This window comes from Ursus maritimus, unplaced genomic scaffold, assembly GCF_017311325.1.
Source record: "Ursus maritimus isolate PB19 unplaced genomic scaffold, ASM1731132v1 scaffold_27, whole genome shotgun sequence".
Taxonomy (NCBI): Eukaryota; Metazoa; Chordata; class Mammalia; order Carnivora; family Ursidae; genus Ursus; species Ursus maritimus.
The window spans coordinates 24,490,131-24,560,682 of NW_024425230.1; the positions used below are offsets into that span (position 1 = coordinate 24,490,131).

A 70,552-nucleotide genomic window follows, 5' to 3' on the forward strand; every position below is an offset into this window, starting at 1 on the left:
AGGATAGACATTATAACAGAATGTGTTTACTTTAGGAAGGGATAAAAGTTCCACACAAGATGCAAAACAGCACAAACTGTAGAGCTCATGATTGGTATATTCCTCATTAAAATTAAGGACTTCATGGGGCGCCTGAGTGGCTCAGCTGCTTAAGTGTCTGACTCTTGATTTTGGCTCAGGTCATGATCTCATGGTCATGGCATCGAGCCCTGCGTTGCACTCGGCAAGTCTGCTTGAGATTGTCTCCCTCTCCCTCTCCCCCTTCTCCAGTCACACACTCTCTCTCTCTAAAATAAATAAATCTATTTAAAATAAAATAAAATGAAAAACTTCTACTCATCAATTAAAATGACAAGTTAAAAGCTGGAAAAAGAAAAAAGACCAACAACCGAAAAGAAAAACAGAAGAAGTTCGGATGGTCGTATCACATAGGAGGAAGTTCACACGTCCCATAAACATGAGAATATGTGCAACTTGGCTAGCGATTAGGAAAATGCGAATATAAATTAATGTGAAAAACAATTTAATAGGCCCTCAGCGTGGAAAAAACTTTAAAAGCTTGAGGATACCAAGAACTGATGGGAACGCAGAGCAACCAAGAGTGTCGTAGGGTAGACTGGCACGACCACTTCAGAAACTAATTAATTTGGCGGTAGCTAGTACAAATCCAGACGCCATACCCCAAGGCTCTCTAACTTCACACCTAACTTCATACCTATGGATACTTACAAAGACGCACAAGGAAGCAGGTACAAAAATGCCCACAGCAGTACAGTCCCTAAGTTAGAGAGCAGTAAAGGGAAATACCCCAAATGTCTACCAGCAGTAGAATGGATACGGTGTGTTCACACAGTGGAACACCACAAAGCAGTGAAAAATAATCAGTAAACTACCGCAAAATGAAATGGAATGAATGAATTTCTAGAATATAATTCGAGCGACAGAAGCAGGTCTACCGAAGAGCAGTCGCTGTGCAACCGCATCTGTATCATCATCAAAAATAAGTCGGACGGACACTTCCAAAGCTCCACGACAAGATGGTGTCCACTCACTTTCTTCCTCCCTCCTAAGTACAACTAAACGCCCTGGAAATTATTCAACAGGTAGCCATAAAAGAATTCTGAAAGCCAGAAAGAAGACCGCTAACTGAGTAGGGAGCTCAGGACTTGCAGAATGACAACAGGGGGAGTTCCCCGGGCTTGCTTCTTACCTACTATATACCCAGCCTGGTGCTGGAGAGGCCCGTAACCCAGCACTGCAGATGGGCAAACACAAGAAACAAACAAACAGAAAACAATGCTCTCTCTAGCCTGGCCGAAAGACCGGGAAAGGGGGGGCGATCAATAAGCCCCAGCCCCTGCCCCTGACCCCCAACCAGGGCACCAGCAGGTGGCCCAGTCTCCATTCAGCAACAGTGGCAGCAAAGCCCCAGGCTGACCCAGCCCCCACTGCAGAACTAGGGCACAAGCAGGAAGTCCATCCACCTGCAGGGGCAGCATCAGCTGAAGGCTTCATTTTCCTGCCCTCCGCCTACTGGCAAAAAAGACCCACGCCCAGCATCTCCTGCCCATCCCCACCCTGCACGGCAGATGGTCACCGGTGACACCAGGCAGGGCAGAGAAGCTCTTTCCACCCCAATGGGCAGGGCTGCAAGGAGTATGTGAGAACTCCGGCAGCGCCAGGAAAATAAAGCCGACCGGAATAGCACAACAGGGGCTCCGAAAACCGAAATGTCATTACAGCAGAAGTCCACAAAAATAGTCCAGAACGACATGCTAAATTTAAGTAGGTATGGCCGGCTGAGACACAGGACTTAAATCGAACCAGGAGACTCTGGACATAAGAATGGAAATAGCCGAGATACAATTAACAGTCACATTTAGCATCCAGAACCAGGAATACAAAATTTGAACGAGAGGAGACAACACTGAGGCAAACCTGACGTCAGCATCCGCCGGCGAGGATTACAAGGCAGCCTGCGTAAACACGCTTTAACGGTCCCTTACCAACTCTCTCCGAACAAAGAAAAAATGAGGAGATATTAACAAAGAAATAGAAGGTTTTTTTTAGAAGCACATGGAGATTTAAAGAACCGAATATAAGAAACCCAAACAGATCAACCCCAAGATGCCTCAGAATCAAATTTCTGAGAACTAAAGACAAAGAAAAAAGCCTTAAAAACAACCAGAGAGAAACGACACAGCTATCAAAACAAAACAAAACAAACAAACAAAAAACCAACACAAATGACAGATTTTATATCTGAAAATGTGGGGGGCCGAAGGAAGGGCTGCGAGACTTTTCAAGTGCAGGAAGATCCACGCCAACCGTGTATCCCAAATCTGTTGAGAATACCCTTCTGGAATGAAGGGGAAATAAAGATATTCTCAGACGAAGGAAAAGCCAACAGAAGGCTCCGCTAGCAGGGCTGGGCTGGAGGAAGCTCTCCAAATAGAAAATGACGAAACAGCCGCAAAGTTCAGAAAGGAAAGAAACACGGCAGAATGGGTAAAAACAGAAGGAAACCTCGTAGATCATCTTTCCCTTCATGAGTTTCTTGAACTATGCTCCATGGTTGGAGCGGAAGTTATAACCCTACCTGCTGTGGGCCCAGTGGACGCGGGGGAAACACTGGAGAGAATTCTATTTAGGCCAGGGGGACGAGCGGGCTTCAGGGGAGTGAGTTTTCTACACGTCCCTCGAGGGAGTAAAACTCCAGCATTAATGTGGCCGTACAGCCCCCATGATGAAAACTGTCAGACCTCAGAAGTAAGCCCAAACGGAACTCAAAATCAAGTTCCAGGGGTCCGTGGGACGGCGCGAGAAGAGAAATGACGGAGGGAGAAGTAGAGGGAGCAGGCACCACAGGCTGGCAGCAGACAGAAGCACTCAGGGGACCTCCCAGTTCATGGCAAGACTCGTTTCTTAAACGTGGGTATCAGTATGCAGTATGCAGGGCACCTCCTTTTTTTTTTGAGTGTACATACATCGTATAGATTTCTTTTCATAGTCTCGACATTTCCTAAAATATTTTTTGAAGATCCTGAAATAATAAATTCTGATGCATCCATATGGTGCATTAAAGGTGCAGCCTTTAACATTTTTCCAGACCTTGTCCTAAACTGGGCGGAAGCACACGCAGACACCGTCGACTCTTCCTGCCGGGAGCTGGGGCTGGAATTCATTTTTCAGGGGGATCTGACACGTGTGTGTTTCTGTGATACATTCGTGTAGTGCCATCGGGGGGCATGGCATGCCCTGGAAATGCAGAGCAAGGAGGCTATAGGGAGGGCTGAGCTCGGGTGCAGGAGGAGGGGAGGGTCACGGAAAGCTTCCTGCCAGTGGTCCACTGCAGCTGAGCCCTCGAGAGAGGATGACCAAGACTGGGGCTCATCGAAATAAGTCAGGAAGGTACTGCAGGCAGAGGGGGCAGCAAGGGCAGAGGCTCGGAGACAGTAACCGGAGGGCTGTACGCAAAGAACAGGGGAAGCCTTCGGTGGATCGTAAGGGACATACGAAGGGCCATGTGGAGAAACGGAATTGAAAAGGGAGACGGTTCACTACTTCCTCCTCGTCTTCCCACCAAACCCCCTCTCACTAACCAAATGGTGTCCTGATAGAAACGAGGTTCAGAAGACCAGCTTCCAGGCAAATAGTTCCAAAAGCCCTTTGAGAATGGAAACGGGGACAAGAAGTCGCGTGGAGTCGGGGAGCCCTGCGGCAAGTGCACGTGAATCGTACCTGCGGGCCTCCCCTCCCACTTCTAGCACGAGGACCACCCTTGCCTCCCTCCCATCCTCCCCCCACACGCAGGGGATGCGGCCGCTCCGTGGGAGTCCTGGAGCCCCGAGCTTCCCTCCCAGGGGCGGCTCTCAGCCTCGGCGAGCGGCTCTTCTGCGGCAGGAAGAGGCAAGCGGCCAAAGGATTGGGTTTCCCACTTGCCGAGGCAGCTGGGCCTCAAAGCCACAGGCTGAGCTGCCCGCGGGCAGAGAGAGGCAGGGACTCGGCCGCTCCTGGGGGCCCTGACCACCCTCCCTCCGCGCCCTGCACCAGCCCGCGATTCAGACGCTGGACCTGACCTCATCCCTCCTGAGTCACACGGCATGAGTGCTGACGGGGCCTAACCGATATTTTGAATTTGTGAAGAAAAGCAAGACTGGCCACATCACAGGGGCCATTCCCATGTGGATCAAAGCATCGTGCGTTCTCGGAGCGCAGCCCCGAGGGAGGACCTCCCACACGTCCGCCCTCTTCTGCGGCCGTGCTGCTCCCGGACCGAGTGCCCCGGAGCCCAGGCCCCAGCCAGTGCGGATGCCCGAAGCAGCGTTCAGGGCGACCCACACGGCGGCTCAAAGCGCCAAGGCCAGCTCAGGCTCCGTCAGCAGACTCTCTGTCTCAAGGGTGGCCGCCATCTACTCATTTCTGCAGCCATTCTTTCCACAAATATTTGCAGAACTATTGCGAGGTGCCAGTTCCCCATCCCATGCAGGGCCATAATAGGATTCCCGGCTCCAAAGTGAGTAAATATAGCGCTCGTGGTGCTCTGCTACTATTTAGCGGGAGAGAGAGCAAGAAACAAATGAGGTAGGAGGCATCAGACTGCACCCAGGAGAGCTGGGGCCCCCACCCCCCGTTTCCCCTTTGTCTACACTGCCGAGGGCAAATCACACCCCTGGTGTGCACAGCTGCGGGGGTGCCAGGGGGCTGTTTGCGGGGAGGCAACGATTGTAGAACTGCAGGTGTCCACACTGGACAGGGGCTGGGCAGGGCCGGAAGCAGCAGGACAGAGGGGATTGTGGCCAGTGGCCAAGAGCCAGGAGATGGCTCTCCCTGTGTCACCCCACTCTCGTGCAGAACCCTGAGAACTTCTCTGAACTTGACTATCCGAGGTCTTGGGAAGGGATATTTGTCAAGGTAGGAGGAAAGAATAGATATTTTTAGACACGTGTGACCTTGATCTATAACTTTTAAATACTTAGACATTTGGCATGTCGCGCTCCATCGGAACTCTGGCCCCATCCTGCCCACGTGAGAGGCAGGTCCACTTCTGGCAGAAGGACGGTGATGCTGGGACAGACCCAGAAGTGCGGGAAAGAACGAAGAATCATGGAGAGGGTAAACATGGGAATTAACGTAAATGGATACTGACTAGACAGAACAAGAATGAGGATGTATTCCTGGGATTTACATATAAATAGAATTAAAATGCATGAGAAAAACATCCGAGAAGTGGGCAGCTGCAAATGGTGGTGTGGGTTTTAAGGTCTTCCTACCGCCTGGGACCTGATAAAGGTGCTAACTGATGAGACTCAAATACATTCGGGATTATGTTTTATATTTTAATGATTAAAAGAACGGTATAAAAAATGTATAACTAACAGGCCAATTGAAGGGGAAATGGAGTAGTAAAAAAATATATTAAGCTAAAAGAGAGCAAGAAGAGGGAGAAAACCAAGTGTAAGTCAACACCCAGTATCATAAGATAAACACTGTGAGGCGGAAGAAAATGAACCTGATTACATGCTGCTTAGATGAAATACTCCTTAAATACATGGACACAGGTTGATGGTAAAAAGGAAAAAAGAGGGGGAAAGTAACCAAAAGACAGTAGGTTACGTTTTACTGACTGAAAATAATTTAGCAAATATCATCACTAGACAAAAGATGGAGATTTGTAGATTATAAAGGTGATAATGCACCAGGAAAGTTTTTCTTTTAATTCTAAAAGTCTATGTACATAAAATTTACCTTCAAAATGGACAGAACTAAAAGGAGAAACAGACCCACAATCGTAACTGGAGACTTCAACCCTCCGCTCTCAGTAATCAACAGCGGAACAGGATCAGTAAAGAGAAAAAGATCTGGAAAGTGTGATTCTTGAACTTGGTCTAAGAGACATACATACAACACTGCGTCCAACAACCACACACATATTCTTTCTCAACAAGTTTCCGTTGTTTAATTTATTCACAGTACGCTCTCTTCTCCGACTATAGAACAATCCATCTAGGAACCAATATAGAGACAGAGACACTAGAAACTCCCCGTCTGCGTGAAAATTAAGCAACACATTTCTAAATAAACCATGGGTCACCCAAGAAATCACAATACTACACATGCACTATCTAAAAAAATGAAAATATGGAATATCAAAATTTATGGATGAAGCCACTAAACTTAGAAGGAAATTCATAGCCTTAAATTAGAAAAAAAAAAAGAAGCTGAAGATCGAGTATCCAAGCTAACATCTCAAAAAGCTAGGGGGGAAAAAAAAGAAGGAAACATTGGATGTGAAGAGTGGAGAAGAAAGGAATACTAAGGGTAAGGGCAGAGGTGAATTAGACAGAACCCACGGAACAGAGAAGTCCAACAAAATGAGAAGCTGATCCTTGGAGAAAGGACATGCTCTGGAATGGCAGATCGTTAAAAGGAAAGAGAGAGAGAAAGCCAGGTATCACTACGGGGAATGAACACAGGACCGTAATATGCACACACCCACAGGAGTGCAGGTAAAGCCGGGGAGTCAGAATAAGATGAGTGGATTGTGTCAATGCCCCCGTGCTGGTTGTGACACCGTGCTACAGTTTTGCAAAATGCTACCTTTGGGAGAAACCGGGAGAGGGTACGCAGGATCTCTCTGTAGTATTCTTATTTTTTTAAAATATTTTATTTATTTGAGAGATAGAGACAGCAAGAGAGAGCACAGAGGTACAGGGAGAAGCAGACTCCCCTCCGAGCAGGGAGCCCAACACAGGGCTCCGTCCCAGGGACCCTGAGGTCACAACCTGAGCCGAAGGCAGATGCTTAACTGACTGAGCCACCCAGGCGCCCCTCTCTGTGTTATTCTTCACAACATCATGTAAATCTAACAATTATCTCAACAAAAATGCCAGTGAAAATGTACTTCGATTTTATGAATGACTTTACGCTAATAAATTCAGAACCTCGGATGAAAAAATTTCTGGAACAAAAATGCATATTACCAAAACTGATACTGGAAGAAAAAAAAAAACCTGAATATTCTTGTATCTATTAAGTAGATTCAGTGAAAATTTAAGACCTTTCCCCAAAGAAATCTCTAGGTCCAGGCAGGTTCACAGGTAAATTCTCCCAACCATTCAGAAAAGGATAGTGCCAGTATTAGTCAAACCATTCCAAAAGATGAAAAAGAGGAAATGTCTCCTAACTCATTTCGTGAGGCCAGCACACACAGCTGTAATATGAAAACCAGACAGGGGCATCACAAGAAGCAAATATTAGGTTAACCTTTCCAACAAACAGAAATGGCAAGACTCACAAGCAAAATATTAACATATCAAAGCCACAGTTACATCCAAAGGATAACAGATCTTAACTAAGTCGAGTCCTGGGGTACCAGCAGTGTTAACGTTGAATTAACATTTCAAAAAGTCAGTCAGTGCAATTCACTATATTCACAAGAATAAAGCAGAAAAAAGACGATTATCTCAATAAATGCAAGGGGAAAGTCATTTGATAAAACTGGACAACCGATGAGGGGAAAAATAAAACCTCTTCTCCAAATACAAACTTCCTCAATCCGACAGAGTATCTACAACAAAACAAAACAAAACTCGGGCAAGCATCGTACTTATTTGCAAAATAATGAAGCTTTCCCCTTGAAATCAGGAGACAAGGCTGCCTACTGGCAGGACTGCCAGGCAGGCGTGGGCCAGTGAAACAGGGAAGGAAAGTATAAAAACTGGAAGGAGGAGATAGAGCTCTGATTATTCAAACACGGTGGAAGCATGACTGTCTCTGCCAAAAAACAAACCTAAACACTAGAGTCAAACTGGAGAGCTCGCTCATGCAGATGGACTAGGAGATGCAATACGAAGAAGGTATCAGTGCTCTTCAAATAAACCTACACAGTCCAGGCCATCCCATAAAACTCCCAGCAGCATAACCAAGTCTAGTTTGAAGAACAAAGCTGGAGGACTTACCAGATATCAAAAAAATATTATAGAACTATCATCATTAAAACTGTGTGATGTTAGTGCAAAGAAAAAAAAAAGACTAATGGATCATAATGTGAGAACAGAAAGACTCAGATAGACACGTGATAGATACACGCGTAGATACGTAGACAGATGACAGATATGGTTCTGGACTTTTTTATGGTAATACTGCCATGCAGCGGAGCCTGCACAGGCTCGTCGAAAAATCGTGCTGGATCAATTAGATATCCATACAGGGAAAAATGTTTAAATATATATTTCACAATGTATACAAAATCAACTGCATATGAATTAAAGATCCAAATGGGAAAGACAGAACAGCACCACTTCTAGGAGAAACGTGGGGAAATGTCTCTGTGAATTTGCAACAGACAATGACTTCTTTAAAAGGATCCCGTCATCCGCCCCCTGGGAGACCTTGACCGACCAGGAGCAGTCTGGTTTGGTCTTTCAATACTTGACTTGCTTTATGAATTACCAAACTTACAAAACTATAAAATAGGAAAATAAAAATAAAAAGATCCCGTTGTGCAATGCAAATCAAACCACACCGAGGTACCCCTCACACCTGTCAGGATGGCTAAAATCAACAACGCAGGAAGCGAGTATGGGCGAGGATGCGGAGAAAGGGGAACCCTCGTGCACGGTTGGTGGGAACGCAAGCTGGTGCAGCAGCTGCGGAAAACAGTATGGAGGTGCCTCAAAAAAATTAAAAATAGAACCAGCCTATGATCCAGCAATTGCACTACTGGGTATTTACCCCCAAAATACAAAAACACGGATTCCAAGGGATACATGCACCCCGATGTGTATAGCAGCATTATCTACGATAACGAAGATACGGAAAGAGCCCACATGACCATCGACAGATGAATGGATAAAGAAGGTGTGGTGTATACATACAATGGAATGTTACTCAGCCATGAAAATGAATAAAATCTTGCCATTTGCAACCACATGGATGGAAGTAGACAGTATTATGGGAAGTGAAATTAGTCAGTCAGAGAAAGACAAATACCATATGATTTCACTTATATGTGGAATTTAAGAAACAAATGAGCATAGGGTAAAAAGACAGAGAGATAAACCGAGAAACAGACTCTTAACTCTAGAGAACAGACTGCTGGTGACCACCGGGGGGGTGGGAATGGGGGATTGGTGATGGGGACTGAGGGGGCACCTGTTGTGATGAGCACCGGAGCTGCATGGAAGCGCTGAAGCACCAGAGTGTACACCTGAAACTAATATTACACTGCATGTGAACTACATTGGAATTAAAATAAAATATTAAAAAATAATAATTTAAAAAATATAACTGGGCGCCTGGGTGGCTCCATCTGTTAAGCGTCTGCCTTCAGCTCAGGTCTTGATCCCAGGGTCCTGGGATCAAGCCCCACATCTGGCTCCCTGCTCAGTGGGGAGTCTGCTTCTCCCTCTACCCCTCCCCCCTGCTCGCGATCCCTCAATCTCTCACACTCACTCTCTCAAATAAATAAATAAATAAAATTTTTTTAAAGATTTTATTTATTTATTTGACAGAGATAGCCAGCGAGAGAGGGAACACAAGCAGGGGGAGTGGGAGAGGAAGAAGCAGGCTCATAGCAGAGGAGCCTGATGTGGGGCTCGATCCCATAACGCTGGGATCACGCCCTGAGCCGAAGGCAGACGCTTAACCGCTGTGCCACCCAGGTGCCCCAATAAATAATTTTTTTAAATGTGTTTTAAAAAAATAAAACTAAAAGGATCCTTTTGTAAATATGGAGGCGGGCTTGTGCTGTGGGATGCAGATATGTCTCCCTCCCTCCACTATCTCCCCTGCCTTTCCCTCCTCATCCTACCTGCACACCCAGCGCTCCACTCCTCCTAACGCTCCCGCCGAGCATGACCTGCGTCCTTCATCCACGAGAGCTGAGCCTCCAGGAGGGGCGGACAGGAGGGACTTGTGCTGGACCTGCGCTCATCCTCGCATTCTGAGATGACCGAGATTTCACAGTCATTTGGCTGGACCCATTCGCCTCCAGGGAAGTCCCATCTGAGGAGCATAAATCCTGCTACTATAGAGGCTCTGGAGAAATGAAAGACAACCCAGAAGGCTCCTTCCAGGATATAACTCTGCTACTCGTCCTCTGCATGAAATCCTTCCGTAAGAGAGCTGAACAAGGAACGCCATAGCTTGGAGCGGGGGACAAGGGACAGGATTCATTATGCTCACACCTGTCCCCTTCTCAGACCACGAGCTCCCTGAGCGAAGGAACAGTATTCACATGTTTCTTAATCCTTGGGGGACTGCTATCCCATACGGAGCAGATGCTTCACCAGCATTTGGAGAAACAGAGGAAGGAGAAGAGGGAGACGGGAGGAGGGAGAACAAGGAAGGAGGCGATGAGCACAGTCTGGGTAAAGCTTCAGTTCCACCTGCCTGAGCTTCCTTCCCTCTGGCCCAACATCCCACCTAAAGGGCATTTTAAAACACTCTTTCCATTCGGAAAAAAAAAAAAAAAAAGACAGTAGGTCTGGAACAGCCCCATGCATGTCCTCCCTTTCAAGGTCTAGGCCTGATAAATTGAGTATTTTTGTTTGTTAGGTTAGAGAGTCTAGTTTTCAACATTCTTCCACTTGAATTCATCCCTGGGGTCCGGGAAGATCCCCCTGAAGAAGGAGCCTCACCAGTGCCTTAACGGATGACGCGGGCTCAGATGCTCGCCCCGGACTCTGCGCATTCCCTCCCCGACGCAGGCTCACGTGTTCACTCTGGACTCGGCGCATTCTAGCCCCTACGCGGGTTCACGTGCTCGCTCCGGACTCTGCGCGTTCCCACCCCAATAGGGGCTCACATGCTCACTCCGGACTCTGCGCCTTCCCCATCCATGCGGGCTCACGTGCTCGCTGCGGACTCTGCGCGTTCCCGCCCCAATAGGGGCTCACGTGCTCGCTCCGGACTCTGGACGTTCCCGCCTCCATGCGGGCTCAGATGCTCGCCCTGGACTCTGCGCATTCCTGCCTCCATGCGGGCTCAGATGCTCCCTCCGGACTCTGCGCATTCCCGCCCCGACCTGGGCTCAGATGCTCCCTCCGGACTCTGCACATTCCCGCCTTGACCTGGGCTCAGATGCTCGCTCCGACTCTGCGCATTCCCGCCCAGCGCTGGCACAACCGCGGGCACTCATTTCCTCAGCCCTGGTAATGCCAAGCACAGCGCATCCAAGACAGCTTTTTTTTTTTTTTCGTTTGGCTGTTCATCTAACTTCCTCTTCTTTAATTTTCATATTAGGCGTTTCTAGAGGAGAGACTGATGTCACGGGGCCTCTTTCCAGATGTTGTTTTGAAATTAGTGTAACCATGGCATTGCTGGAGACTGAGGAGTCCATCTGGGCCAACTGAGTCAGGCCTGGGTGCAGGGCGTGGCAGGAGCCAGGGCAGGGACAAGAGTGTCCCTGCGAAAAGGGGAGGGTGGGGGTGTTATTCAATACTGAAGTAGCCCCCCCCCCAGGAAGGGCACTGGGACCAGCCGTCACCTTTGACCCTTATGCCCTAGCACTCTTGATAAGGGAACCTGTTCAGACATTGAAACTTGCTTATAACTTGGTCATGCATGGTTCAAGGTCACCTGTGCTCCTGAAAAGGAAAAACAAGAGCTCGGGTTGTGTTCCAAGCTGGCCAGTAGCCCTCCCTGCCTTCTGGGGCCATCCTTGCCCTCAGCGTGACTCAACCGTGCACATTACCCTTTCCTCGCCTCCGAGCCTCCGTTCATCCTCCACCCGCTCACGCCACTCCCTGTGACCGGGACTTCTTGACCTGGATATCCTGCAGTCAACAGGCACCTCCCCCAGGGTGCCCTTCCGCAGATAGAACCGCATATCCCGCAGGGTTCCCGGACTCCCCTTGCATGTCGGCACCCACACACTGAAACAGGAGAGATGTGTTCTGTCCGCGTCTCCAGTAGCAGGGCAGAAGCTACAGCCCTTGCACGCTCCTGGCACGTGGGAGGCGCTCAGGAAATGCTACTGGGTCCGTTAATTAATCACTCAGCGACAGTCAGTGTCCCCCTCCTAAACCAGAAACAGTAATGATAATGCTAATTAAGCAATTACTATGTGCACTATACTGGTTCAGGTCAATTTTCTTATGCAAATACTTATCACTTAATCCTGATTTTAAAAAACCCATAGGAGCTGAACAATACTGTTCACATTCACCCTTTAATTGGTGAGAAAATGGAGGCACAGAGAAGTAACGTGAATTTCTGGGATGGTACAGCTACCAAATGGACAAGTTGGACTTAAACCCAAACAGTCAGACTAATGAGTCCACACCCCTAAACCCTGTGCCATATGGCACCCTGCCCCCCAGAAATACTCATGCTGCTGTGACTACCTTCCTCCCAAGGTTTTGGGGAGACAATAAGAGCTGTGGATACATTGTTTAAACCATGAAAGTATGGTGCCCTGTGCATCACAGAGACAAAAGAGGTGAAGCGTGTCTGACTCCTAGCCAGTTTCCTCCCCAAGCCGTTCATCTGGCTCCCCCCCCCACCCCCCGCATTCAGCCTCCTGCCACCAGACAGGTGCTGCCTACAGAGCTCCAGACACACGCTCGCGAGCGCGGTGGCCCACGCAGAAGCCCTCAGTGCCTCCCCACCTCCATGTCTTCGCGGATGCGGCTCCTTCCACCTGGGATTCCCCGCCACCTACCCCTGCTGAGCCCAACCCCGGGTCCATCAGGGAACATCCCACCGTTTCCAGATCACGTGTCCAGCCCAGGGTGTGTCCCACCTCAGCACACACAGCGTCTGCTTTCCCCGGGCTTGCTCAGGTCGAAAGCTGCAGTGAAGCTTGCTGCCTCCCATCTTTCTGGTCCACAAATGCCCTGGGTTTGCCTTGAAAATAAATCCGTACTCTGACCATTCTCAGCGCGACTACCCGTCTCAGAGCCACATCACCCCTCGCCGGGGTTACTGCCAAAGCCCTCACTGGTCTCCTAGGCTCCACTCTCCCCTCAGCAGCCAGAGTGCACCCCTCCTGGGCTGTGCCACTCGCCTGCTGCCTCAGTCTCCCGTCCTTCTTAGAACAAAATTCCGAGCATGCCCTGGTTACCACCCGGCTTCGCCTTCTGCCGCCCTCCCCTGTCTGCAATTCCCCAGGCACAGTCCTCTCCTTGCCTCGGGAAATCACTCATTTCTTCATGTCTTTGCACATGCTGTTCCTGCCGCCTGCAATGTTCTTCCCCATCTGAAACGTTCAGAGGACTCACTCGTCCACCTCCTGCAGGTCACCGCTCAAATCCCTTCTTCGGAGAAGCCTTCGGGATCACCTTCCCAAAAAGGACAGTGAACTCTCTCTTCATCACTCTCTATCCCCTTTGGCTGCCTAAGATCTCCTCAAAGCCCTTCACTGTTTGATGTCGTATCACATATGCAGTGTTCACAGCTGTCCCCCCACCAGAAGAAGAGTTGTGCGAGGACGGGGACTGGGTCTGCTTGGCCCACAGGTCGGTGTTCTGCAAACACTCACTGAATGTGCTGATATCCAGTGCCAGAGACGCACTCCCTCTCTGTGAGCCTCCGACAGCCCCTTGGAGTGTAACTCCCTACTTCACTTTACATGAGATCCTTGAGGGCAGGGACTGGATCAGCACAGGGCCTGGGGTGGAACAGGTGCTCAGAGAGCACTTGTGCAATTAAATAGAGGCAAGGGAATAATCCGGTCTAGGCGTCTGTTGGAATCCCCAAGGGATTTTTGGATCTCATTCATCCGAGCTGCAGCCTGGACCGTGTGATCTCTTCGCTAATAAATGTGACTTTCAGCTGGTGGTTTGCATACTTGTCACATCACTCACGGCAAGCCAGGAGTCTGGCCAGGCTCCCCCAACCCCACTGGGATGCTGGTCCCTCCTCCTGTCCTATTGGGTGAGCTCAGGTCATACCAACGGAAGTCGAGTGGTGGGTGACGGAGCAGCCCGGGCTGGGTGAGGCCCTTGGGGAAGCTGCTTGTGAATGGAGATCACCGGGGCCTATCCCCTCTCTGGGGCCTGACCTGCAAACCTGCTATATAATGTTCCACGATAGTGTTTATTGTATACATGTTAAGCAATGGTTTTCCTCCACAAGGAAGCAAGTCGTGCAAAGGTCCTGGATCCCCTCCACTGGGACTGGAATGCCTTCTCCACTTTCTGTTGACAATCGTGTGACTGTGCCAGTAGGGTGTGGGAGAAACCCTTCCCGGCTGGCCCCTGGCGGGGTAAGTTGCATGAGTTCCAAGATTCTAGGCTGCTTGGACCCTTGAGAAATCCCACGTTGGATAGAAGGCTGAAGGCACAGCACTCAACAGAGAATAATTCAAGAGTAAAATACTTCGATTAGGCTCTATCCCCTGGTGCCTTGCAATTTCCATCTCGTCGTGATAACACCACTTGAAATATGCCCTAATGGAAGAGAAGGCATTCTGAATTTCAGCAGGTTTCCAATCACTACTTAGCTTCCCTCACCCCCTCACCTCTTGTCAGCTCCAGCAGTCACACCCGTGTGGAAATTGGCAGGGGCACCTGGAAAACACTCACGATCGGCACTCAGGGAGCAAACGCGCTGATCCTCTCGTCCTTGCCCTGAGTGACATAAGGTCTGCTCCTCGCCCAGGCCTTGTAGGTCAGTGACCTGAGCTGCAAGCGTATGCCAGAGAGGGCCTGCCTGAGATGAGAACTGGCCAGTATACTTCTCATTTTTCAGCAGGGACCCAGGCTCAGTTTACCTCCCATGCACACGGCATCTCACTGAATCTCTCAAGTGAGAAGGTTAACTGAGCCTGATTCACTACCATGCTCATTATCGTCATTCCAGTGAGCCCTGCCTCAACTTCTTCCTTGCTCTTGCTCAGAATGAGAACTCTGTGCCTTCCCGACCTCAGAGTAAAAGGGTTCAAAGACTGTCATTCAGAGCACCCAAAACCAACCACAGACTCTTCCAACCCCGCAAGTCCTGGGCATACCTTCATGAAGAATAGCCTCCTGCAGCTCTTGCCTCGATCACTCCCAGCTGCTTGGACTTGAGCCGCCTCAGAGGCCAGCGCTAGATCAGGAATGCTGCTGGGCCCAGCCTCCGACGTGTCTGCCAACTGCATAGACGAGTGGAAAATCCCCTCCTTGCCCTGGCCCAGGGAAATCTCAAAGGGATCGGGGTATTTCTCATCGGGGCTTGAGCCGTCATCACTGGTCCTAGCATTACAGAGCATCAGGGACCGGGAGATGGACCGGAGTTTGGTCGATTTCCTGCTCTTTCCAGAACGGCTGTGTGGGTCCATCCTCAGAGAGGAGGTGAAGCCACCCTTCTTCTTCTCCTGATCTGTGGCTCCTGATCTGTGGCGGGTGGTGACCGGACTGGGCTTGGCCACCACTTCGTGCGTCCCTGGAGGAAAGAGGAAGCAGAAAGAGGCAGTGTGACTCGCTCCTGACGAGTGGAGCGGGACAGGAGGCCTGGAGCAGGGCCATGGGAGCCCGCAGGCAGGGCAGCTGGGGAGATCGTCCTTTGGTGGCACTGGCCCGCCCACGTGGGCTGCCACATGGGGCTCGGGGAACCCAAGTGTTTACCACCCCCTCCACTCCGAGAAACCAGAGCTTCTCTTTTCCAAACCCTCACTCTGCAGACAGGGAAACTGAGGCACGGAGATGGGAAACACAGACCCAAAGCCACGAAGTGCCATGGCAGAAAAGCAGCAATCAGAGTCACGGGAGGTCTTTAGAGATGACAGAGGTCCAAGCTTTGTGACATCTGTGCTCCCAACAAGTTTGCAGGGGCTCCGGTCTATGGAGCGGGTTCAGGGGGAAGGGGGCGAGGAGGTACCTGCCTGTCCCCTTGCACCACCCCTGGTGAGTCCTATAGCTTCTCCAGAGACACCCCAGAATCCAGGAGCCTGTCTGAGCACCGCTGTTGCCTCGTCCTCCTTTCCAGATGCAGAGCCTATGACCGGGTTAGGACTGTTGCCCGGTGCCGACCGGCCAGAGTCGATTGAGTGTAAGAGACGGTAACACATGGGAAAAGCCTATACACAGCAGGCACTTGGCAAACCCGTGCACCCTTCCCTGGGCCCAGGGTCACACCCTGGCCCGGGCCCCCTGCTCCATTGGCCATCCCCACGGATCTCCATCTCACAGCCCGACAGAGGGAGGGCCGGCTTTCCACACGGGTCAACTCCGTCTCTCTGAGCCCAGCCCGCCCAGCTCGGTGCCACCACGAGGCCCCTCCCTTGGCTTCAGTTTCCGTGAGGCAGGTGGCAAAGGGGTCCATGCAGGGCTCCTGACCTGGGCCCAAGCCCCAAAGCAGAGCTGTTGCTAGAAGAGCAAACCGTGGGGCCACTGTGTGTGCACAGTCAGGGTGCAGTAAGGAAACGCAGAGACCTTCCAACATTTCCCTCACTAGAAGCCCTTTCAGAGCCCCTGCAAAGAGAATTTCTTCTTAAGACTGTTTTCAACACCCACATGGCACACATTGATTGTTTACTGTATCAGCCCTTTAATATTATTAGTTTATTCACCAACCATCTATAGCAACCAATAGCAGTGAATTAAAAAGAATGAACGAAAAAATATTGGAAAGCTTGCTATATGTCAGGCATGGCTCTTGATGCGTTAGTACAAATTAACCCGACATCGGTCCATGTCGTCAAGCCGCCCTCTCCCCAGGATCTCAAAGTCCTGTACTCCATGTGCGTCCATCTTAAGCAAGGGAGAACCGTCCACCACGGACGGAGCCAGCCCTTTGCTGAGCCCCATGCCTGGCTGCAGGGTGCTGAGCCCTGCAGGGGACACCCCCACCCCCGAGCGGACCGCTGCCATGGGACACCCGTGGCCGGCCCACGGGACCCCCGGCTCTGGCCAACAATTGCAGGGCATTTCCATACTTAGCCTGATTGTACATTCTCAATGACTATTTCAAAACTTTCCCTTCTTAGAAACTAAATTTCCCTCCCTCCCCAGCATAGAGAGAGAACGTCTCCTCCTGCTTCATGAAATGCAGAAGCTCTCAGAGAGCAATCCTCCCGGGTTTCTACCATCGAATTAGCACATGCATTTGCCATCCACACATACTCTCCACGCCCTTGGTGGTGGAACGCCCGCCCCCCCCCTCCATCTGTCCTCTGGCTCCCACTCCTCCCGAGTGTTGACGCATAGCAACAACAGAATAATAATAGCTAATATTTATTCAGAGCTTGATATGCCAGGCACTGTTCTAATTGCTTTTACTATTTCAGCCTCACAAAAATCTACGGTAGGCTCCATCAATATCCTCAGTTTACAAAAAGGATCACCAAAGCACAGAGAGGTTAAGTCACTTGCTCGAGATCACACAGCTGGGGCTTGGTGACAGCAGGACTTAAACCAGGCAGTGAGACTCTGGAGCCTGCTCTTTCCCCCGGCTTCATGCTGACACTGATGACATCCCTCTCACGGGCGGATTACCTCATCTCTCCTCCCCACCGGGTCTCCAGCAACAGGGTGGAAGCATGCTCAGATTGCTTCTGGTTTTTAAAAACTATGTGTCGAGGGGTGCCTGGGTAGCTCAGCCAGTTCTTGATTTTGGCTCAGGTCATGGTCTCAAGGTCCTGAGATCGATCTCCACGTTGGGCTCAGTGCTGGGCGTGGAGCCTGCTTAAGATTCTCTCTCTCCCTCCACCCCTCCCTTCCCCAACCTGCTCACGTGCACATGCTCTCTCTCTAGAAAAAAACAACTATGTGTCAATTCCACATCCTCCTCTTGTTATCTGCCTCTCTCTTATGCCCCTCATCTCTTCTTTTTTTCCCTTTGTCTTTTATTACAGTGAGAATACTTAACGTGAGATCTATCATCTTCACAGTGTTTAGGGGCACACACAGTGCTGCTATCCTCAACACCGCGTTGACAATGCAGCATTATGCCTTCGTATCTTCTTGAACGAGGGTTTTACACCCTGCACTTTCTCTCCTCATGCTCACCTCCCCTTCAAGCCACAACCCACGTCTGCTTCCTTCCCCTGAAACCACTGAAACTCTCATTTTATCACTTCTGTGTTTTACGTGCCCCAAAGTCATGAACCCGGGTCCGGAGGGCACCGTCTGCTCGCCAAGAGGCTGCTTCGTTTTGAGAGGATTTGTTAAAACCAGACATGCAATGCTCGGATCTGTTGGCTGAAAAATACATAGAATTCAAGCTTTTTAGTGTTCTCTTTTTCCCTTCTCATTCCTCACCTTTACACCAGATGCCACCTTTCAAATCCAAATGGTAAACGCTCTCCTCCCTGCCATCATCCCCCAAACAGGCATTGTTTCGATTCTGTCAACTCAACTTCCCAGAACTAGTAACTCTCAATGCAAAGCTCACTATGAGTATTTATATATTTATATCCAAATTTCTTAGCATTTTGTTCAACTTCATTCAGACTCCCCACAGCTCACCTGGGCCTCATGGAGAAGGAAGGGTGTGTGTGTGTATGTGTGTGTGTGTGTGTATGTGTGTGTGTGTGTGTGTGTGTACACGCATGCGTGTGTTTCTCATAGCCAGCCCTGGTCCATCATCCATTTGAAAAATTGAAAGATAATCAAAGTTTTGTGTTCAGATCCTTCTGGACATGCCCTGGTACTAAACCAGGAGGATACAAATGTGAACTTGCTGAGGGCCACTGCGTAGGGAGAGCTGCTGAGAGTAAAACTAACACGAAAGTACAGAACTCACAGAGATTGGGGGACAGGTGGGGAGCAGGAAAAGAGAAAGCAAGGAGGACAGAAGGAGTAAGAAGGATGAATTTAAATGATGTAATCTGAGCACCTAGAACCAGCCATACCTGATGCCACACTATGTATTCACATATGCAAGCTAATAGACTTCTCTTTGTGCCTAAAAAAAAGTCCTCTTAGAATAGTCGTTCTTCCATAAGAAATAGGGTGATCGGTAGGGGAAGAAAGGGATAAAGAAAGGGGGAATGCAACATGAGAGACTATGGACTATGGACTATGAGAAACAAACTGAGGGCCTCAGAGGGGAGGGAGGTGGGGGAATGGGACAGACCGGTGATGGGTAGTAAGGAGGGCACGTATTGCATGGTGCACTGGGTGTTATACGCAACTAATGAGTCATCGAACTTTACATCAGAAACCGGGGATGTACTGTATGGTGACTAGCATAATATAATAAAAAATCATTAAAAAAAAAAAAGAATAGTTGTTCTTCTCTCTGATGCTACTGGCACACGAATGGAAAACAGTAACATCCAGGGACCAAGAGGCTTTTTAAAACTTTTATCCCACACCAAGCCTAGGACAGGAGCCAGTCACCTGCAGTCAAAGCTGAAACTCTGCCTTCCAGTGCCGGCCTCTCGTACAAAAGCCTCTGCATTCTTTTCCACCAAGCTCTGTCGCCATCTGCATGGATTCTTAGAATGCAAGCCCAATCCCCCTTCCCGTTCACATTCTCTCCCAGCCCACCATAGCTGTCCCAGCAAAGACAAGCTCCCTAGATGGGCATTTTCCAGGACACAAACATTTGGGTACATCGGGACCAGGTGCAAGGCTGTGCGCTTCTCTCAGTGGTGGAAAAATTGGCTACACGTGGGATTTAGGAGAGCAGACAGGTCAAATTCCTCTCTGGACGCTGTGCTAATCCCAGTGGACCATTTGCAGGAGAGCCTAATGAGTACTGTCAGGTTTTTAAAATAAGCTTTTCCAGAGGGAACCGAGGATTTCTGCAGCCTTGGCTCCCATGTGGGGTGGCAGGGGCCATGGGATGGGAGGCTGGTGATGTGCTGGCAAGGGGTTACCCCTGTGGTCCCGAGCAAAGATGGGTTTCAAAATGTGCCTTGTTTTTATGGAAAATGTAACAACGGAAGGGAATAATTGCAAAAGCGTTGTAGAGGAGTGGCCAGAATTGGACTTCGGTGGGAGACTGCTTTCCCTCTAGGCCTGGCATAGAGGGAGAGACAGAGAGAGAAGGGAGAGAGAATAATTGGAAACACAGTGCTGTGGTCACATGGTTCTGCTTAGCTTTGGTAATTGTGTTCAGGACATTGGAACCAGCCATGGCTCGTAATGGGAGCAAATGTCAGCAGAGCTTGGGGGCAAGCCCGTGCCTCTCCCTGGGTGCAGCAGCCTTCCAAAGGTCTTCAAGGCCTGGCCAGGGCCAGGATGTTGCCCCAGGCTCCACGAGTGTTTGCCAAGCTCTCGTAGGTTTTCCTTTGCCCCTAGTAAGTCCCCTGCAAGATGACCTCAGGGGTCTCTTCCAGAGGCTTCCCAGGGACGCACAGAGAAGTTTCCAGCATGGCTACCCCAATAGCACCAGCTGCTTTCACTTCCCGGCAGAAAAACCGAAAGGATTTGCTTTAGCCCAGGAAACGGCTCTCCCACTCCCTGGAGGCGTTTTCCTCCCAACGACTAGCTTATCCTCTACCCCTTCCACAGAGTGCTGGGCTGGGGGGGGGGGTGTCCCCTCACACACACGAGGCCACTGCATCCCAAAGAGAGAGGAGGACTGACGCCCCGTCACGGTCCTCCGTGGGCCTCTAGACCCACCTTGGCCGCACTGTCATCCATATAGAAAATGCAAAGTCCAACACGATAAAACCAGTGCAAAGAAGTGGCTAGTTCCTCTTTTAAAGGAGTTTGAACAACTTGTGGACTGTGCCGGGGAGCAGGGTCAGTAAGCTCGCCCTCCCTCCTCCCTGCCTCCCTTCCCATTTGTTTCATTCAGCACTTGCCGAAAAAGCATGACGCGTCCGTGGCTGTGCTGGGCAGAGCTAACTCACTGGAGGAAAGGCCACAGTATTTCCATCTGGATAAAATACACTTAATTCACTGGAGAACTTTGAGAGGGTAAATAACCATATGCAGAAAAGGAAAACTAGCTGATAAAATGTGTTTCAAATTTCTGAATTCCCCGACAGTGTCTTATATCAAAGGCAATTTTTCAAGTTGGGTCACGTCGGCCCAGGGGGTGTTTTCTATCTTGAACTGAAGAGGGACTTGGAGGTAGGAGGAATGGAGGACCTGTGGCTGGGACTGTGGAGGACCCGTGTTGTGTGCGTGTCTGTACGCGGGCACAGGACCGGACAAAGGCACAGCATCTCTGGGCTGTTTCCCAGCTGGTACGTGAGCGGTCGTGTTGACCTCGTTCTCTCCCTCCTCTGGTACCTCCTGGAGTGGAGAGACGATGTCTCCTAATTTTGTGTCCCCAGAGCTCTGCTAGGGCTTGGCCGAGTAGGGGCATCATGTGCAAGGAATGAATGAATGGTGGGTGAGCGTCTCAAAGGCCCCTTTCAACTAAGCTTTCCCACTCCAGGCTAAGGCGAAGTGTGTGATGGTTAATTTTATGTGTCAGCCCAAGTAGGGATCGCTGGTCAAACATTATTTCCAGGTGCGTCTGTGAGAGTGTTTCCAGAAGAGATGAGCATTTGAAGGTAGACTGAGTAAAGGGTGGGCACCATCCAATCCATCATCCTTGAGGGCCTGCACAGAACAACAGGCAGAGGAAGGGAGAATGTGCTCAGCAGAAGCTGGGACAGATGCCATCTTCTCCCGCCCTGGGGTGCGGGTGTCAGCACTTCCGGTTCTTGAGCCTTTGGCCTCGGACCGGGGCTTACACCGTTGGCTGCCCTGGTTCTCAGAGGCTGTGGGCTTGATGTAGAGTGCACCCCCCGGTTCCTCTGGGCCTCTAGCTTGTAGGTGGCAGATCGTGGGACTTCTCCATAACTGTGTGAGCCAACCCTTCAGAATACATCTCTTTCTTTATATTTCTCTCTCTCTCTCATCCATCCATCCATCCACCCACCCACCCGTTGGTTCTGTGGCTCTGGAGAACCCTGACTAATGCGCCAGGGAAAACACCCCACCTATGACCACAGAACAAAGGACTCCAGGTAGCGGCTGACATCACAGTGACAAGGAGCCCCAGTGGGCTGCACCTCAGAGTAGATGACAAGTCCGAGCCACCAGAAACACATTTTGGAAACTGCTTCTCTGAAAGAGCCTAGAAGGTGTGTAAGACCCTGAGAGGCGCCCCTCACCTTCCAGCACTCTGGAAGGTCATCTCAGCCACCAACGTGCAGGCACGAGTGGGGTCATCAGGATGCCCTCCCCAACACCCAGGCCTCTGAGACAAAGGACAGAGCGGGACAGGACTTCCCCCTTAATATGTATCCCCCCCGATGTGGTAAAGGCTGGAGATACAGTTCATGTCAAGAAGTATCCGGATACATTCAAGAAAGGCACATCAACCCGTCACCGTTCGGAAGGGATGGGCTAAGGTTACTCCTCATGAAGTCCCAGTGCCTGGAACAGGGCTTTGCACGCGGGACACGCGCAGGAAGTGCCATCACGCAAAGCCACACACAACGGGGTTTGTCACTGGGTAGAGGGACAGGCAGGAGCACAGAGGTCCTGTGCAGCCCCAAGCGAGGCGTGCAGCCCCTTCACGGCGTAGCTGACGGCCCACAGAGTGGAGACGACCATGCTAGCCCCCGAGAAAACCGAGGGAAGTACTCCCAGGAGGTACTGAGCTGAATGCCTGACACAGACAATGGACCAAAAAAAAAAAAAAAAATTCACTCAAAAAAAAAAAAAAGCAAAAGAGTGGAAACAATCTAAATGTGCATCAGTGAGAGATGGTGTTAAATTTTCTACGGTCCGTCACACCGCGGAGCATTGTGCAGCCAATAGTAGGGATACAATAAACCCCCATCTGTGGGCATGGAAAAGGGCCGCCATATATCGCAACGCTAAGAAACTGTGCAATGGTTCTAGAGACTAGTTCTGTTTACAAAAATGGACTCATATTAATGAACACAAACCGGTTGGTAATTTTTTTGGAGGGTGTGTAAAGTGCTAGGGGATGGTCTTTACAGAAAGCTTTTCCTTCATGCTTCATAATTCCTTTGCCTGATTTTTTTTTACATCATATTTTACACCTTTAACCAGAAAAGTAAAGCTTCCTGTTTTGAGGAACAAAACGGAAATTTATGGTTAATTTTTGCCAACAAGTAGTTCTGTTAACTTTACAGTGATTTTCTCAGGCTCTTAAATATCTGGTTGAAATTTTTAAGATTGCCTGGGATTTACAGATGAACTTAGGGAGAAAGTCTCCCCATCTGAGAACATTTCTTAAATTTTTAAAACTTTTCTTTTAAAGCAAATTTTATATTTGTCATGTAGGTTCTAAATATCTCTAATTACCTTTATTCCCCAGGGCTTGTCTTTCTATTTTGAGTGGAACCATGTAAAATATATTTTCTAGTTGGGTATTGTTTATACGTAAGTAAGTCAAGGGTTTTGCCTTTTTATCTCTAATTGGCAACCTCGTAGATCTCAATTTCCTCATACCCTAGTTCTTCAATAGCTTCTCTTGAGTTTCCAACTGATTCCAACTGAATGTTAAAAATTTGCTTCATTTAGGGGCACCTGGGCGGCTCAGTCAGTTAAGCGTCTGCCTTCAGCTCAGGTCATGATCTCAGGGTCCTGGGATCTAGCCCCATATCGGGCTCCCTACTCCTCAGGGAGTCTGCTTCTCCCTCTCCCCACTTGTGCTGTCTCTCTCTCTCTCTCTCAAATAAATAAATAAAGTCTTTTTTAAAAGTTTGCTTTGTTTAAAAATGCGTATGCTACTTATTTCATTTTATTTTTTAATATCACTGAAGTTTCCAGAACATTAGTAAACAATGGCACATAGAGGCATTCCACGTTTTTTTCTAGACAGTGATGGAAATTCCTGCAGCATTTTATGGTAAGTAGGATACTGACTGCTATATCAAGATAAAAGTATTTTTTATTATGTTAAGGAAATATTCTACTAATTGTAACTCGGGCAGCATTTTCACCGAGAATGGGTGTTGTTTATTAAATGCTGTCTCAGCTCCTTGGCCTGCACATGTATCTTTCCTTTTCTGGTTTGTCAGTGGGAAGGAACCTGTGGCTGGCTTTTGTAGGACCGGGCTACCTGTGTTTGGGTGTTTTTTTCAAGTCCCACTGGCTCACAACATGCAATTCTTTTACTAAACCCCTGGACTCGCTTTGCCCGTATTTTGTTTGGGATTTTTGTATCTGTGTCCACAAACAGAAACAACCCGTCGTCACCCCATGTCGTGCCGGCATTCTAAAAGATCTGGGAAACCAACATCCCTTCCTACCCTCTGAAAAAGTTGGATATTTTAAAATACGTCTAGTAGAAGCTTGAAATCGTTTTTCTGTAAAACCTTCTGGTCCCGGCACCACTTTTAAGGTGGTTCTTTGAAACTCTCCTTGGTTATTGGACTCCTCAATTTTTAAAAAATCTTTTCCTTTGTCCGTTTTGAACACATGATTTTCAAGTTTATTAGCGTGGAGTTGCCCGTTAATTTGCAAAGTTTTCTGGAACTCTGTGCGCGGGCTGTGGGTCGCCCTCCTCTCTGCAAACATCTACTCTTTCCGGTTTGCTCTCCGTCTCATTTAGTTCCGCTTGAGTTTTACTCCTTTTGCCCCCCCTCTGTTTCTCATATTTTCTTTTTCTACCTTCCAGAGCTTAATGTTTGGTTTCCTCAAATCCTTTCTTTCTATTTCAGAGAGGACAGCATCCCTGCAGTAGTTACCTGGTCTGGCTTTAGAGTCCAGCTCGACTCAGTCCACTGGGTTCAAATGCCAGTGCAATTATTTACTCAGCGTCTGACCTTGAACGTCCGCTTGACCTTTCCGTGACTCTGTCTCATTATTCATAAAATGCAGACGATTGTAGTAGCCACCCCAGGGAACTTTGTGAGAATGAATTAAAATACTGGATGTCCACCCCTTAACACAGTTTATTGGCTGCTTGTGATTACCAGTACTGCCGTCATCATCATCATCATTTAAAGCTAGAAATTCTCCTCTGAATGTCTCTGTGGCCACAACCCCATGAATTTTGAAGCATGATGTTCAATTGTTGTTTTGTAAATTGGTCTGTAATTGTAGTTTTGATTTCCAGCTTAGACTCGGTTCTGCAAGGGACTGCTGTTGTCCTCGTTCATGTCTTATGGTCAAATCGCCAAGATGTAGCCTTGCTGTTCTTATAATTTTTTTATTAGAAAATTCCAGTTTAATTGCATCGTCGCCACAGGATGTGTCCTGGACATTTTTTACTTGGTGGAATTTATCGAGGTTTACTTTGCGAGCCGGTATGTGATGTGACTAAGTGTTTTAAATGTGGCGTGCACATTTCCAAAGAGTTAGAATTCTGTTTGGAACTTCAAGGATGTATATATACAAATGTGATATTAAAATACATGTACATAAATATATATCCAATCTTGTAAGTCACGTAATTCAACACCTCGATTTCCTGACTGATAGCTCTTCTAATTAATCTGATAAGGTTTAGACTGGCGAACATTCAAATCTGACACCGTGTTTCTAATAGTCCAAACATTTTTGTTCTGTATAGGTCAGTGACTTTATCGGATGCTTAAAGTGCTCTGATGTTCCTGTCTCCATTGTGTGTTCTTCTTTGTATCACTTTGTAAGGGGTACTTCTTGATTTACCCCAATATTTATGTAGGTGGACAGAATTAACACTGCCACCCCACTTTCTTTTAATCTGCATTTGCTCCATGGATGCCCATCCCTGTACTTTTCATTTGATGCGATTTTGTTTTAAATGTGTCTCTTAAAAGTGGGATGTAACTAGATTAGGAGGGAGAATGTGCTTTTTTTTATTTTATTTTCATTTCTTTTTTAAGCTGAATCTGGGAGTCTTCCTTTTTTAAATATACAAATGACCCTTGAACAACATGGGGGCTAGGGGTCCGTATGACTCTTGACTCCCCGAGAACTTAGCTACTAACAGCCTACTGTCGACCAGAAGACTTACCAACAACATAAACAGCTGACTAGCACAAATTTTGTATGTTATATGTACCATAGATAGTACTCTTACAGTCACATAAGTTAGAGAAAAGACAATGTAGTTAAGAAAATGGTAAGGAAGAAAAAATCCATTTATACTACTGTTCTGTACTTTATTAGGAAAAAAATCCACATATATGTGAATCCACGTGGTTCAACCCCATGTTGTTCAAGGGTCAACCACGTGACTTCATACCTTATATCGTCTCTCATATAGCTCACACATATCTAATGTATAACCTTATGTCTTACATCTGAATCAAGACATCTTCCTTCCGCCATGTTTTCTCTTTGTATGGCTCCTTGTTACCTCCTGTCCTTGCTTTCCGGGCCAGCTAATCAGTTACTCACTCTTTCTTGTCCTCCTTAATGACTGAGAGGTCATGCATTTTTAGATCACTGGCAGTTCCATCAAGAATCTTTGAGCATGATATTGGAGGCTCTATCTTCTCTCTTTGTCCATTCCAACTATGCTGCCATATCTGATGGGTCTTCCCTCACTTCCCCCCGGAATCCAACCTCCCAGTCTCCATGCTTCAGAGCACGTGACCGTCCAGGGGAGATGGTATGCCGTCGCTTTCCAGGAGTTTTTCTCATGTGTATCATCTCGGAATCCTGTTAGGAACACGACTGAAGTTTAACGTGATGGAAGTCTTCTTGGTGGCTCAGCTTCAGCTCTTCCGTCATCAGCCCGGTGGGCCCTTCTTGCACTGCTCCTTTCTGGAACCCTTGCTGGACCACTAACCTGTAAGTCTCCTGAGTGCCCCTGCCCCCTGGAGCCTACGGGCCCTGCACAGGCATTCCCCATGCCTCGCGTGCCCTTGGCCTCCCTTGATTGTGCTAGATTCCCACCACTCTTCATGCCCCATCCTTAGATAACACTTGTTCAGAAGAAATCCGCACCTCTGTCCAGACCCCCAGCACTGTCTTAGCTGGGGTGGATCTGTGCTCTCTGAGATTCTGACCCACAGCAGGCGTTTGTCCACTGTGCTCAGAGCTGGACCACCAGCCTGGCTCAGCCAGTGGCTCCTATCAGTCGCTCAATAAATATTTACTGAATGTGTGAGGATGCCTGCATTTAACGTGGAAAGGTGCTTCCTGGCCAGATAAAGTGTATAAAGTCGAGCTAAACATGCGCGGTAACTTCACCTGGACGACCTCTAACGGGGGACAATTAGTCCATTTAACCCCACCCCCAGACACACCGGTGAGCTGTCCATGCTATTTTGTATTTATTTTGACCATGAAGATACAGGGAATACTCTTCATGCATAGAGAAGAATTAGGTAGACTGTTTTTGTGCTACACAGACGTGGAAAAAAAAGTGTGTTGCAGGGCAATGTGTGTGTGTGTGTGTGTGTGTGTGTGTGTACATGGGTGTGTTTGGAAATAGAAAAATTCAGAATCCTCACCAACCTGTCATCAGGGATTATCTCTGAAGAACAGGCTGGGGGGTAGGGGACAACTGGTCACCCTATTCTACGAACCATAACATTTTTATGAAAAGTAAAACTTTCTAAAAGTGAAAATGCAAAGTGATGGTATAATAAATCCATAATCAATGTGTATACCTCACTTCATTACAACCTAAGAAGGAAGAAAGAAAAAAAACAGCAAAGAATTTAAAACACACAAACCCAAAGTAAGCCCTACTTCCAAGAGACCTGGGAAAGGGCTCAAAACACGCCCGGGGGCGAACAACTAAGACCCCTTCCTGGGGAGCCAGCCGCCGGGGTATTGAATTGACATCAGGGATCTCAAAGTCGGACTGAGAGGAGATTCAAAGAAAAGCAATATTACAGCTTTAAATTACCAGAGTTTTTGGCCTGCAAGAATTTTTCAGACTTTGTGGTCCAATTGCTGCCACTGTGTGTGTGTGTGTGTGTACGTGTGTGTGTGGGGGGGGGTGATGACTGGTTTGGGTTTGCATTTTGGTAAATGACACATCATCTCTTTCAAGACTTTTTATTTCTCTCGACACACCCACACGCACACGCACACATAGACACACTTGTATTATCGTCATTTCCCAATCGGCTCAATGCACGGGGAGTAGGGAGCCGAGATTTGGCTCTAGGACACGAAGGGGTCTCCTGCTGCAGGGCCTGGACCCCGCAGCCCGGCGGGAGCTGGCCACTGAGTGCTCAGAGGACGAGGAGAAGGAAGGAGGAGAGGGAAGGCTCGTGAGGCTGGGGGCCTGCCCGCCCTCCCCGACCTTTCCATTGTCCTAGCTCTTCTGATGCCTTTAAGAAAAGGCAAGAACAGAAAGAAACAAACTCATGGCGCCCTTAGTCCGGGCTCTCTGCCTCGGATAAGGGGGACAAGGCCACCTTGTCGGAAGAGAAGATTGGGAATATTTTGGGCTTAAAATGCTCTCCCTACACAACTCCATTCCAAACCCTATCCATTGTTTTCTGAAACTTTGTAAATCCTCTCTCACCGTAAGAATTTACATCTCGCATCATAATACATAACACATAAACACATATAAGATGCGTATGTGTATCAATGTTTATAAACATAAATATATATAACTAAAACAAGAGTTTCACGAAACAACACCCTAGCTATGGTGTAGCGAAGTGAACACAGGACAGAGGTGATATGAAACATGGTTTCGCTTGGAACCTGATACGTTCTTATACACTCTTTTTTTTACTTTTAAAAAACAATGCTGGTCTCAAAGCACTAAATTGATTTCCAGTGCACTAGTGGGTCTCGTTTGAAATCTACGCTTCTCAAGTGTTCTCTGATGTCCCACAGCAGTTTCATACGGGAGTATTAGCTCCATTCTTCTGAGCCACTGAATCCCTTCGTGTACCCTGCAATTTCCCTGCATCGCTGGTCTTGCCTTGGATTTAGGATCTGGGACAGATTCTGAACTTCCCTCTCCTACTCTTTCATTGCAGATGGAGGAAGGAGGGGGCTCGCGTTTGCTCCAGCTTTGCTCTGCCAGAGGAGGGCTGCTGGGGGCCACAGGGAGCCCGCACTGGGCCGGCTGTCCCCGCAGTGAGGACGTGTCCGTGGCGGCCACCTCCAGCTGACCAGGGAGCAGCCACGTCCCAGCTGCTGGAAGAGCCGAGAGAGCGTTTCTGGATGGCTGTTCAGGCAGGCCTCCGAGCAAGACCTATGGAGAGCCCGTCTGAGGGTGGTCCCAGCTCCTGGGCCCCGTGTAGCGGCACGGCCAGCCCTGAGCCCCACGCCCAGGGCACACCCCGCCCTCCGGTATCTCCAAGAGTGGCGAGCATGGCCGCTCCCCTGGGCTCTGGCTGCCCCCGGAGGCCTGTCCTCTACACATTGTGCTCAGCCCCTCGTTTGCTATGCAATCTCTCCTGCAGAGACCGTCGGCGTTTCTGCCATATGCTGGGCAACCTTGACTAGCTTGCAGGACCCACCGACATCGGTCCTTCCTTTGGCTGGAATCCAAGAGAAAAACTTGAAATGCATTCCTGTTCCAAGCTGCCTTCTTAACCACACTCCAAGCTCTTAGAACGGTTTGTTTAGTTTGCCTCCCCGGATATTTTTTGTGCCCATGGATATGAGTGTGTCACTATCCGCACTAATCTGTGGCTTAGGATCAAAAAACTCTTACATGTGAAAATTTGTTGCCAACCCAAGTGGGCAGTGTAAATACCAGGTAATACAACTGTAATACGACTGTTACAGTTAAGGTGATGTCGATGTTGTTATCCACTTGTTTAGGCAACAAGTAGCGTCCTGAGACTCACCGAGCCAGGCACAGGAGGAAGGCACGGGCTTCTCAGGCTGCTGGAGAAGAGAGGTGGGGTGGGGACCAGTCCCAGAGTGGGAAGGGTCCTAACACAGGTTTGAATCGAGAGCCACCGTCTGCAGTGACTTGCTAAATGGCCTCACCAAGGAATCAGCCCGTGAGCTGGGGCTGGAAAGATGAAGGAGGGTTTTCCACCTGGACAAAGGAAGGCAGAAGGCTCGAGAGAACGTATTTCAAGTCACGAGAAGAGCACACACAAAGGCAGGAAGCCTTAAAAGACCCTTCTGTCTTCGTATCAGAGCAAATCTCTTGGCGGCCCTGGAGCCCTGGGGGTGTAAGCGGGGAGCAAAGAGACCAAATCGCCAACTCGGGCTGATGAGACGGAGGGGCCGTTAAGGAACAAAGACCCCATTGTGCTGATGAGTGGATTTCAGTTCTGGGTGCACCCTCCCTGCTTCACCCCCAAATCCTGGGGTCACCGCTAGGCCCCGGAGAAGGGTGGGGGGGCAGGCACACTCCCGGCCTGCTTTCTGCCTGAACAATTCTGCTTTTGGCTGTATACATATGGGTTCTCATGAAAGATTTCAGTTCTGAAGAGGTTCCCATGGACAGAAAGAGCTAGAAAACACCTGCTCTAGGTAATTATAACCCAACATTTCACCCAGTAAAGATACGACCATCTGTGCTTAGTACATGCAGACATTTGCTAGGCACGTAGCAGAGCAGTCAAGAGTGTAGATTTGGAGTCAGACCAGGGTTAAGGTCCTGGAGTGCCCCTTTCTAGCCGAGCGATCCTGGGCAAGTCTCCGTTCTGGGGACACACGACCTAAGCCAGCGGTGCTGAGAGGCTCAAGCAAGATGCCCACACGCAAAGATTCTAGAGCAGAGCCTGGGGCGGGAAGACACCCAGGGACTGGCTGGGGAATTGGGTATGACGGATGAGCATCCTGGGGGCTGAAGAAATCAAGAGCAGGGGCTTCGAGGAGGCGTCTGGCCCACGCTGATAGCTCCTGTCCTCATCCCATCTGGAGGATAGGAGGGGCCCTCTGCCAGGACTGTAAATGCTGAGCAGCCCTTAACAGCAGGACACCAAGGGAGAGCCGAGGAGAGGGCAAGGGTGGAACGCTCCTCTCCTGCCCAGGGGTCTGGGAAAAGGGCAGGACTGCCAGACAGCGGCTCCCCGTGCTGCCTTGGGGCCGGGCTCCTGGGACACAGGTGCTGCCCTTGGGGGACTCAGCCTGAAGCGAGGGGGTTTCCTTTGTCAAGAGAATGAGGGGCGGATGCTTCCCTGTGTCCATGGAGAGAAGGAGACCTGCTGGGATGCTACATCCTCCCACAAAGAAGCAAGCGCGCTCACCTGCAAGGACCGCCTGCCCGGGGAAGTGGTGGTGGGACCCCGACTACGACAGTGGAGTGACTGACGGGCAGAGAGACCGCCCTTCCCGTGATCAAGGTCAGAGATGCCCAAGCTCCCCGTGCACCTAGGAGAGGAGGAGCCTGGCAGCAGCTGGAAACCCTCCTCCAGGTGCCTCGGCGTCTGTCTATCCCTCTCCCTTCTGCTTCCTGCTGCAGCGCCTGCACCGAGGGGGAGGTCCCTCAGCCCGATGTCCCAAAACCAGAGGCTCCCGGGGATGCACAGCAAGGGCAGGGGACACGGAAGCCCCTAACCACCCCCCCCCCGAAGCTGCTTCCTCCTCGTGTCACAGAGCACCATGGTGGCACACGACTCCGAGCCAAGCGTTCTGGCTTCGGTTCCTGCTCCCGCCCCAACACAGCTTCCAGATAGGACATTAAGTCCCTCCCAACCAAGACCCTCCCCCAGGGGGGTCAGAGAGCCCAGCCTCCTGGTCAGAGCAGAACGCTCACTCACCTGGGCCCACCTACCTGCCCGCACAAAGTCCCCAGAGCAGCCACCTCTCCTGATTCGCTCTCTAACCGCCCAGCGGAGGTCGAGACACCATCGATCCGGGACAGCCTAGGGCTCCGGCCCGGGTCAGAGCCGGCAGAGCCTGAAAAGTGGACTTCCTCCCTCACACAGACGCCGGTCTCTGGGTCTGATCTCAGGCCCCGATGGCTGGGCTGCTCTGAGTCAGACGCTGCCTTCACCACCTGCTCTGGACAGGTGACTCGGGCAAATGTGTCCAACCTGGCATGAGTTTGCTCAGAGACTCCCGACCTGAGCCATCTGATTGCTCCACGTGAAAAGCCTTGGTCCGATGGGGCGGCTGCCAGTGCCAGGCAGCTCAGCCCTGGAAGAGTCCACCATCTGCTGGGCTGGAGAGAACACCCGGGAGGCCAGCCCAACCCAGGACCCCAGAAACCCAGCAAGGCTCCTTATTCCTGGCCTTGCCTTCCTTGGACAACCTGGGGAGGCTGGGAGGGTGGGAGGGTATCAAACACGACTCCGGGCGTGCACTGCACCTGCCACACGGCTAGGAGCTTTACGGAACCGTCCGCTCACACGGTCTCGCCACCGATCTAGCAAATCTCATCAGACCCATCTTGCAGGTGAAAAATATCACTGCACAAAAATTCGTGGCGCACCAAGGCCTGGTGACCTTGGGTCACAGCCCATCGCTGGCTCAGCAAAGTCCAGCAACTTCCCCGAGGTCGCCCGGCCAGGATCCTGAACCCAGATCTGCCCAACACCAAAGCCCACACTCCTTCTATGACGCTACATCACCTCTGTCCCTGACACAAAACCTGGCTCTCAGAAGCAGGAACTACTGCGACTCAGTGCCTCTCAAGTTCTGCTCCCCAAGCCAGTGGCATCAGCACCAGCAGCTAGAAATGCAGATTCTCAGGCGGGGCCCGAGTCCCCGTGAATCGGAGACTGGCACTGTGCTTCGGCCAAGCCCAGCAGGGGATGCAAGCTTGCGAGCCCAGGACATAACGTGCACAGAGCGTGTGGACTGCCACAGCACGAAGGGACAAAAGGCGCGTCTGTGTCTGCTAGCGGGATGATTGCCTTGTGACCGGGGCGCTTTCCCCCCACGTGTCCCCTTGCAGGGCACAGTCTAAGGGTGGCATTCAGCCCATCTGCCCCCTAAAGAGCCTCCCCGCCGCGTGTCCTCAGCACAGCCTCTGTGAGCTGCTTGCCTGCGCCAGGCCGGGACGTCTGGGCGGCCCTCTGTTCTAAGAGAGGAATGTACTCCGGTCGCCCCCGGCAACTGTTTTGGGGCTTCCTGGGGGCTTTAATGAGGGTGTAGGTGTGTCTCGTGGGAAGCCCTTGGAATTCCACGCGGGGCTGCGGAGGTCCAGCCTCTGCCAAGGCAGCCAGGCCCACGGTCGCAGGGAGGCACATTGGAGACAGAGCTGTCTTTGTTGGTGGGTGTGGGGGACTGTTGCACATTGCAGGGCTGAGTCCAGAAGGCAGCAGAGAAGGAACTTCTCAAGGGCAGGGGTGGAGGCCTCGGTCAGTGATATCTTCACATGCAGACTCTCGCCATTCCCTGGGCTCAGTGCAGTTGGGGCTCCGGCCCAGGCACCAGCTCCTAGGGCTGTCTCGCTCTGGCAGAAGGGCTGGGACTGATGCAGTACCCCAGGCCTCTGGAGACGAGCCTCACCCTTCCCAGACTCCACCTCCTCCCTCCTACACCAAGCCTAAGCCCCCCACCCCTGGGCCCTGTTACCCGTGCCTGAATCCAGTTCCCTCCTTGTCCTACTCTCAGATGACCTGTCTTGCTTAACCATCAGAAGGGGAACTCATTAACCCAGTTCCCTCCTTGTCCTACTATCAGATGACCTGCCTTGCCTAACCATCAGAAGGGGAACTCATTAATCCAGTTCCCTCCTTGTCCTACTATCAGATGACCTGCCTTGCTTAACCATCAGAAGGGGAACTCATTAATCCAGTCCCTCCTTGTCCTACTATCAGATGACCTGTCTTGCTTAACCATCAGAAGGGGAACTCATTAATCCAGTTCCCTCCTTGTCCTACTATCAGATGACCTGTCTTGCTTAACCATCAGAAGGGGAACTCATTAATCCAGTTCCCTCCTTGTCCTACTATCAGATGACCTGTCTTGCTTAACCATCAGAAGGGGAACTCATTAATCCAGTTCCCTCCTTGTCCTACTATCAGATGACCTGTCTTGCTTAACCATCAGAAGGGGAACTCATTAATCCAGTTCCCTCCTTGTCCTACTATCAGATGACCTGTCTTGCTTAACCATCAGAAGGGGAACTCATTAATCCAGTTCCCTCCTTGTCCTACTATCAGATGACCTGTCTTGCTTAACCATCAGAAGGGGAACTCATTAATCCAGTTCCCTCCTTGTCCTACTATCAGATGACCTGTCTTGCTTAACCATCAGAAGGGGAACTCATTAATCCAGTTCCCTCCTTGTCCTACTATCAGATGACCTGTCTTGCTTAACCATCAGAAGGGGAACTCATTAATCCAGTTCCCTCCTTGTCCTACTATCAGATGACCTGTCTTGCTTAACCATCAGAAGGGGAACTCATTAATCCAGTTCCCTCCTTGTCCTACTATCAGATGACCTGTCTTGCTTAACCATCAGAAGGGGAACTCATTAATCCAGTTCCCTCCTTGTCCTACTATCAGATGACCTGTCTTGCTTAACCATCAGAAGGGGAACTCATTAATCCAGTTCCCTCCTTGTCCTACTATCAGATGACCTGTCTTGCTTAACCATCAGAAGGGGAACTCATTAATCCAGTTCCCTCCTTGTCCTACTATCAGATGACCTGTCTTGCTTAACCATCAGAAGGGGAACTCATTAATCCAGTTCCCTCCTTGTCCTACTATCAGATGACCTGTCTTGCTTAACCATCAGAAGGGGAACTCATTAATCCAGTTCCCTCCTTGTCCTACTATCAGATGACCTGTCTTGCTTAACCATCAGAAGGGGAACTCATTAATCCAGTTCCCTCCTTGTCCTACTATCAGATGACCTGTCTTGCTTAACCATCAGAAGGGGAACTCATTAATCCAGTTCCCTCCTTGTCCTACTATCAGATGACCTGTCTTGCTTAACCATCAGAAGGGGAACTCATTAATCCAGTTCCCTCCTTGTCCTACTATCAGATGACCTGTCTTGCTTAACCATCAGAAGGGGAACTCATTAATCCAGTTCCCTCCTTGTCCTACTATCAGATGACCTGTCTTGCTTAACCATCAGAAGGGGAACTCATTAATCCAGTTCCCTCCTTGTCCTACTATCAGATGACCTGTCTTGCTTAACCATCAGAAGGGGAACTCATTAATCCAGTTCCCTCCTTGTCCTACTATCAGATGACCTGTCTTGCTTAACCATCAGAAGGGGAACTCATTAATCCAGTTCCCTCCTTGTCCTACTATCAGATGACCTGTCTTGCTTAACCATCAGAAGGGGAACTCATTAATCCAGTTCCCTCCTTGTCCTACTATCAGATGACCTGTCTTGCTTAACCATCAGAAGGGGAACTCATTAATCCAGTTCCCTCCTTGTCCTACTATCAGATGACCTGTCTTGCTTAACCATCAGAAGGGGAACTCATTAATCCAGTTCCCTCCTTGTCCTACTATCAGATGACCTGTCTTGCTTAACCATCAGAAGGGGAACTCATTAATCCAGTTCCCTCCTTGTCCTACTATCAGATGACCTGTCTTGCTTAACCATCAGAAGGGGAACTCATTAATCCAGTTCCCTCCTTGTCCTACTATCAGATGACCTGTCTTGCTTAACCATCAGAAGGGGAACTCATTAATCCAGTTCCCTCCTTGTCCTACTATCAGATGACCTGTCTTGCTTAACCATCAGAAGGGGAACTCATTAATCCAGTTCCCTCCTTGTCCTACTATCAGATGACCTGTCTTGCTTAACCATCAGAAGGGGAACTCATTAATCCAGTTCCCTCCTTGTCCTACTATCAGATGACCTGTCTTGCTTAACCATCAGAAGGGGAACTCATTAATCCAGTTCCCTCCTTGTCCTACTATCAGATGACCTGTCTTGCTTAACCATCAGAAGGGGAACTCATTAATCCAGTTCCCTCCTTGTCCTACTATCAGATGACCTGTCTTGCTTAACCATCAGAAGGGGAACTCATTAATCCAGTTCCCTCCTTGTCCTACTATCAGATGACCTGTCTTGCTTAACCATCAGAAGGGGAACTCATTAATCCAGTTCCCTCCTTGTCCTACTATCAGATGACCTGTCTTGCTTAACCATCAGAAGGGGAACTCATTAATCCAGTTCCCTCCTTGTCCTACTATCAGATGACCTGTCTTGCTTAACCATCAGAAGGGGAACTCATTAATCCAGTTCCCTCCTTGTCCTACTATCAGATGACCTGTCTTGCTTAACCATCAGAAGGGGAACTCATTAATCCAGTTCCCTCCTTGTCCTACTATCAGATGACCTGTCTTGCTTAACCATCAGAAGGGGAACTCATTAATCCAGTTCCCTCCTTGTCCTACTCTCAGATGACCTGTCTTGCTTAACCATCAGAAGGTGAACTCATTCCAAAGTATGGATGAGATTCTGCCCAGACCGTTACGGACAGAGAGTGGTTTGCACCTCAGGGTGGAAACTATCGCATCCGTGCCCTCCAGGACCTACTCCAGAAAAAGGACAGACTTCCCACAGCCGCCTAACACCCCACAGGCCAGCTCACAGTGCACCAGCAGAAGGGGGGGGAGAAGCTGGCGGAAGAGCTGGGGCAGCTGGTGTCTTGCCGCGCGCAGCCGAGGTCTTACCACGGGATCTTGGTCATGTCTCGGCTTTCGCTCGCTCATCGGCCAAATGGGATCAAAGACTCCGAGCACAGTGCTCCTGAGGGAAGGGCCCGTAGAAGAGGAAGCACCCCCAACGACACTGCACACATACGCCTTCCGTCTGCGTTTAATCTTCCCTTAGCATGAAAACGAGGTTCACCTCCACGTGCTCGCCTCTGCATCCTGGCACTCGCACACACGCACACGCTTGCACTCGCACACGCGCACACGTGTCTCCGTGGCACGAAGGCTGGCACACGTCTGCAGACCGCTGTCCGTGCCTTAGCCGCTGAGGAGCGCTCTTTCTTTCGACCCTGCCCTCAGCCCCACGGGGCAGGTTCAGTTTCTATACCCATTTCACAGATGCGGCGACCAGAACACGGGGACGGGCAGCTTGCCTTCCTGGGGCGCACAGCTGCTGGCGGCGGACCGGCATCTGAACCCCCATCCGTGGGCCTCGCACCCTTCAGATGCATCCACACTGCCCGTGGGGTCTGGGAAGACGCAGACATTCCGGGGTGGCGGGGTGGGCGGGGGGAGCCGCGCACCTGTTGTCCTTCCAGCCTGTGGAGCCCAGAAACCTTACCAAGCAATTCCGATGCCTGCTGAAGTCTCGCCGCCGACGCCCCGAACCCTAACGCACAGAGTAGGTCGGCATCGTGGCTGAGGCGCCCAGACCGCTCTGCATGTCGGCTCAGGAGTAGCGCCCCGGGGCCAGAGGCCTTTTGCCCCGGAGAGGGGGCATCTTCTGGGATTACACCAAGAGTTCTATTTATGCGGTGAGGTTTGATGTATTTCTCGTTAACTCTATGTCCACAGTTTCTTCTGATGCTTCCCCCCTTTTTTTACTTGTAAAAGTAATACACGTTTGCTATCGCAAGTCAAAATTTCAGAAGGCGAAACGAAAAGTGCGTCCTTTTTAAAATACCACGACGGGGTTCACGTGTGCTGGTCCAAGAGCAGCCGAATCCAGAGTTCCGCGCTTGGAGTCACAGCAGAGGCAGGACCGTGGCTTCGGCACCGGCCCCTCCGCAAGCTCTGGCTGGTCCCGTGCCCTTTCCGAGCCTCCCTGTTCTCTTCTGCATAATGGGAACAGCCATCCAGCAGCCTGACAGAGCTCCTGCGAGGTCCAAGCAAGGAGTCAACTAGGATTCTTTAAAAACCCTGAGGAACTCCTCACACTGCGAACTTGAGGTCGTGAGGACTGGACCAGAGGCCTTGCTTGCTGTGACAATTGTAGCTGACTTCTGCAGAGACCGTGTTGTGCTCCCTCCGGCCTTCTCTTCTCTCACTTGTCCGTGCTGGATGAGGCCCAGCACGTCGCTAATATGCCGTGTGATTAGGTCCGGCGGTTGCGGGCCGTCCCCGGGCCAACACCCCCCAAACCCACGTCTCCAGCCTTGGACCTGCTTCTGAGTTGGAAACTCTTTTTTCCTGCCACCTGCTCAGTGTCTCCACCTGGGGACTGACCAGGGCTCCCCAAAAGTCACGCCGCGAGCAGCACTCTTGATGTGCCCCACTTCCCAGCTCTTCCTCCCAGGCTCCACGTCTGGGGACTTGTCACCGTCATGCATTCATTTGCCAAAGTCCAAGAATTCGGGGCCAGGAGTGGAGAACGGGGGCCCTGAAGCTGGGATTCCTGCCCCGGCCAGAGGCAGAATCACAGGCAGGGAAGAAGGCACCTCCCTGGGGACTGGCCGCCTCCTCTGTAGGATGGTCCCCACTCTCGCACCTCTCTGACAGCATTGCGGGAGGACTAAAGCTGTCAGGAATGAGCCCTCTGAGAGCCAGCGCTGGCTCGAATTAATCCTCATTCCTCCCTCTCTGACGTCCACGATCCACCAGATTTATTGGCCATTCCTGTTGGCTCTCCCCGCAGGAGACACCCCTAATGTATCCCCTTCCCCTCATCTCCGCTGCTGGGGGGCCTGAGTCCACTGCCCTGCGGCCCACCTGTCAGCCGGGCTCCGCGCTCCGGCTTGGGCCTCCACGTTCATGTCTACACCATGACCAGTCCTGGTTTCTAAAAACGTGACATAGATCGTGACACTCACCTGCAGAAAACCTGCGAAGGACTTTGCATTACTTTTCAAATTAAAAAAAAAAATTAAAGCTTTCCTCTTCAAGCAGTTTTCAGTTAATAGAAGAAGGGCACACACGTGCAGAGAGGTCCACACACTCCATGCACAGCTGATACCGTGTGCTACTGTGGCACGCCGTCACCACGGAGGAGTCAGTACTGAGACCCTGGTTTGGCCGAAATCCCATAGCTTACACTGGGCTCACTCTCTGTACCGTATGGTTCTGGGGATTTGGCAGGTGGGTAATGTCACAGCACCATCGGGAAAAGTGTACCACAGCCCTAAAGATGCCCTGGGCTCCATGTATTCATCCAAGACTTTGCATTGCTTTTTCCCAATCGCATTCCAATGGCTGAGCATGTCCCACAAGAGTTACGTGACCTCGCCCCTGTTCGTCTTCCCTTTCCTGAGCACACCGAGCCCACGTCACCCTAACGCATTGTCCAAACGGCTCCCTTCTGAGAAGGCTCTGCTTCCAGATCTTCATACAGCAGGCTCCTTCCTGCCTTGATATCCTAAATGTGGCCTTTCCTGTCCACTCCATCTACAGTAGCCCCCAGGCACTCCCTGGTACGCCTCCTTTTTCTTTCTTCATAGAACCTGTCACCATCTGAAGGTGCTGTTAGCCTGTTTCGGTACTTTGTGCATCAGCTGTCCGTCCCCCCCAGAGAGTTAGCACCCCCCACAGAAATCGTCAGCCTTGTTCACTGCAGGGTCCCCAGCTCGAGGACGTGCCAGGCCCATAAGGACGCAATAAACATGGACTGAAAGAATCAAACCGCAGCTGAACGAATAAATACGTGACTAATGCCATGTAACGAGCTTCTACGTTTGCACTTTAGAGCCTCCAAAGAGCTCTTACAGATATTTCCTTAACCAAGTGAATCTGATTAGGCACAGATTTAAACAGAACTAAAGAAACGTGGCCACACTCTCTGTCCTAGTTCCTTGGAGGGCGCGATTAAGAAATAGTGGGAAGAGAGTTTATTTCTAAGAGCTCTGATAACCCAGAGGATTGGACACACGGAGTCATGTGGTTTCATCCGTGGAATGAAAGGAACGTGCATAGAGATACGGCCGTGACTGATGGATGCCCTCTGTGCGCACACCCGCTGTGGCCAGACGCCAGGCCAAGCGCTGTCAACACAGCGTCTAGCTCCACGGTGAACCCGTGGGGAGAGTGCCCTTGCTTATCCCTATTTTCCTGCCGGGCCAGGGAGAGAGAGGAAGGGCAGTGGTAAAGCGACTTTCCCAAAGCTCAGAGCCAGGATTTGAACCCAGGGTTATCTGACAACAGAGTTCAGGCAGCCCTTGTCCATGAACACAAACTGAGCAGAGCAATCTGGAAATCTCCAGCCAAACCAGTCAGCCTAGCACGGGGCGGGCTTGGAAAGGGTTAAATGCCACAGCAGGAGGGAGTGGTCCTGGCTGGCAGGTGCCTTTTCAAGGCCAAGATTAAGACTGTTGGCACAGCACACCTCCCCTCCACCTGGCCCCCAGAAAAGGCCAGGTATTAATGAACAACACGTGGGGGGGGGGGCAACTGTTTCCGCTCAGTGGGGCTTTGGCAGGACCCGTGTGTCCACTCGTTCGCATTGGGGTGTCGAGTCCCTGCCTTCTCGGTCTCTGACAGGACGCCAGAGGCCCCCCAGTCAGAGTGCCTGTCTGCCGCTCCCCCCCGCCCCCCGTGGAGCAAGGCGGCTGGACCTCATGCTCCTCTTCCAGCCCACACAATTATCTGAAGAGCGCGGCTTCCTGCCTTGCATCAGAAAGCAACATTTGTAAAGATGAAGAAATCCCTACTTTCTTTTCTTAATTTGTTATTGTCATGACATGACTGACTCAATAAGCAAAAATTTAAAATTCCTGCCCAAGGTCACGGGCTGGTCTCCCCCGCGCCTGATGTTCCTCCAGATGGTCCTGCTTTCCTCCCACCTCCGCACCTTGGCACGCACACCCCACGCTGCCATGTCTGATGCCCAGACCCCTGTCTCCTGGCCAACTCTGGGAGAGTTTTCCAGGTTTGGGTCAGAGCCACCTCCTCCAGGAAGTCCTCCTTGACAGCCCTCCCAACTCGCTGAAACAGGAGCTGCCCTCCTGTGCTCCTGAAAGCACTCCACTCTGACGGGCTCACGCATGTCCTGTTAGTAACCGTGAGCTCCTCCGTGCTAGGGATGGCGTCCCACGCCTCTCTGTAGCCCTTACAGTCCCCCAAACAAAGTGTGGGCTGAACAGCTGTGAGAGGAGAGGAGGGGCGGGAAAGAGGAGGAACAGGCTGGGAGACAGAGGGAGAGAGGGATCTCTGTGGTCAGACGCACAAACGCAGAGAGAATACAGACAGAGACAGAGGAACGGCCGCAGCTGCAGGACCAGCTACTCTCAGGCACGCTGCAGCCTTGGGAGGCAGAGCATGCACTGAAAGAGCACTGGTCCAGGAGTCCAGGCTGCTGGTTCTCATCCCCAGGCTGCTGCTCACCCCGTGTCACCTGGGATGAGCCACTCCCCCTTCGGAGCTGCAGGTTTCCCCCTTGTGAAAGGCGTTCTTGTGAGACCTCTATAAAAATGCTCTCACCGCTGGACGCACGTGGCGGTGGGGCAAATACCAGCGCTGCCTTCCCCCCACCCCGTTCCACCCGCAGTGGCCCCAGCGCCATCGGGACGGGAAGGACCGAAGGGCCGGGGCAGGAGCCAGGAGGCCTGTCTTCAGACCCTCTCCGTTTCCGCCTTAGACCATCTTAGCAAGTCGGACAGTTGAGGGCACATCCACCCTGTGATGCCTGCAACCCACCTCGGCTGCTCGGTGCTCATCTCCCCGGTGAGAGGTGCGCGCACTCCGCCGGTTCCTGGGCCAGCCTGCTCGGCTGCGGGCAGTACAAAGGCAGCCCTTGCAGGAACAGCTTGGCACCCATCACCCTCCCTGGGGACCACGGAGGCCCCACATGAGCCCCTAGGACCCACCTATGTATACTGAGCCTTGACAGAGTTCTCCCCACCAGCCAAGGGCCCAGCTCCCGTGACAGGGCCCCAGCTCCCTCTGTTCTGTCCTGGCCCGGTACCAAGCCCACCATCAGAACCCAGAGCCTCAACCCTAACCTTACGCCAGAGCCACCCTGCTCCAGCACCAGGATCTGGGTTCCCTTTGCCCAGAGTAACCTGCTGCCGGGTGGGGCTCCCTTTGAGCAGCGCCCCAGCCAAAGTCGGCACGGCGCTCATCAGGAGGCCAGCCCGGCAGAGCGGGGGCCCTTACAGCCCAGGGTTCTGCCCCCACGGCCGAGGCAGGACAAAGCAGGTACTGTGTGTTATTAAACTACATGTTTAAATTTAGTGACACATAATATATTATTAGTAAAATCTAAACGCAACTGACAAGGGGCTTGGGAGAGCTTTCTGGGGGCAACGTTCACATGGTGCCGAGACTTGGTCTTACACATTTTGCAAAATTAATTGAATGGCACACCTCAGCTGTGCACATCTCAGCATATGTACATTTTACCTAAAAGAAGAACAAGGAGCAAGTACCAAACTCAGATTCATTACATACATGCTGAAGTGCTTAGAGGTGGAGGGTAGGGATGCCTAAAACTTATCTGGAAATGTATTCCAAAAATAAGGTGGAGGCATGGTTGGACAGACGGATGGCAGGATGGACGGACACGCGGTAAGACAAGCAAGAGTATAAAGTTGCTTGCAGAATTTAAATAGTGGGGTATGCTCACTGACGACAATTCTTCCCAGTTTTCTGTATGTTTGAACACTTTTTTATCATAATAGTTTGGAAGAAATACAGTTGAGAACAAGCCAGAGAATGCACAATCTGGGGAATGGCTCAATCAACTGTAGCAGAAGCACCTGGTGTGGGTTTCTGGGGCCGTACAGGTGGGGGTTCCGCTAACTCTGTAGGAACTGACACGGTCACGTGGAATGAGTGACGTGCGCACGTGAGGGTCACCGCTGATGCCACTCAGCCACGGGACCCACAGCATGCTAACAACACAGGCGCTAGAAGGGCACGGACCTGCCTGGGTGCGACTCTCTCCAGCCGCCCACCTCTGGGATAAACTCCCTGTGCCTCATTTCTGTTCACCTGTAAAGACAACCGCGTTTGCCTCCCAGGGTCGCAGGGAAGGTCAGAGGCGTCGGTGCCTGGTGCTGAATGCTGCCCAGGAGGGAGACAGGCTGGTGTCACAGAGACACTTCCCAGCTGCTCCCCTTGGCCGGCCACCAGGTGTGGGAGACACAGGCGACTGGCTCACGCTCACAGAGGAGGGTCTTGAGGCCTCACCCAACCAGCAAAAGCTTGTATTTCCTGAGCTCACAAGTCACCGTGATTATTTTTCTTTTTTAAAGATTTTATTTATTTATTGGTCAGAGACAGAGCGCAAGCAGGGGGAGTGGCAGGCAGAAGGAGAAGTCCCGATGCGGGACTTGATCCCAGGACCCCACGATCACGACCTGAGCTCAGGGCAGACACTTCACTGCCTGAGCCCCCCCAGGCGTCCCCATGATTATTTTTCTCAAATGCTACAAATAAACAGATGGCTGGAAGTGCACTGAAATGCTCACAGTGATCACAAGCTGCTAAGATCTGAGACCGTTCTCTTTTCTCATCCCTGTCCTATGAGGTTCTGTTCCCTTCACCTAGAGCTTGCGTCTCCCCTCCTGCCCCCACCTGATTCCCGCACACCCTTCAGAAAACGGCTCAGACAGCACCACCTCAGGGGAGCCCCCCTGACCCACCAGACCAGGTCAGTTCCCCATCAGAGCACCCTAATACACCCAACCCTCCTTGTCCATACATTTACACGCGTGTGTGATCGTCTGTCTCACGAGTCCCACTTGATCCCCGGAACCCAGCCTGGTGCCTGCAGCCTAGAATGTTCTAAGCAAATGGTTGAAAATGAGTTCCAAGTGTTTGAGAAAGTGACTTCATTCTTTGCAGATTGAAAAGTAAATAGAAAATGGGTGGTGGGGCGGGGTTGAGGGGTGGGCAATAGACCCAGGACATGCGCATTCACCCTGGGCAACACTACGCAGCTCCTAACTACCAGAGAAGTAGGGTCGTGCGTCATGCGGTTCGACTTCTTCCCTGGGCTCGGGCCCCACTCCATACGCTCCAGCCCTATGCAGTGCCTCCCTCTGCAAGTCCTTCCCTGCCAACGGCTGGCCCTGGGCAGTCACGAGGGTCCCCAGGTATCATGGTTCCATTTCCAGCAGGAGGAATGGAGACACCTGCGGAGGACATCACATGACCTATCGCTGGGGATACAAGCGACCGCTATGTCACATGCTCAGAATGCGCACCTGCGAGATGGCAGCCCTGGAGGTCTTCTTAGAGGCCAACTCGACTCCAGCAGCCTTGTGTCCCCCTTCTAGACAGGGACAGAGCCCCCAGGATGGAAGGGGTTTTTCCGGGTCTAGTCATAGTGTAAGGATTTAACTGGACAGGTGTTTGTGCACTTAATCCCCGGTTACCCTACAGCCGAACTCAGAGAAAAAGGGACTAACTCATCACTATTAAGTGATGTTGTAGGGTGTCCCCAAGATTGTCTCCCACACCTAGGACCCAGGCCCTCCTTCCCACAGCTGATGAAGGACCGCTTGTTGCAGTCCTAGCTGAGTCTCTTTCCAAGAACTACCCTCTGCTGAAGAGAACTGCCTTGCACAAGGCTGGGCCCCAGACCTAGGGCAGCCCACAGGCAGCAACGGGTCATTCCAGGGGTGCAAAACCCGAGCGATCACCTGGGTCACAGCTGAATCCTGTGCAGCTTCTCCTCCTGGGAGAGGGAGACACAGGTGTGTCCCTGAGGCCTCTCTCCAATGACCTTCTTACACAAATCTCAGTCTCAGTCTTACAGGAAACCCAACCAGACATGGAGAGACAGCCAGGGACAGGAAGTGGCAAGGCCTCCCCAGAAATACAATGGTTTCACCAAATATTGAGCACCTACTGAATACCAGATCAAGCCCAGCCCTTGAAGACTTCCCAGTAAACACATCCACATGGTCTATGGCCAAAGGGAGGCCCTCTGAAGGCCAGGCCCCCTTGCTGCAAGAGAGGGGGTGCACGGCCCCCCGCCATGGAGCGCTCCCTTTATCCCCAAGCCCCGCGTGCTCTGTGAGGGCTGCTGGGTCTCAACAGGGGAGCAGCCTGCTAAGGGCGCTGCCGCCTTCCGTGTGTCACACATACGATGCCCGGGCCATCTACACGTGTTATCCTTGACGGCTTCTGCGGTCCCGTGAGGTAGGAACCCGTGATGCCCGTTCTGCAGAGGAGGAAACTGAGCCACGGAGACGTTGAATACCTTCCCCCAAATCAAGTAGCCTGTTCGTCTCAGCGCCAAGACTGTACCCTGGGTGGCTGGAGCCCACACCCAGTTCTTGGCCCCTACGTCCTGCTGCCTTCCTTCAGACCTCAGAGATGCTTTGATGGAGCCTAAGCAATGGCCCCCGGGCTCTAGCCCTATCTTCCCTATCTCCCTGGAGCTGGAACAGTCAGAGTGTGCCTTTGACTTGTCTCGTTCCCCTTTCTAAAGAAAACCATGTGTTTACTCTCTTATGCCAAAGTTACAACAGAGCTGAAGTTTTGCCAGTGTTGACTTTAAAAGTTGGGCAGAGGGGTTAAAATCCTTCTCCCTGGTGCCTGTTTGTTCCCAGAAGGAAAGGAAGTCGTTAAAGAAACGAACTCAGACCTACTGGGCGATACCTGCAGAAAGGCAGGGAGTCCGGCCAGTGGACTCAGGCCCCTCCCAGCCTCCCCTCTCCCCTCCCTGTGCCCAGCTCTGCGAGGCTCAGAGGGTCCCCTGCTCTGTTCTGCCTGTTCTCCGGGAGACGCTGAGCAGCTCCCTCTTCTGTTCTGTTTCCTGCTGGGACCCGAGCTCAGCGGGTGGGGACCCTGACAGCTACGCATTTAGATACGCCGGCCCCTGAGAGCTGCGGGCAACATCACAGAAGAAGCAAGGGCTCGTAGAAGCCAAGGGCGCCAACCAGGGCTCACTCTCACCCCCTCAGGGGACCTGGGATCCCCTCACCCCTCACCTTCCTGCCAAGCAGCCTAGTGAGCACACAGCCAGCTCCGCAAGGACAAGGCGGACAGACAGGGATGTGTCCTGCACCACAGGCATGCACACACACACACACACACACTCTCTCTCTCTCTCTCTCTCTCTCTCTCTCTCTCTACGTACAGTATAACCCAAATCACGCTTTTCCATACCCCTCCCAGAGGATGTCGAGAAGAGGCAAACCCTCCATCCCAGCTCCCCGGGAAGCCCTGAGAAGCAGCTGCACTTACCATTCTCCCTCCGAGGGAAGATTCTCTTCTGCAAACTCATGCCGCGGGGCTTTGAGGATGGGGCTGAGCCTCGAAAAGCCCCTCGGAGCCCCGGCCGGATCAAGAAGTCCCGGGAATCACCGGCAGCTCCTGGGCGGGGAATATTTGAGTAGGAGTTAAAACTACGAAGCAGCTCCTCGTTAGAACGGCTTCCCCCGGCAGGGAGGGAGGAAAAAATCCCTTTCCCTCTGCCAGCAAATCTTTAAAGTCTCACAACGGTTGCTTCCAACCCCTGCCCTTCTTGCAAAGCAAATGCGCATGGAGGCAATGTTATTTCACTGAATCAAGCCCTCAGATCATAAGCCTTTTCCTGTACCACAAACAGAAATGTAAAACCTCAAACTTTCCTTTGGACTCAGACTCTGTTGGGAGAGGACTGAACACAACCCTCTCTGAGGTCGAATGTATGGAAAATGTGCTAAACTGTTTAGACCAGCCCCAGCCCTAGGCTCGGCTCCCCACCTCCCAGCATTTTTTTTTTTAATGAGTTCTGGTGTGTTTATGTAATTGCAAGGGACAAACACAACACCTAAAATCTCTGCCCAGTGTTGAAGTGATTCATTTTCTCCTTCACACACACCACACACAAACACAGCGCCTGTTTAATACAAGTGAAGACGCCTTTCATAAAATCTGCTAAGGGCTCGGGCAGAGCGGCTGGCTGTGAATGCAGCTGTGTCCCCAGAAGGGCAGCTGGGCTCCGGGAAGGTGGAGGCTGACTTTAATCAGGGCAAACAGAAGGCGCTCTGACTCCCGCCCGCGTCGGGACAAGCAGGGATAAAAGAAAAGTGGGTGCGAGCCTTGGCCAGCCGGGCTATAAAATGTATTCTGCCGACTCTACCCAATTTCCCCTGTTTGCCTTCTCATACCAGGAGGATTTATTTTTAGACTTGGACAAGATGTACTATTATTTTAAGTGACCAACTTGATTGCTGGGTTATATAAATCCTTGGATTCCCCACCAAAAAGACCAAAAGAATATACAATAATTGGCGCAGAGTCAGAGCTGGAAACCAGGGAAGGATGTCAGCGTTTTGGGGGACACAGCCATGAACGGTCGGACTGAAAGGAAAGGCTGCTCCATCTGATAGAAAGAAAGCCCCACCGGAAGCAAGTGGCACAGACCCTGGTCCAGTTCTGGGGCTACCTGTCACCTGCCAAGAGCCCCCGGGCTTCCCAGGTTGGGTCCCAGCCATGGCCACCACCGGCCCCTTGACCAATGTCAGTGCCGTCACCACTCAGGACCTTGGAGAGTCAAAGGCTCCCGAATTTCCACCACTTCGCTCAAACCACCTCCGGTCACTATGGTCCCTCGACCAACACACACGCCCCACATACATCTCAAATGATAGTTTCTCAGGCCAGGGCCTCAGGTTACCAGAAAAACCTCTGCTATCAGCACCTGGGGTGGGAACAGCTCCCTGACAGTCATCCCCATCCTGGGGTGAGGGTTGGGACCCAGAGCGGGCACTTCCCCGCTGCCTGCCCTACCTTGCTCTGAAGAACCAAGCGACCGCCCAGGCCCTGAAGCTGCAGGACACCGCAGCTCAGCCGCCGACACCCTGGGGGCCAAACCCGGCCTTGCGTCCTAGTGGGACCCCACCGTAGCACCAAAGAGAGACGGGACTACATAAGCAGGGAATGCTTTGCAGAAATTAAAATGACGCACTAAAGCAAGATTTATTGTCGTAGAAAGAGGTCTGCGCTATATTGCTAAGTGAAAAAAAATAGGATGCAAATTGCAGAGTGGTCGGTGTGACCTACAGACATGAAAGAAGATTAAATTTGGGGAAGTAAGATTATGGGTGTTTTCCTCTGTGAACACCCCCATACCCATGATGATACCCCCACAATTCGGGAAGCCACAATAGCTTCCCGTTCATACCATCTAGAGGATGGCAGGAAAAAAATTTGATTAAAAAAAATTTTTTTTTAAGTTAAGTCATTGGCTTCAGAATTCCTAAGTAGATTTTGTCAAGTCAATAGCGAGAACTATAGTTTTGAAAGTCATGGCTTTTGATTGTATGCATTAAGCCTTTGACAGAGGAATTTTTATTTGCTGTGGTTGGCAGAATCTTGGCCCCTGCAGAAAAGTCCTAGTCCTGTACTAGGAATCTTTGAATGTTATAGTACATGGGGGGGAGGGGGGTTAAGGCTGCAGATGGAACCGAGTTTGCTAATCAGCTGACTTGAAGATAAAGGGGTTATCCTGGATTACCCAGGTGGGCCCCAGGTAATCACAAGGGTCTTTAAAAGTGGGAGAAGGAGGCGGAAGAGGGGGTCAGAGTTGGAGAAGCTACAATGCCGGCTTTGATGCTGGAGGATGGGGCCACGAGCCACGGATGCAGGTGACCTCTAGAAGCTGGAGGAGGAAGGAAACGGATTCTCCCTTCGAGGCTCCAGAAAGAAATGCAGCCCTGCCAACACCTTGGCTTTGGCCCGGTGAGACCCTTCCCCACTTCCGACCTCAAGAATGACAAGATAATGACTTCATAGTTTTTTAAGCCACAGCTTTTGTGGTGATTTCTTATAGCAGCAATAGGAAACTAATATGTTTGAGTTTGTTTTTATTTTGTTTGTTTGACACCAAAAGCTTGCCTTTGACTGCAAACAGCAAAGTTTGGAGGATTCAAAACACAACATTTATCCCATGTGAAGAACAGTTGTCTTCTGGGGGCGCCTGGGTGGCTCAGCCGTTAAGCATCTGCCTTCAGCTCAGGTCATGATCCCAAGGTCCTGGGATCCAATCCCGCATCGGGATCCCTGCTCAGTGGACAGTCTGCTTCTCTCGCTCTCTCTCCCTCTGCCCATCCCCTCCACTTGTGCTTTCTCTCTCTTTCTCAAATAAATAAATAAAATTAAAAAAAAAAAGGAACAGTTGTCTTCTTATCCAAAAGGAGATGAAATTCTGCCCAAGTAGGGGGATCATGGGGTTCAAAGCAAGATGCAAGGACAGCACACACTGGGGACAAGAAAGAACACACTTCCCGCCTGAAATGCCTTCCCGGGGGGAAACATCGTCCTATGGAGGGAGTGTGGCTGAAGGTTGCTTGTGCCTCGAGCGGGTACCCGGAATCACCTGACCCTGCCAGCTCCTAGGGAGCTCCTGACAGGTGGATATAGAGGGAGGAGAGGGCCCTGGGTGGATGTGAGGACCAGATGCCGGGGCACCCAGCTGGGTGGGGGTGCAGCCTCCAGGACAAGGGAGACGCTGGCGAGCTCCATGCACACTGAAAGTTGGGAGAGGTGCCCATGGGTGGCTTACACCCTCCCCAGCGTTATGGTGTTACTCGGCAACCAGGCAGGGGAACCCTGAATGGACTGAGTAGGTAGGTGCCCAGAGGGGACTGAGCAAAATCAGGAGTAAATCAGGAATGACTAAATTCACTTTGCATTAGCAGAATTAGTATTCCATTGTCCGCAGAAGTGAGTTTCAAGTGAGTTCAGTGACAGAAAAATAAGGAAGGCTGCATGTTTATACATGATTTTTTTCCTGTAAGTAGCCTATTGGCTACATGCCAAGATGGGAACAGAAGTTATCTCTAGCCCGTGAGATGAGAGCACTTTTTATTTCTTTTGCTCTGTTATTTCCTACTTTTGTTTTTTTCCCCAAAAAAGAGCAAGTGTATTTCTTAGCAAAAAAAGGGGGCACTATACAATAGGGAGCCGTAGTGCGTGGGAGCCAGAGCTCAGCAGAGACACAGACTGTGTCCATCACGAGTAAGAGGGCTTTGTGTCGTTCTCTGATGTATCCTGAGTGCCCAGAACAGTGCCCGGCACGGAGCAGATGCTCCAGAAACATTTGCAGAATGGTTTCCTCAACCAGTTTGCATCCACACGCCTCAAAGCAGCCCTCATGCTTGGTTCTCCGCACTGATGACCGTTCTCATCTCAGTCTGTGTCCCCAGGGCTCCAGTGGAAAGCTCGAGAGGCTGGCGCCCAGAGGGTAACATTTCCAAAGTGTGCAGCAGGGGAGAAGCTGAGGGCTTTGCTGTCGGCCCCTGGCTTGAGGTTCCCCTGCCCCTGGCCCCCGTGTCTGCCCCCGGCCCCCGTGTCTGCCCCCCATCAGCTCCACTGGGAAGCCCCCAAGCCACGGGGCTTCCTCACACTACAACTTCCGCTCAGAAGGCCGAGCCAGGTGAATGAGGAGGGCCACGTGGCACAATTTCAGGTATAATCACAGACTGTAAGGGAAGAGCTAGAATGTTGGGGGGAGGGGGTCTCACATCTGGGGGGAGCCTTCTCTCTGTTCTTTCCACGTGGCCTCCTCCCGTAAACTAAGTCGCCTCCTTGGCCCTGATCCCCCCGTGAGGTGACAGAGGGAGTATCATTTAGTCGCACGAGGTCGGGTCTGGGGCCGTAGCACCCTGAACACGCCCGATCTCGTCTGTCACATGAGGTCTGCCGCAAAGAACGGGAGGCCTCGTCTCTTACTAGTTAAACTACCTGATGGGAGATGTGACCTCAGCCACCCACATTCCAACCCACTGTCCTTACGTGGCCTCCGCATCTGCTCCCGCCAGCAGGGCTGGGGTCCTAGGACGGGGACATGTGCGACCTCCCCCAACTCAGCAGGCCCCCCCGGGTGTGCTCACTTCAGAGAAGTGGGTCCCCTTCCTCAGCTGCTGAAGGGGGCCTTCTGCAGTCCTGAGACAGTTCTGCCCAGGCAGCCAGCAGTGGGGGGGGGGCTCGCGCACGCGGCTGGGGGGCCCACGGCGATGTTCACGGCTGTGCACGCAGGGCCAGCCTGGCCTGCCGTGAGCCCTGGGCCCTCCCATGTGTCGCCCTGCTCTGCCAAGCCTGCTTCCCACTTCTGCGGACTGGCCCGTCCCCTCCCTGCTGGACCTGGAACCTGCCCGAAACCCTGCCCTTGACCCTGTCCGTCCCATCTAGTGCTCGGCCTCTGACTTGGACACTGGACCATGCAGCCTGGGCCTTCCTTCCAAACCGCGCGCCACTGCCCCCACCAGGCTCTGGCACACGCACCTGCCAGGGGCGGGCAGCCCCATCCACGTCCTGCTCCTCCGCTCCCTGTGACATGGTTCACTGCCAGTGTTCCCTGGAGCCAGGCCCACAGCCGCCTGGGACCCCTTCCTGCAGTTTCCCTTTACCTGAGCCTCTAAGGCCCCAGCTGACACGGTCAGCTCCCATCTCACGTGTCAGAGAGAGCTGGGCCCCAATGTCACAGACCTCCTAGGCTCAGCTTCCTGGTCCTCCGTCAGGGCCCAGAGCAGCACGTGGCCTGCCCTGTACTCCGAGGAGGTCAGCATGGCCTCCCAGACGGGGCTGCCCCGCTGTCCGGAGGGACATGTGACGGCCTACATGACAGTGACCCCAAGGGAGCCGGGGCTGGCTCAGTGGAAGCCAGCAGACTGCTTCCTAGACTAATGTGTAATTATTAACCTGAATGCCTTCATCCCCGTGGATGGTTAAATGCGCCGAAGAATCAATTTCCTTGGTCAACCAACCCATTCATTTTTAAATGTTCACTGGCTTAAAAATTTACTTTTGTACTCCGAAAATTATAGAGACAGCCTAAGATACCAATTCATGGCGTTTATAATGTCTGGGCATCTATTTTAGGGAGAAGTTGGATCTCCTAAGCCCATTCAAAAAAGGGCAAAACACAGAATGGTAATCCCAAATTTCAAGAAAGAGTCCCGAAATTCTCTCAGTATCCATGGCAACTCAGCACCCACAAGACCTGCTTCACTGTTAACTTCCTGAAGAGACAGTCACTGCCCCTCACCCCCCCACCCTGCAAGACCCCCATCTTACCAATGCGGGAACGAAGCCTTGGAGAGGTGGGCGGAGGGTTTGCTTGGGTCCCAGAAGTAAGAAATGATGGGAGCGACACCTCGGGTGCTCTTCTGTAAAGACCGAGACAGGGCCTATCTGGTGTCGATCAAGAATGAAATGCGTGGGTGACGGCATCAGTGCAGAGGGCCTGCTCCCGGGTCCCCAGCTGGGGAGGCCGGGATTCCTGGAACCCACTCGGAGCCCGAGAGAGCACAGTCACGGAACCGTGGAAGTCAGAGCCGGAAGGGCTCAGGGATGAGCTAACCTCTGTGGTTTGCAAACTTTGACGAGGACAGGGTCCCTTCCTCTCAAACGTCTTCCAGGAAGGTTAACAGATAAAACGGTGATGGGGGAGCGTGAAGTTGCTGTGACCGAAGGCAGGGTGCCGAGTCTATGGCTCTGGCCCGCCTCCTGCTGCATCACCCCTCAGCAGCCCCCGAGCGCAGCTGAGCACATCTGGAAAGCCCCGTCCTAAAGCACCCCTCCCATCCGCACACGGACACCCCGCGGTCTAGAGGGAAGATGACGTGCCCAAAGACGAAACATCGCAGGGACAGGGAGGGTCCCGGAGGCCACCCATTCCGACCACGCCTCTGCCCCAGAGCTCCGCTCGGCCACTGCACAGTCTCCAGTCTGCTGAGCGCGAAGATCAGACAGAGAGAGGCCCGAGGATGCCCTGGTCCGTCTGTTCACGTCTCCTCAAGCACGGACGCGTCCCCGCACATCGCGGAGACGGGCGGAACTTGCTTTACCAACCTTTCACACACCTTGTGCTTTTGCGAGCGCATCCGAAAGTAGCTTACTACATCTTGAATTTTTAATTTATCATGAAATATTTTCTGCAGAACCGAATGTGTAAAGTCCCATTTTATTCTGGAAGGCTTCCATTGTTTTAATGCAAAACTTTGCAGTGTGTAGTGTGTGTTACGTGTGTGTATACACACGTACGTGTAGACATACATACATGTGTGTGTTCACACATGTATACACACACAGACACACACATTCATCGTGTCCTGCGTGTCCCCCAGAGCAACCAGCAGCAAGCGAGGTCACAGGGAAGGTCACAGCACTATCTGGCATCTGGAAGTCAGTGGAAGATGACAAGGACTTCCCGACCAGACCCCGGCTCTGAGCCAGACACCGCGGGCAGCAGCGGCAGGAACTCCTGTGCCCGCCCTCCAGCAGCCCTCTCTCCCGCTCTCCCAGGTCTGACCCGAGCCACCTCCTCGAAGGATACGAGCATCCCCATGGCGGCCAGCACTCAGAAGGCCATCCAGAGGGTCCCCCTGCCTGCCCCTGAGCTCTGCCCCTGGGGTCCCACCTTACTCTTTTTCTCCAACCTCTTCCCAACTCGAGACTGACCACGGAGGGACTGAACTCAGTGGCCCCCAGACCTCTGAGCCCCCTGAATGACAGACACTGCTTGTCTGCTGCACAGATAGCATCTTGCATGATGGTGGGATCGTCTACGCTGGGCCTGGACAGTGCGCGATGGAGAGGTTATACACAAGTGGTTGTGACGAACGATGAGGATGGTGCGGATGGTGGTGGGGACAGTCGTTTAGTGGTGACCATTTGCTCTGTGCTAGGCACTGTACCCATCACTTCCTACACCTCACCTCTCTTAATTAAGACCGGTGTGGTCAGTACCACGTCGCAGAATGCCTCCATCAAAGCTTGCCTATCTCCTCCCACTTGGACAAGAAGGCGGGGGAGGAACAGACAGGTTCCCAGCAGGTGCTGGTGGCCACTGTCCGGCTGGCTGACTGACGGTGGAGTCTCGGCCAGGCCATCTGTTGTAGCACAGGGAACAAGGAGGACAGCGACTTCAGCACCAGCCCACGCAAGGGCACAGGAAACACGGGGGGCCTCGGAGAGTGGGGACAGGTGCAGGAAGGACTTGGGAACCAGGAGCAGCTGCATAGTAAGCCCCGGGGTGTCATGGCTTCACTCTCCTTTGGAGGAGTAGAGAGGTAATGAGCCCACCGTTTGGAGGTTCAGGTGGGTTCTGCTCCCCAAGTCAGCTTGGTTCTGCCCTGAGATATCCTCAGGGGGTCCAGCCAGGGAGAGCTGGGGGAGGCAGAGGCCTGGCGGGCATGCTGAATGGAGGCTGCTGGAGGAGGCCCAGCCAGGAGGACAAAGGACGACTGTGGGAGCCCCACCTCTCCAAGGGGAACTTCTTGGGCTTGCAAGGATGCCGACCTGAAGGAGGCCAAGGTCACCCAGAGCCCGGTCTCCTCTTCAAGGCCATTTGAAGTCCGGAGAGTTGGGGCCAAAGGCCAGAGCTTAGTTCTCCAGGAAGGCCAAAGAGTCAAGTTCAAAGTCCAGGACCCTTCTCCCCAACAGTGTCCCCAACACCTTTGTCTCCTCTTTCTGGCCTTGTCCTTGGTCCCCTGCTGTGGTCGTCCCTCTATCCCTCTGTCTACCTACGTTTCCAGCAGCCCCTCTCTTATACTGGTCTCTGAAAGGCCTGAGCCCACACCCTATGGTCACCAGCCTCCAAGCTGCTGGCTGTTCGCTAGCACCTCGGGACTCCCCACTCACCTGATAGGCAGACAGGACCCAGAGAGGTTGCCACAGCCCTAGAGCATAACAGCTGATGGCGCAGACCTCCCCGAGACCACAGTGGCAAAGGGGTCATGGAGTCAAAGCTCAGATGCCCTCCCTGATGTCCTCATTTCTGAACGCATTGAATTTCTAGTCTATAACCAGAAAGAACAACCTCGTTTCCTGCCAAGATGCATTCAGCATTCGGTAGACAGCAAGTGAATGGCTGCTGGGCTATGACTGCAGGAGCTTTCTAAGGGAGGGTGACCAGGCAGGGAGGTGGCAGAGGGGCTACGCGGCAGTGGAGGGCAGTGTGGGATGACGTCTCTGCCCCCGGGAGATTTGGGAGCACAGAATAGGCCCAGACCCTGCAGAGTCAGGTGGGGGGAGCCGTGGGCTGGTGGGTTGGTTCTGAAGGTCCGGGGAGTGGGAAGGTGGGCCTGTCTGCAGAGGAACCAGTGTGCACCGCGGTGCAGAGACTGGAGACAGGACGCGCTCAGCATCCACGGGTCCGCACATGGAGACAGTTCCTAAGACGCCCCGTGCTTGCTCTCCCGACAGCATTGCTAGGCTCCCCACCACCCAGCCCGGGATCTACGACTATCCCCCACTCCTACTTTTCCTTATTTATACGTTTAGTTCAACTCCTGCCAGTATACATTCCAGACATCTCTCAAGCATGCTGACCTGTCTCTGTTCCCTCTGCCACCTCCTGGCGTAGGCTCTCCTGCCAAGCGTCCAGGGTCCCCCCAGAGCCACTCTGCCTTCCTCTGCATCAGGGCATCCTCCCCCGTAACCACAGAAACCGAACTTTATACCTTGTAGCTAACACTCCTCTGAGCTTCCATACAGACCACTGGATAAAATCCAAACCCATGAGCAAGGGACGTAAGACCTCCACTCTCTGGTCCCTGTGCCCCCCGCAGCCTTGCTAGACACCCCTGCCTCAGACCCCGCCCCCAAACCATACTGCTTCTCACCTCCAGGCTTGTGCCCCCCCTCCCGCCCCCCCACCCCACCCGGTTTACTTAGCTCATCCTTTGATCCACGGCTAGGGCGTCACCTTTCTAAAACCTTCCTTTGAATCCCCCCTACCTCCCCACTCCGCCAACGTGATCCGCGGCCCTTGCTCATGCTCTGTGAGGCCCTCTGTGTATTCCCAACCCCGTGCTTCCAGGTGTCCTATGATCACTCATCGACATATCCATCCGACCCACTGGGTTGTCAGTATGTCGAGGGCAAGAACTGGGTCTTATTCCTCTCTGCGTCCCCTGATCTAAACCAGCAACTGGCAGACCGTGAGAAGCTCAAACTTTTCTGCACTAATTAAATAATGGCCTTGGCAATGGAATGAGGGTGGGGCACTTCCGGTGACTAAAATCGGGAATGCAGGGAGAATGGCTGGAATGGGAGCAGAGGAAGAGTGTGCTTCGGACACGGGGAGTTTGGGACACGGGGAAGTCCAGCGAGGAGGGATGCCTGCTGGGTGCATGAACGTAGGGACGGGAGACCAGGGCTGGGGACAGTCATCTGACCATCATCAGTGTATAGAAAGCAGCCGAAGCCAAGGACTCGGATTGAAAATAACCTAGACCGTACAGAAAGAGAAACGGCAAAGGATGAACCCTCAGGAAATTCCAACGCATAAGGGACGGGCAATGACGAGGTGCTCAGCCCCAAGGCAGGGGTGACACTGAGGAAAGAGATAAAAATTGTTAGAAGTTCCAACACAGAAGCCAAGGGGAAGGGAGGGTCCATTTTGCATTTCATTCAGCCTGCACTGGCTTTGGGACAGAACAAATAAACCCCAGGAGCCCTTTGGCAAACTCGTTTGGCTTCTCGTCTTTCTTGGAGGCCCCCGGAATGAAACAGCTGTCATTTCTAGGGTGCTAAGGAGGAGATCTGGGGGGAAGGCAGATGGACGTGGCTCCAGTGAGGATCTGGTCGCCATTCAACTGATTTCCCAAAGCCAGCGCTCCCTGGTGCAGCCCACAGTCCACTTCCCATAAATCGGAATCCCTGTGTATTTGAACGGAAATAAAATCCACGTGTTCGTGATTCATTTGCACTTTATGTAACCAAATGTGGGGCTGTCGCCGTGTGATGTCCAAGGGACCATGGGAAGCATCTTTGCGGCCAGATGTCATGACTGGCCAAGGAAACGAGAAGGAGACAAAGCTTGGCCAGCCTCCACCGTCATCGGAGGCCACCAGCAGGGAATGGATAGGTGGAGTGTGGACGCAGAGACAGCCAATCCCCCGTTATCAGCGCACGCCCACGTTCCGTGAGTCAAGCTGCAGCATTGCATTCCAGGCAAGCCACATCCACAGGCAGGTAACGGTCGTCACGCAGGTAACTGTCGGGTCACTCTTGTGTGTTTAGCGTATTCCCAATTTCGATGTTACGAATAAAGCCAGAATGAAAATCTTCCTCCATGTTTCTTTTGCCCCGTCTCTTGTTCCCATAGGGTGAGCTTCCTGGATCAAAGGGGATCGCCGTGTCAATTTTGCATTTCAGAAAAGCTGCATTAAATTACTCTTTTGCTGACAGTGAATGAACTTGTCTTTCCTACCATACCTTCCCCAGCATTGTACTTGGTCAACGAAATAATCCAGGCAAATACAAGGACGCTATGAAAAGCCATGTTTCCGGAGACAATTTTACACAGTATGGGAGCTACTAATAACACAGATATTGTGTTTTTTACAATTATAGACACATATAAACTCAATTTTATTTAAATGATGATGTGGGTGTGGTGTATTTTCTATTGGTCAGAAGAGTAATTTTAGAGGGAATGGTGAAATTAATCCTCACATCTCAGTATTTTAACCCAAAAGAAGTTGTTTTTTTTTTTCTCTCTCTCTCTCATCCCCACAAAATCTGATGCATGTCAGGCTCCCCTTTAGGGCAGATCGTAGGGCCCCAAGCTGTCCTCTCCGGTGCCTTCACCACCATGACATGATGCCTCCAGAGCTCCGTGATGGGGGCAAGACAGGACAGGAGTCTTTCAGGGTCCTGGGCCAGAAGTGACGCACGCCATTTCTACTCAGGACCTATTGCCTAGAACGCACCCCGTGACCAGGCACAGCACAAGGCTGCTGGAGAGCACGTGGACGTCCTTGGCCTCCTTGGCCTCGTCTGAAGTGGGCTTTGGAAGGTATGTTCTCCGAAGGGGTTGCAAAGTTGTCTTCGCCCGCTTGCCGCCCGTTGGACGGTTGGGGTCTCCGGGCAACCACAGAGCTCACAGTCTCAAACAATCACAGGCTTTTTAAGGCAGGATTTTTTTTTTTTTTTTTGGCAGTACAGCTCTCAAACTCAGTAGTCCGTTTTGCGTCCAAAAACCACACCCGTTGTTCTTTCAAGACTTGCTTCCCAGATGTGCTTTATTTCTTCACTTCATGCCTGTAAGCCTCCCTCTGTCAACGTTCTACTGACGGCCTTCAGGCCACCTGGAGCAATAGGTGTGACCTTCATGGACCTTCTCGAATTTGCTCTGAGACATTCTAGCCAGAGGGAGATCTTAAATAGGTGTTCCAGCCACGCCTTTCATCCACGTTCGGCCCTGGTTCCAACTGGGCGCCAGGCCGGGCGCCACACCCTCGATCTGACATTTGCCTCTGGCCACGCAAGGTCTTCCTTTATCCAAGTTCTTAGTTGGTCATCCAGGGGCGGTGAATTTTTCCAATTTTCTTCGTTGCCTTTTATTTCTCTTGGAAATTCGTCAGTTCCGGATGCTCCTGTCTTCCTCGTTACACCTTGTTAAACGGCCGGTGACCAGCAGCCCACACTCGCAGACTCTGTGTCCCGACCTCTTTCCCGGGGTCCGCAACCTCCCCGGCAGCCCAGGTGCCTTCTGGCTCAACACAGCAGACTAGCCTCATCAGTATTTTAGCAGTGCGCAACAGGGACTGCTGGCTTCTGGGCTTCCGGTAGCCTGGCCAATGGGCCAGTGCCATGTACTCCTGGTTTTTGTCACCACAGCGTCTTAGTTCTATTACCAATTTCTAACTTAGTCAGAAGGAGCTAGGGTATATCGCCGTGCCAGATGAACCCCAAAATTGAGGAGCTTAACTGCACAGGTCACTGGCTTGCTCCTGTCAAGTCTGACATGAGTCCCTGCGGCATTCCATGGCATCTAAAATACATGTTCAGGAAACACACTGAAAATTAACAATGCTTACTTTGTTTTCCTCGATTTTCCGCATTGAGTATTTATCACTTTGTGATCAGAAGAAAACAACAAATGCTTACATCAACGGACAGTTCAGTTGCTTGGTGGATATGGTTCTTGTATTTTTTTTAAGATTTTAACTTTTTTATTTGGTGGGGGCGGGGCAGAGGCAGAGGGAGACAGAATCTCAAGCAGACTCCCCAGTGAGCGTGGAGCCCGACACAGGGCTCGATCTCACCACCCTGAGATCATGACCTGAGCTGAAACTAAGAGTCAGATGCTTAACTGACTGAGACATCCAGGAGCCCTGGGATATGGTTGTTAAGTCACTGACTTTATCCCTGGAAATCTATATTCTCTGTATGGGCCTTTCACGAAGCTCTTTATACGATTCTGCATACTGTAGAGCCCTTGTCCACCGAGCTGGCCTTTCCCAGGTGAAGGGTTCCTCATTCCCAAAGCATATGAGAGCCCCTCCCTCCTCTGTCTGTGTCACTGCTGCTTACGCAATGCTGGCATTTGGATATGGTAGTAATGTTCTAAAAATATATTCGTGTGCTTTCTTCTCTTGGATTTTTGTTTCCATTCTGTTTCTAGGCGGCCTGAGGCATGCACCTGTCTGGGGATGGGAGGAAAGGCAAACGGACAGGGCCAGGAACGTAAGCAAAGCTTGGGACGTGTCCCATGGGACTCTGGGGTCTCCTGCTTGTGACGTGTCCCATGGGATGCTGGGGTCCCCTGTCACATGGCAGTCTTATAAGCCTATAAGATTTGCTGCAAGAAAGGGAATTCCTAATTGGTTTTACAGCCCCATTCCTCCCTGGCTTATTAGCAAGCATGTTCAGGTGCAAAATTTCTTCGTTTATTCCATAACATAGAGAAACTACCTCTGGGCCCAGGGGAGACACTGTGGCCTCAGACACTGCCCCACAGGGTGAGGGCAGAGCACAGGGAAGTAGGGGGACAGGAACCCACTCTTCTGGTCCCAGAGGACAATGGACATGAGGGGAGATGGGCACGTCAAGGGTAAGGGGTCCCATATGTTGGTCCTGAGGTTTTAGGGGAGGTGAGGGAAGTGCTTTTGCCCAGTTCATGCTGGACTCCTCGCAGGTCCGGCCATAGGGAAGTGACGACCCGCTCAGCGCAGAGGGAAGCCACATCACAGTGAACGGGAGAGGCCTCAGGACCCGGGAGGTGGCCGTCGGGTTCAGCAGTCGCAGGCAGCTTCGCCTTCCCCGTGCACGGGATCGAGAAGTTCCAGTGTCTTGAAAAGGATGAGCCGAAGTGGGCTGAGAGTTTGGCTGGGGAGCTAGGCCAGTGAGTTTCCTGGTTCAAGGGCAAAGCCGCCCGTACCCCAAGGCCTCAGGACGGCCACAGCGCTGTCGAGAATGGAGGTGACACTAGGGCAACCAGTCCTGACCAGGCCAGCAGAGAGACCGGATCGCTCAGGTCACTCACTCCCATCGACGGCATCCATGGGATGTCGGGGAGAGAGCTGGTCACCCCTCAGCAGCCACCGGTCCTGGGTGGTGATCAGGATGGGGCTTAGGGAGGGTCTAACAGGGCCGCCCACTGGTCCCAGGACCTGCGTTCTCCCTGCGCCAGGCACACCTAGTAACCCAGTGCACCCCAAACGCCATCTCGGGGTAAGGAAAGACAGCGGGGACAAACTTAAGAGATCAACATTCCTACCTAAAGGGGCTGTTTGAATTATTGCACTGGAATGAGAGGCAGGGCTGGATTCTATCTCATTAGCCCCGTCCTGGCCACTCCTTTACCAGGAGGTAGGACTTCAGGAAGAAAATCACAGTGGTGACAGAACACGAGAGTCCTCCAAACTGTACTACTGAGTCAGTGTTCCACCCCGGCCACATTGTTTCATATTCCGCAAAATCATGATCTCTTCAGCCCCAAGAGCCATGCATCACTTATGAGAGCAGGGAGGTCCTGGGGAGGGACACTCGTGAGCAGGGAGATCCTGGGGGGACACTCGTGAGCAGGGAGGTCCTGGGGAGGGACACTCGTGAGCAGGGAGGTCCTGGGGGGACACTGTGGGGAGCAGGGAGGTCCTGTGGGGGGACACTCGTGAGAGCAGGGAGGTCCTGTGGGGGGACACCCGTGAGAGCAGGGAGGTCCTGGGGAGGGACACTCGTGAGAGCAGGGAGGTCCTGTGGGGGGACACTCGTGAGAGCAGGGAGGTCCTGTGGGGGGACACCCGTGAGAGCAGGGAGGTCCGGGGGGGGGGCAAGAAGGCAGGGAGGTTCGGAGCCCTTGTGGGTAGGAGCCAGGGTTGAAGGTAGGCATCAGGACCGGCAAGAGTGAAACAAGACAGCCCCACAGTGGGCGGCAGGGAGTGTGCGGAGAGAGGTGCTGGCTGGAGCGTGGGGGGCATGGCCACACAAGGAGTCACACGTGGGGAACCAGAGCTCCCTCCTCCGCCTGGTGCACACACGTGTGGTGGGGACCACACGCAGATCTAAAAGGGATACGTTGGCCACGTTCTGTGGACTGTCCCTTGTACCCCGACACCTGCGCCACAGCCAGGGGCTCGATGAATGAATGAGTACATGAACAGACCTCAAAATAAAACCATGTGATCAACACAGCTATTTTGCCCCCAATTTTTCCAACATATGGATATCAATTAGTCGGGCTCCCATCACCGTTCATTTGGCGCCCGCCGCCCTCGACAGAATACGATACAAACAGCCGTGGTTGTCAAACCCACGCCCATTGACACCCTTGAAACTCCACGTCCTCGGGAAGCTGTAATGGGAACCAGAAAGCTTGGGGGGTTGAGAAAGACGTGGCATGAAAGAGGAGGCGAAGAGGGCGTAACTGGAAGGAACCCCAGCTTTCTGAAAAGCGAGACTCGCACAGCAGCGTCAATCGAGCACTGAGCCGAGCAAGGAGTGAGGACGGTGGCCCGCAGCCCTCACATCCCGATACCCTAGTGCACGGGGCCCCAGGGCAGAGCACAGCTGAGCCTCAGACCCCGAGGTCAGCGCTGCAGCTCTCCCAATGGCTGGTTCCCTGTGACAGTCTCAGGGCTGCTGGTCCAGGCCTTAACCCCCCGCCCCCCGAGTATGACGATCCATCAGACACTACAGAGGAGGTGGGGGGCTGGATCCGGCGCTAACACCAGCCTCAATGAAGCATTCCTCGAGGTCCTCGTGCAGCATCGTGCCTGGTCAGCACACCCCAGAAAGAACCTTCTGGACCAGGCTGGAGCCTTGCCCAGCCTGAAGGACCCATTGGGCCACTCGACAAACACGTGCCGAGCATTAGGGAGATGCCGGGCACTGGGCTGTTGGTAGGGACGCTGCGGTGAGCAGGACCAGGGAGTCGTGCCGGTGCCCATGTGTTGGGGTGCTGGGCAGGGGAAGGGGGCATCGAGGAGAAAGCACCTACCTGCCTCGATGCTAGGAGAGCTAACTGCAGTGCAGTAGGTCTGCACTCCCAGATCTGATGGGACTCTGGCCTGCGGGCAGGTGGTAACCACGCCTGAGACAGGATGTGGGATCGCTCTAGAGGATGTCCCGGAAGAGTAAGCAGACCTTGACAGGAGGAGCCCCGCAGCACAGGGGATGATCCGGGGCTGAGAGCAAGCCTCGGGTTCGAGGAGGGACACATTTCCTTCAACAGGAGAGTCTAGGTAGGACCCCAGGAGTGGGAGATACCCCAAAGCCTCAGCAAAACCCTCAAGACAGACTGTCACCTGGCCATCCGTCAAGGCCGGAGAACTCAGGGGCGGGTCTCCCTGCAGTGCCTGTCAGGAAGAGACCGTCCCGATGTCCTGAACCCCTCTTCTCCCCCTAAGCGGCAGCCCCAAAGGTCGGACACCGCCTCATTAAGCTCGACGAGAGGACCTGCCAGGCCTCTGCCAGCGGGGACGCAGGTGCCAGGGAGGAGGGGAGACTGCCCTCTGCGGCCAGTCAGGGACGGGGCGTTACAAGGGAAAATCCCATTGCACCTGCTGAACAGTCTGCGTTGAACGGTTCAGCAACGTAAAGCGGTCCAAGGACGCTCTCCCGCCGAAGGGACAGCAGAGTATTCATCCAGGGGTCGGGAAGGAACCAGCCCGCAGGACAGGGTGAAGGGAGAGGGAAGGACTCCGTCCCTGGCTTGCTCAGGGCTAGGGCCACATGGGAAACCGGAGGAGTAGAGGCAGGTACGAGGGGAGAGGGGGAGGGAAGAAGGCAGAGACGAGATGACAAAGACAGAGGTGGCAGGGATGGGCTCCGGGAGAAGGGGATCAAGAGAGCGAGAATGGGGGGGCGGGGAACTGACCATATGCCAACGCCCCTAATTCTCCTTCAGATGGGCCTCTCCCCTTGTGGCGTGACTGTCCCATGCGGTCCATGGTCCCTCTGTGTCCTGACTGCAAGCACCTGAGGCTTCCTCACCGGGGGCCGGGAAGCTGGAAAGCCAATGCCCAGAGCCGCCCTCCGTCCCTGGCAGGTGGCGGTGACAGTCCGCGCTCAGCCCTCCGGCGAGTGCCTGAAGCTCACCCTGTCTTCCAGTTTCTTCGCTGGGATGGGTCCCTTGTGCCCCCTGTGTCCATCACCTGCTTAATCAGGCACTTTTCCTGACGTTCCCCCTTCCCTGCTTCACAGCACCCCCGATACATTCACATCAAATAAGCCACTTGCATTCCCATTGTCGCAGGGTCCACTTCCTGAGGAGCCCAGACTAAGGCCCGCCCCACGCCCACATCCACCCGGTCGGGGTGGGGGGGCTCTAACACCTCCGGCTTTCCACCCCCAGCCATCTCCCTCAGGCCTCTCCTCTGTCGAATGTCCCTGACACGTCGCCATGTCCCTTCTGGGGCAGAGGGGAAGGAAGTGGAACCAAGAGGCCTCTCTTGCCCCCGTCCCAGCTTCCCCCTGGAAGGGGGAGCTCTCGGTTCGGGGGATCCCACCAGCCCCCAGCGAGCCAGGCAGTGTCCTGGGGGGCTGCTCGCAGGCCCTGGCACTTCAGTTCAAGGGTGGTGCTGCTTCCTGCCCGTCCGTTTGGGAGCACATTCAGGAGACATGAGCAGATGTTTGGCAGATGTTCAACCTTGCTCACGTCAGCCAACAATAACACAGCACAGAGACATTGCAGGGAGGGCGGAAGGGAGGAGGCTCTTGGCCAGCAGCTGGGGACAGCCAGAGGAGACACCATGCCCACTGGCTCTGGGGGGGAGGTGGCGTTCCTCTATGACTGGCCAAGTTAGAGCACAGAGCACGCGGTGCCGGTGTCTGGGGTGGACCCTGGGTGGGTCAGCCTGTGGCAGTCCGCTCCCTGGCAGAGGCCAGGACCCCAACACTGGTACGGAGCCTGCAGAAGCTGCAAGAACTGGGGTCCTTCAGAAAGGGTAGGCTGGGGACCCACCTAACTAAAATACAGCCCCTGGCCCTCTCACGGATGCACAGGGGCATCTTGAAGCTCTCCCCACCGGACTGGGCACAGTCCCGATCTCGCTTGGCACAGGGCTCCAGAAAGCCCCTACAGATCAACAGAGCTGGTACCCAAGACAACCGCACCCACCGTCCACCTGGGCTCGCAGGACGCGGCAGGGTGGGGGAGCTCCCGGGTGCGCCAACGCAGTCTGCAGGTGCTCAGAGAGCTGAGCCTTTTCTAGAAGAGAGCTGCCTGTGGCCCCACCATGGGCTCCTGGCAGCTGCCAGCCCTTCTCCACGGCTCCTGCCACTGCTCCCCGCTGCCCGGATCTAGACAGCTCCTGAGCTGAGAGGCTCTCCTTGCACCCTGCCTCCCACTCATTCAGTCGTGCCCGGCAGGCTCCGTACTCCTGCCACCTCCACACATACACAAACACGCACACGCACACATATGCACACACACACACACGTGCACGTGCACACATTTAAAGCAGGTCTGAGTGTAGAGCTGGAATGCACACCCGTGGTCTCTCCCCATAGGCACTGTCGTGTGGACGGATTTCCAATCCTACCGGCTCTGGTCCAGCCAGTGGAAATGCCCTGAGGGTGCCCGGCCTGAGAGGCGCTGCTGCTTGGTGGTTAGGGCTCTGGCTCAGGATCCACACTCCCCTGCTGCGTCGTTGGACGTTGACCGGACCTTGCGTCTCCGCTTCCTTGCCTGCCCTCGCCTGTCCGATTCGGGTAAGGATGGTGCCCCCGTCACAGGCCGCGTGCGGGAATTCTTCCGGTTGGTCCGTGAAAGCGCGCTTACACCCGCATCTGGCCCGCGTGAGGGCTCCACGCCCGGCAGCCGTGCCACTGCTGAGATGCCCAGACTGGGGACCCACTCGGGGTGCGTTCTCCTGCCCTCGGGGAGCGCACAGTCGAGCCTGGCGGACGGAGAAGTGATTCAGAGGCGCAGGAGCGGCGGCCCGGAAAGGCTGCGTGGTGCGCGGTGCTGGGCGGTCAGTCCGCCTCTCCGCTCTCCTCCGCGGGCGAGTGAGGCCGGGCCACAGCTGAGCCTCGGGGCCCTCCCTCTGTGCTCAAAGAGGTTGCAGTCACGCGGAGGACACAGATGCTACTGAGCCAGTGTGCAGCGAGGCCGGGCGGCCCTCAAGGCGGCAGAGACGCACACCGGACGCCCGAGCTGCAGTGCTCAGCCCTGTTGTTATGGACAGAAGGGGACAGAAGGCTGGACGCTGCACGGGAGCCTGAGTGCCTGGCACGCGTGGTCTCACTCCATGTGCACAGCAAGCCCTCCAGACAGGTGATGTGGGGGCCCCGTCTTTACCCCATGAGCCGATGGAGGCTTGAAGAGGTGTGGTGACTTCCAGGGTCCCACAGCTGGTTGGCGACCAGGGTCCCCATGGAGCTGTCGGCCCCGGAGCCAGGTCCAGAAGCATGATCCCCTCCTGCTTCTCACCTGCCTTATCTCATTGTGTTTGACCTTCTAAACATCGCTAAGAGGAAGTCAATAACCCAGCAGAGGAAGCCGGGCCTTGGCACCGAAGCCAGCACCAGAGCTCAGCGGGGCTGGAAAGGAGCCTCGAGGCCTCGGATCTGCTCGGACATCACGCTGCCGTCACTTAGGGAGGTTTCGGAGGCCAACGTCCCTGGGCCTGGGTTCAGAGTCCCGTGTCCTGGGGAGAACTCCAGACTTGGGTGGGGATGTCTGCCGGGAGTCCCAGAGGGGCTGTGCCCCTGGCAGAACCCCTCGGAAGGCATATGCCCCATGTGCTGTTGGGAAGGAATTGAACTGATACTCTGACCACAGCACTTTTATGGTTTTTTTCCCCTCTCTTAAAATGTGCATTTTTAAAACTGGAAACTCCCTAGTGTTTTGAAATTTAGCTCAACGGTTGAGCAATTGCTGGGCATTGACTTGTTTGCGTTTTTTCACATTGACCCCTTGTGGCCGCTCCAGAAAACTGCAAGACCAAAGCTGCAGGAGGGGAAGCAGGGTTCTTTCCCAAAAACCAGCAGCTCCCTGGACTCTCGTCCCAGCTGGCTTCCCTCGGGCCCATTGTGAGACTCACCAGCCCAGACCTGTCCTCCTTGTTCCCTGGAACCCAGTCGGGCCTCGAGCTACCTGCCTCATCCTCCCCACTCATGGGCCATGGCCCTTCTCTGCTCCAGGTAGGTCGCCCCACCTGTAAGAGGACAGTGAAGGCCCAGCTGGCTGTGGTCCCCGGCTGCCTTCCAGTCTGGGGCAGAGAACACGCCCCCCCCCCCAGTCTTCATCTGAACATATTCTGGGGTGCTTAGTGGATACTCTCTTGCTCTAGAAGATTCTTCACATAATAACCACCTGTCTTCCCTACAGCATAGTCTCCTCCCAGGAATGCAGCCTGGCTCTCCTTATGCCACGTTTCCATGACAACAGAATTTATATTGCGTTATTAGCAAATCTATTAATGATTCTAAATGGTTATTCTTACAAATAAAACAGCGATTTCCCTTTTTAAAAGCTCCAGGTGACAGCAAGAACAGTTGCGTGAAGTTACGAATGGAGAAAACAATGTTTCTCCCAGCTTTGCCTTTGGTGAAGGGAGATAGGAGGAAAAAACGAAATCGTCCGCTAGAACCGCCGGAGTGCTCTGCTGTCCCCAGGTTCAGGCCCTCGCAGACTCTCGCCGACTGTGATTGCCGACTCAGAAATGACCCTTTACTCCCCCTGTACCTCTCCCGTCCAGGGAACCCTCCTTTCTGGTCCCATCCCCCGCTCCCGCTCGAGACCACGGCGCAGTGACTCCTCGCCAGCAGCCCACACTCTGGCCTCCCCTTCCCGTGCCCAAGCCCCTCTGCCCCTCTCTCACGCCACGTTCCGGCCCAACTCAGCTGCCATCAGCTCGCCAAGCACATCCTGCTTTTCCCCAAGTCGGTAGCTTTGCTTATGCTGGGGTTTTGTGGAGACCCCTGTTGCTGCTTCTTACCAGCAGGAGAAGCCACTCTTCATCTCGTAAAGCACCACGTCCCCAGTTGAGGACCTGAAGGTAGGAACGCATTTCCTCCTCCTCGGATCCCCCGGGCCCAGCTCAGCACCTGGTGTGAAACAGTCAGCAAACTCTGTTGGGTTTGACTAGACGCACAAAGGTCGGCTGTGAACGGGAACGAAGTGAGTCCAGCCCTGGTTTGGGACCAAGCACAGTGACAGAGACAAGACCTCTTCATGGCTCAGACGCACACATCGCTAAACTCACACGTGAAGGCGGGGGAAGGGGCGCTGGGGGGGGGGCACACCCACACAGAGCAGCTGTTCCCCGTAACTGGGCGCTGCCAGTGCGGCCCTGACTGCCCCGGTCCCAGATGGTACCCTCTCAGCAAGGTGACCTCTGGCAGCCAGGAAGCGGCCGGTCCCAGCCCCCGGGCTGTCGGGCTGCTCCAGGCTCGCCCTGCCCAGAAGGTACAGACACCATCAGTCCTGAAGTTGTATTTGCTGCCAAGCACTTAGCGCGGCTTTGGTGGGGCCAACCATCCAGCAGATGGCCGCGTTGTCGCTGGGAAGCAGCTCCGTCCCTGGAAAGCCGCGTCTACACCGGGTCAGACATCCCCAGGCACTGTCTCAGTTTCCCAGCACAGCCACTCACCCACCTGTGTTCTGACTCTCAGGGATGGGCACCCTCTCCAGACCTGGGGTCGTCCTTCTCGTCCTCTCTTGGCCTTAATTCACCAGGGCACAGAGTCGTAGCGTTCTCTCTCTCTCTCTCTCTCTCTTCCCCGACCTCCACCCTGGACATCTCTCTCATCCATGCCTCCTGCCCCTGCCTTAGTTCAGAGCCTCACCTCTCCCCCCAGGACCCCCCCTACGTCCCTGCTGCTTCCATAATAATCTCTCTAAAGCAAAATCCTGCCACTTTCCTCCTCAAGCTCTTTCAAAGGCTGACTGTCGCCTTTGAGATAAAATTCGAACTCAATAATTCGATGCACACAGCCAACAGTGATATTCAAAACATTGGACAACCTGCCCAGTTTTTCCTGAATGTCACTGGGCACCAACCAAACCAAACAAACTCCAGCCACAGAGTCCTGACGGCCGCTTGCAGGGCCAGACGCTCACTCTTCGGCGGCTGGACTGTAGTGCAGGGCAGGGGTGCCTCCGGGGGCGCCTCTGGGGCTTGGGTTAGCAGCCAGTCTCCCAGCAGTGCGGGGCTATTACGGTGCTCTGCCTGCCAGTACGTCCTCGCCGGGTGTCTGTCGAGCGTCAGCGGTGTAGCCAGCCCGCAGGAACCGGCCTCTTGCGAAGGCCCCGCTTCTGGGCACGGCTCCAAAGGCCACACTTCAGGGACGTGGAATGCCCCCCACCCCATGTGCTGGAAGGCTCTTCTCCGTACTCCTGCTCCAGTGTCATCTGGTCCCTGGGCGTGAGTAATCTCCCTGCTCCCCCACGTCCTCCGCGGCCTGCAGCGCTCTGCCCATGAGCACGCTGGCGGTCTCCCGCTCCCCTCCCTCACTGCAGGCTGTTGGTCTCGGTCCTCACCCTGTCCGCCACCCCAGCAAGAGAACGGACACTCGGGGTGCGATCCACAGACCTCGTTCAGGCGAGCGGGTGAGCCCTGGGGCGGGGGGAGCCTGCAGTCCTCGACTGGGGCAAAGCTATGCAACATCACTGACTCTGGGGCATTTTCTCTATAAAAGCCAAGCAGGCGACACTCAGCACAAGCCCCCCACGATTGTCATTGTAAACCCTTCACGGTAGGTTGTGAGCACTAGCTAGACACACGCACACTTACCTACTTGCGTTTATAAATTTTACACATGTCCATTAAACTATTATGTATATTTATAAACTAACATTTTGAACAGTAGAAAACACACATTAATGCATTTTGAAGGATAGAAGAATGACACACATAGAAGTTCTAAGCTTTTCCTTTCACATCTCTCTGGGCTGTCTTGTGGGTCCCCGCACTGGAGGCCACTACTGAGATGCTGCGTGCCTTCCGGGCACTGTAACCACGTCCAGAACAGGCTTGTCCTGGGCGCCACTCTGCACAAAATCCTAGGTTTCCATCGGAAGCCAGATCAGATGCTAAAAGCAGATTATTCATACACCTGCAGTTACCTTAAAAGCACAGTGTGCCCCTATAGAAAAAATATATATATAAATAGAAAAAAGACCCCTTTATAGCATGCTCTGTAAGTGGGAAATAAATATCCAGAAGATAGAGGGTGGTGGGGACCAAAGGGCAGATGTGCCCCCAGTGGACGTTTAGCCACGTCTGGAGACATTTCTAGCTGTCACGAGAGGAGGGGTGCCACCATCATCCGGTGGGTAGAAGCCAGGGGTGCCATCAAACATCTCCAGGTAAATGCCATGCACAAGACAGCCTCCCGCAACGAAGAATTCTCTGGAGCAGACACCTGAGAGTGCCAGGTCCTCCACTCTGGCATAGAGGAGGGTCTAAAAGGCCTGACCTGCTCCAGTGCCACCCTCTGGCAGAAGCTCTGTGGTCATGAGCAGGCGACTTAATTGTACAAGCCCACTGCTACCCCTGTGCATGGTATGGCCTCATTCACCTGCCCATTCCTTTAGTCACGCAACAGGTGCTTCTCAGGAAACGGGGATACGGCAATGAGCAGCACCCGGTCTAACCCCGAAGAACAGTGAGGGTCAGTGAGGAAATTGATCGTTTGATAATGTGCTCGACAGACCCAAGGCAGCTGTCCGATGTGACGGCACGAGGTAACGGTGGGTCCGAATTCAGTAGTGCCAGTCTCCCGGCTGCTGGCTGCCTGTCACCCCGCTAAGAGGCACAGGGATGCCTTTTTCAGAGTTTAACGTCTCTAGATTTAAACGACTGTGCTTTGCCGTCACCTTCAGCCATTATTGACAGTAACCGCGGTCTTGCAAACTTGGTCAGCAGTTCGCGTACTAAAACCCGATGGTGGTTCTCAGGATGCCACTGACACGTGGCTCAAGGCAGCAACGTGAGCCCTGACGTTGTCTGGAAGCTTCCCGGGGGCACCTGTGACGGTCGGAGGAAAAACCCCCAGAACTGGTCCAGATGCGTGCAGATAGCTTGAACTGTTGAAGAACGCCTTTCCCCACACGGAGCCCCTGCCGACCTACTCCCAGTCCTGCTTTTGCACTAGGAGACACACAGGCGAACCGAACCCTGCTCACCTGTCAGTGCGCTCAGCCCAGACTGCACATGAAAATACAATGGCGAGTGTTTAAACATATTGTGAGCTCCGCTCCAAGGCACTCAGGTGAACATCTCTGGAGGTGCTCGGGCAGCTGCATTTTTAAATCCCCACCCCAGAAATTCTGACTTAATGGTGTGGCGTGCAGGTGGGCCTTGGGCGTGTTTCACGTTGTTCAGGGGATAGAAGTGCAGCCCGGCTGAGACTCACTGAGGAAAGCTTCCCTGACCACCCCCAAGGAACTGCTGCTTCTTCCTCCGCCTCCTCTCGCAGCGGGTCTCCACCTTGGCTGCATGAAATCAGACCAAGCCCGAATTTCTGGGCTGGGGCCCAGGCATCGGCAACTGCTAACATTCTCCAGGTAAATGCAATGCACGGCCAGGGACAGGAGTCACCCCCTGCCTCCTTAAAGAGGGTCGACCCGCATTGGCTTGAAGCAGCAGCTTTTTAATACACATCGACACCACCTGTGACTTACTGTCTGCCTCTTGGTGTATTTGCCTGTGAGACGGCCGTACGGTTGATCTTTACCTGCAGGGCTGGGGGCCTCGTCATCCCATGATAACACCTTACCTTACCCGTCACGGCGGCTCCACGGAGAATAACAGACGAGCAAATACGTGGAAGGATACATATTTATTTTGTCGGGAATCTTCTGATCACATAGGTGCCGCGGCTAGTGTGCCCGTTTCAAAGGTTAAAGAGATCGTGCACTTGGAAAATCATTACTCAATAGTGTGACAGTCAGGTAGAGGTCCTGACCCCCGC

The 70,552-nt window shown here is 52.7% G+C and overlaps 2 protein-coding genes and 1 long non-coding RNA gene across 6 annotated transcripts in view; 1 reads left to right on the forward strand and 2 right to left on the reverse strand.

The window, feature by feature from the left end:
* Positions 1-14,802: 14,802 nt before the first annotated feature.
* On the reverse strand, positions 14,803-46,125 carry LOC121105533 (pro-interleukin-16-like). Of its 2 annotated transcripts, none has more exons than XM_040642883.1 (2): positions 45,656-46,125; positions 14,803-15,372 (listed from the first exon to the last, which is right to left on the reverse strand). In XM_040642883.1, exons 1-2 carry the CDS (start codon positions 45,693-45,695, stop codon positions 14,897-14,899), a joined length of 516 nt encoding a protein of 171 aa, XP_040498817.1. In that variant the 5' UTR covers positions 45,696-46,125; the 3' UTR covers positions 14,803-14,896. The 2 variants fall into 2 exon arrangements, 1 of the variants encoding a protein (XP_040498817.1); XR_005838102.1 differs by lacking the exon at positions 14,803-15,372 and adding an exon at positions 25,961-26,447.
* Positions 46,126-56,086: 9,961 nt separating this feature from the next.
* Positions 56,087-58,385, forward strand: LOC103660225. Of its 2 annotated transcripts, none has more exons than XR_567752.2 (3): positions 56,087-56,395; positions 56,511-57,203; positions 57,348-58,385. It is a non-coding gene; the product is annotated as an uncharacterized LOC103660225 (long non-coding RNA). The 2 variants fall into 2 exon arrangements; XR_005838105.1 differs by having other exon boundaries at positions 57,353-58,385.
* Positions 58,386-69,244: 10,859 nt separating this feature from the next.
* The window catches only part of CFAP161 (cilia and flagella associated protein 161), an 11,429-nt gene continuing 10,121 nt past the window's right edge, over positions 69,245-70,552 (reverse strand). For both annotated transcript variants that reach the window (XM_008687818.2, XM_008687816.2), the window contains exon 7: positions 69,245-70,552. This exon is cut by the window's right edge. The gene's annotated coding sequence lies outside the window, so the exon portion shown is untranslated.

Excerpts from the sequence above, each read along its gene's own strand:
- LOC121105533 (XM_040642883.1), bottom strand. The coding sequence starts at position 45,695 with ATGAGTTTGCAGAAGAGAATCTTCCCTCGGAGGGAGAATG. Across the intron at positions 15,373-45,655 it reads CTTCCCTCGGAGGGAGAATG|GGACGCACGAAGTGGTGGCC; the intron begins GTAAGTGCAGCT and ends TCTTTCCTCCAG.